At 34.1% G+C, this 72089-nt stretch overlaps 5 protein-coding genes across 5 annotated transcripts; 2 read left to right on the top strand and 3 right to left on the bottom strand.

The window, feature by feature from the left end:
* Nucleotides 1–12960: 12960 nt before the first annotated feature.
* Nucleotides 12961–13714, top strand: LOC139901928 (blue copper protein-like). The gene has a single exon (XM_071884592.1). It carries the CDS (start codon nucleotides 12986–12988, stop codon nucleotides 13712–13714), a length of 729 nt encoding a protein of 242 aa, XP_071740693.1. The 5' UTR covers nucleotides 12961–12985.
* Nucleotides 13715–21133: 7419 nt separating this feature from the next.
* LOC139901929 (uncharacterized) lies at nucleotides 21134–22114 on the top strand. The gene is made up of 2 exons (XM_071884593.1): nucleotides 21134–21437; nucleotides 21564–22114. Exons 1-2 carry the CDS (start codon nucleotides 21134–21136, stop codon nucleotides 22112–22114), a joined length of 855 nt encoding a protein of 284 aa, XP_071740694.1.
* A 10625-nt stretch (nucleotides 22115–32739) lies between these two features.
* Nucleotides 32740–33550, bottom strand: LOC139901930 (uncharacterized). Its single transcript, XM_071884594.1, has 2 exons — nucleotides 33350–33550; nucleotides 32740–33051 (listed from the first exon to the last, which is right to left on the bottom strand). Exons 1-2 carry the CDS (start codon nucleotides 33548–33550, stop codon nucleotides 32740–32742), a joined length of 513 nt encoding a protein of 170 aa, XP_071740695.1.
* A 537-nt stretch (nucleotides 33551–34087) lies between these two features.
* Nucleotides 34088–37107, bottom strand: LOC139901931 (uncharacterized). The gene is made up of 7 exons (XM_071884595.1): nucleotides 37093–37107; nucleotides 36682–36765; nucleotides 35721–36587; nucleotides 35331–35391; nucleotides 35020–35276; nucleotides 34629–34784; nucleotides 34088–34483 (listed from the first exon to the last, which is right to left on the bottom strand). Exons 1-7 carry the CDS (start codon nucleotides 37105–37107, stop codon nucleotides 34244–34246), a joined length of 1680 nt encoding a protein of 559 aa, XP_071740696.1. The 3' UTR covers nucleotides 34088–34243.
* A 707-nt stretch (nucleotides 37108–37814) lies between these two features.
* LOC139898379 (glucan endo-1,3-beta-glucosidase 14-like) lies at nucleotides 37815–41908 on the bottom strand. Its single transcript, XM_071881109.1, has 3 exons — nucleotides 41521–41908; nucleotides 40003–41042; nucleotides 37815–38344 (listed from the first exon to the last, which is right to left on the bottom strand). The coding sequence occupies exons 1-3, from the start codon at nucleotides 41582–41584 to the stop codon at nucleotides 38264–38266; spliced, it is 1185 nt and encodes a 394-aa protein (XP_071737210.1). The 5' UTR covers nucleotides 41585–41908; the 3' UTR covers nucleotides 37815–38263.
* Nucleotides 41909–72089: the final 30181 nt, after the last annotated feature.

Here is a 72089-nt window from a genome sequence, read left to right on the forward strand (position 1 = left end):
CCGGTCAACTTGGGTGGTCAATTGTCTATATGAAACATATTTCAATTAATCAAGTCTTAACAAGTTTGATTGCTTAACATGTTGGAAACATTTAATCATGTAAATATCAATCTCAATTAATATATATAAACATGGAAAAGTTCGGGTCACTACAATTTGTACCTAGATGCGTTATTTAATAACATGTGATGTTTTGATTCCATGTTGGTTACTATATACTGTATTATTACTATTTGCATACTGGATTTTGACTTAAGTCAAAAATTTTGTTTAGAACACCATGGCTAATGGTCGATCCACACCTACTGCTGCTCAAATTGAAGAGATGATCCAAGAACGTGTAGCCGCAGCCCTAGCAGAAAGAAACCTCCAAGCTCCACCGCCACCACCACCGGTTATTCAACCCGTTCGAAATGGGTGTACTTACAAGGAATTCCAGAGCTGCAAACCACATAACTTCAGTGGAACCGAGGGACCGCTTGGTCTCACCAGATGGTTCGAGAAACTTGAATCAGTATTCCGAGTTAGCAACTGTTCGAAGGACAACAAGACTAAGTTTGCTTCGTGCACGCTATCTGACGGCGCGCTAACGTGGTGGAACACGTTAGCTCAAGCGAAAGCCATTGATGAGGCGTATGCTACACCATGGGAGGAATTCAAAGCGGCAATGATTGATGAGTATTGTTCGAGACCCGAAATACAAAAGATGGAGATGGAATTCATGCAGCTAAAGGCCGTTGGGAACGACCTTGATGGTTACAACAGGATATTTTTGGAACTAGCTCTTATGTGTCCAACAATGGTCACCCCGGAATTCAAGCGTATGGAGAGATACTTCTGGGGACTCCCTAAGTCTATCAAACGAAACGTCACATCGTCCAAACCACTGAATGTTCCCGAAGCAATGCGCATGGCGCATACCCTCATGAATCAGATTCTTATTGATGAGCCGGAGAAGGCTAAGTTTGAGGCTGGATGTAGCGAAAAGCGAAAGTGGGATAATAACAACAACAACAACCACCACAACAACAGGGGGAGAACCTATGACCAGACCCCCGCCAAGAGGCACAACAATGGTGGAAACCCCAACCCCAACAACAACACCAACTCCAACCTGAAATACAAAGGAACCTTACCACAATGCAAGAGGTGTTACAAACACCACACTGGGTATTGCAATGTTGTTTGTGAGAAATGCAACGGGCTGGGCATATCGGGAAAGACTGCAAGGTCACCACTTTGAATGGGAAGCCGAACACCAATGGATCGAAGAAATGTTACGAATGCGGACAGACGGGCCACTTTAGAAATGCGTGCCCAAACAAGCGTAAAGACGGCGGACCACCCCGTGGTAGAGCTTTTAATGTTAATGCAAGGGATGCAGGCGAAAACCCCGACTTGGTGACATGTATATTCACAATCAACAATCTTTTAGCTTCTGTCTTGTTTGATACTGGTGCGGATAGGAGTTATGTTTGTAGACATTTTTGCGATAAGATTAATTGGTCATTAGTCCCGTTAAAAGAAAGTATGCTTGTCGAGGTCGCCAACGGTAAACTTGAAAAAGTTGACCACATTAGTCGAGGAGCTATTATCAACATAGCTGGTTCAGATTTCGAAATTGATTTGATACCAATCAAACTGGGAAGTTTTGACGTGATCGTCGGTATGGATTGGTTGAGCAAGATAAAGGCCGATATTATCTGCGGAGATAAAGTACTTCGCATACCACAAGGAGATGGCGAACCACTGGTTATCTATGGAGAGAGATGTACCTCGAAGTTGAACCTCATTAGTTGCGTGAAAGCGCAAAAGATTATGAAGAAGGGACGTTTTGCTGTCCTAGCACATGTGAAAGCGGTAGAAACTGAGGTGAAGAGCGTAAACAACGTTCAAATTGTGAACGAATTTTCCGATGTCTTCCCAGAGGAATTGCTCGGATTACCGCCGCCAAGAGCAGTAGAGTTTCAGATTGATTTAGTGCCAGGAGCTGCACCTGTAGCTCGCGCACCTTATAGACTCACATCTTTCGAGATGCAAGAATTACAAAGCCAACTACAAGAACTACTTGATCGAGGATTTATCCAACCAAGTTTCTCGCCTTGGGGTGCACCTGTGTTATTTGTGAAGAAGAAGGATGGATCCTTCCATATGTGTATCGACTACCGTGAACTCAACAAATTGACTATCAAGAATCGGTATCCTCTTCCACGAATTGACGATCTTTTTGACCAACTACAAGGATCGAGTGTCTACTCAAAGATCGATTTGCGATCCGGCTATCACCAGTTGAGGGTGAAGGAAAGTGACGTGATGAAGACTGCATTCAGGACCCGTTATGGTCATTATGAGTTTCTCGTGATGCCATTCGGTTTGACAAATGCACCTGCCGTGTTCATGGACCTTATGAATCGTGTCTGCAAGCCGTACTTGGATAAGTTTGTTATTGTCTTCATAGATGATATCCTCATCTACTCTAAGAGCGAAGAAGAACATGAGCAACACCTCCGACTAGTACTTGAACTCTTGAGACAAGAGCAACTTTACGCCAAATTCTCCAAGTGTGAATTTTGGTTGAAGGAAGTTCAATTTCTGGGTCATGTTGTGAGCGACCAGGGTATGAAAGTAGATCCCACCAAGATTGAAGCCATCGGCAAGTGGGAGACCCCCACTACTCCAATGCATATACGCCAATTCCTAGGTCTCGCCGGTTACTACCGAAGATTCATCGAAGGATTTTATCTGATTGCGCGTCCTTTGACCGCGCTGACTCACAAGGGCAAGAAGTTCATTTGGGAACCCGCACATGAATCAGCATTTCAAACTTTGAAGAAGAAGTTAACCTCCGCACCTATCCTATCACTTCCTGAGGGAAGTGACGACTTTGTTGTTTATTGCGATGCTTCGAAAAGTGGTTTTGGATGTGTACTGATGCAACGATCAAAAGTTATTGCCTATGCCTCTCGCCAACTGAAGATTCATGAGCGGAACTACACTACGCATGATCTTAAACTTGGAGCCGTTGTATTTGCGCTTAAATTGTGGAGACACTATTTGTATGGAACTAAGAGCACTATCTTCACCGATCACAAGAATCTCCAGCACATCTTCGATCAGAATCAACTGAATATGAGACAGCGTCGATGGATCGAGACACTCAACGACTACGATTGTGAACTCCGTTATCACCCTGGCAAGGCCAATGTTGTAGCTGACGCTTTAAGCCGAAAGGAGAGGACGGCACCTCTTCGTGTTAGGGCTCTGAACATCACCATTCATTCGAACCTCAACAGTTAGATCAGAGTAGCCCAAGAAGATGCTCTCAAGGAGGAGAACATATCTCACGAACATTTGAACATACTTGTCTCTCGATTCGAGGTTAGGGAGTCTGGACTCCGATGTTATGCCGGAAGAATTTGGGTTCCTCTTTATGGAGATTTACGGAATCTTATACTTGATGAAGCACACAAATCGAGATATTCGATTCATCCTGGAGCAGGCAAGATGTACCACGACCTTAAAGAACAGTATTGGTGTCCGAATCTTAAGAAGGACGTTGCGACTTATGTTGGTAAGTGTTTGACTTGCTCGAAGGTTAAAGCCGAGCATCAGAGACCTTCTGGTTTACTTCAACAACCAGAAATCCCACAATGGAAGTGGGAACAGATAAGAATGGGTTTCATCACCAAGCTACCAAAGACGGTGGGCGGATACGATACTATTTGGGTTATTGTTGACCGCCTTACCAAATCTGCACACTTCCTAGCTATGAAGGAAACTGATACAATGGAAAGACTTGCTCAATTATACATCAAGGAGGTTGTATCTCGTCACGGTGTACCTTTATCGATCATCTCCGATCGCGATCCCCGTTTTGCCTCTAGATTTTGGCATTCTTTGCAAGAAGCCATGGGAACTCGTCTGGACATGAGTACTGCTTATCATCCTCAGACTGATGGGCAAAGTGAACGAACGATTCAGATGTGTCATTGATTTTGGAAAGGCTTGGGAAAGACATTTGCCACTAGCCGAATTCTCGTACAACAACAGTTATCACTCGAGCATTAATGCTGCACCTTTTGAAGCGTTGTATGGCCGCAAGTGCCGATCTCCTATTTGCTGGGCCGAAGTAGGCGAAAAGAAAATCACCGGACCCGAGGTAGTCCACGAAACAACGGAGAAGATTGCTCAGATACAAGCGAGACTTAAGACTGCCCGCGATCGCCAAAAGAGTTATGCTGATCTTAAACGTAAGGACTTTGAATTCAACATTGGTGATCGTGTTATGTTGAAGGTTGCACCTTGGAAGGGTGTGATTCGCTTTGGAAAATGTGGAAAGTTAAACCCACGATACATTGGTCCTTTTGAAATCTTGGAACGTGTTGGACCCGTTGCATATCGTTTGGATCTACCAGCATAATTGAGCTCAGTTCATCTTACCTTCCATGTGTCGAACTTGAAGAAGTGTCTTGCTGCACCTGAACTTATCATACCACTGGAAGAACTTACAATTGACGACAAACTTCACTTTGTGGAAGAACCTGTTGAAATTATGGATCGCGAGATCAAAACTTTGAAACGCAACAAGATTCTGATCGTTCGAGTACGATGGAATGCCAAATGAGGACCTGAGTTTACTTGGGAGCGAGAGGATCAAATGATGCGGAAGTATCCTCACCTTTTCCCGACTCCTCCATCTACCTCAGCTTAAATTTCGGGACGAAATTTTCTTTAACAGGTGGGTAATGTAATGACCCTGGATTTTCCAACATTTATTTATTAATAATTATTATTATTAATACGTGTGATTAAACGAATGTATGTTATTACATTTACATGTTGCCATGACTAAACGTACTTGACTTTAATTGCTCGAAACGTCTTTGTGACACCCGAGACTTACACGAATAATATTTTTAGATATTATTTACATTCATGATTAAGTTTTATTAATTATTTTAATTAACTATGGTTATTAGTTAATTACTTGGGCCTTTAGTAGTGTTAATGGACTTTTAATTGGATTAACTTGTTACTACTTGAAACTTGGGCTTTATTTAATGTTAGTGGACTTAAAGAGCCCACCCTACATCTTAAAGGAGTTAGTTAGCCCATTTATGTATGTAAGTATTACTTTGAATTTAAACTAAATTGGTTATGTTACAAGGAATCTAGTTATCATCTAATCCCCATGCATGGCCATCCATTAACCACCTTTAAGGACAACTTCATACTAGTAACCACAAAACAACTCTCCCCTCCCTTTTTTCTACTGTAAAACCGTGACCTTCCAAGGGGTTAGAGGGGATTCAAAATCTTTTTTACATTACTTGTTCACTTGCATTTCTCTCATTCAAACACACACACATACTTGCAACTCTTTTTCCTCTCTTTTCTCTCTAAACTTTGTAAGTAACTTGAGTTCTTCTTCTTCCTTTTTCTTGATAAAACCGAAATCCAACACCGCTTTATCATCATCATCTTTTGTTACTTGATTATTGTTTACTTACTTGTAATTGTTAGTTGTAGTTGCTTACTTTGTTGTTGTTATTCTTTACTAGTTACAAGATCAAACTTACTAGTTTGATTCTTCATAATATCTTGTATTTATCAAGAACATAAGAACATAAACTTACTAGTTTATGATTCTACTTTTATTGTTTCAAAGAAAGAAAGTTCTTGTGTTGTAACTCATACTTGTAGTTCTTGAAGTAAACTTAAAGTTTACTTTACTTAAAGATCAAACCTTGGTTGAATCTTTAAAAGTATGAACAACCCATGAACTTATTTGCTTGTTTATTTAGTTACTTGCACTTTAATTTTATGTTTGTTGGTTATTATTGGTCAAGTGTTACTAGTTAACCTTGATTTCATTAATCTTGAACTAAAAGTTAACTTTGAAAGTTCAAGAACACACAAATAAGTTTTCTTTAAATATAACTTTGTATACTTATGCTTGATCTAGACTTTTGAGTCTTGGATCTTCAAGATCTAACTAAGAACTATGTTCTACATCTTAAGATCTTGATTAGTTAGTTTACTTTCAAGTTTGTAACTTGTTATTAGCTTTAAAGTTCATGTATGTGTTAGATCTAAGACTTTGATGTAACTTTGGTTCATCAAACTTCATACAACTCTTAAGTGAGTTGTGCTTTCATGTCTTAGACTTGCACTTGGGTTATGATGGTCAAATCTTGGTCAATATTATGCAAACACATCAATGAGTTGTACACTTGAAGCTATATGCATCAAGGATGAGAACCGTGATAAGCATCGAGCACCGGAACCCATTATTTTACTGCTTTCTGTCTTATACCTATTGTTTTGGTGATTCTGTAACATAAAAGTAGACCTGGGCTGTTGTGATTATGATTTTCAAATATCTCTTTTCGAGTAGATAACTTTTCATTTAAGACTCGTCTTCATCCGAGTTACGGTTTAGGATTTATGGCCCTCTGATCGTCACTATGTCCTTTTAACGTTGTGCAGAAATTTCTGACCTACTCGCACTTAGACCGTCTCCACGGTCAAAAGAAGACGAGTTTGCTTCTGTAAATTTTACCACACTTAAAGGACTCATATACCGAGCCATGGCCACTGGTCTCACCTTAATTCAGTAAGGGTAGAGGCCGTGGTTACTGACTGAAGTCAGCCTTCATTTTAAAACTACTTTCATAAACGAAACTTACTTTACGCCTTTTGTTTGATGATGAATGATGATGACCCTTAAGACCTAATTTACATACTTTTAAACCTATTTGGACGATTTACTGACTTAGTACTATTTGACTTAGGTTGAGGACCGTCGGACCGATTACTTGCACACTTTTTCCGAACTGACTTTACGACTACATTATCATTGTGAGTTATAGCATTTCCTTTTTACTTTAACTTATTTTGGGAACTGAGAATACATGCGGATTTTATGTTTTACATACTAGGCACGAGTACTTAAACTTATATATGTGTGGGTTATACAACGGCATAAACATTCCCTTTAGCTCGGTAACGTTTAATCATTGGTTTTTGAACCGTGAACGCGAATCTTAGATATGGATCCATAGGGTTTGACATCCCCACTCGGGCTAGTAGCGCTAGCATTTAATGGGTGTTTAATACTTCGTAGACATACGCACTTGCCAAGTGTACTTTCAGGGGGTATAAACGTTAAGTTAGTTACCAAGTTCCCACGGTTAACATATACTTTATCATACTGTTTTGAAACGCTCTTTGTAGCACTGAAATATCGTGGCCTACCTTACATACTGTTATACTTAAACTATAGCTCACCAAACTTTGTGTTGACATTTTAAAGCATGTTTTTCTCAGGTGCTTGAGGTTAGCTTCCGCTGTGTACTAGTCGTGTTGTAGACACCCGCTGCTTAGAGTTGTTATTGCATGAACTACTTTATTTTGTATTCAAACATTAGTACTTTTGAACTATGACTTGTAACGACCGTTGTGGTCACATACACTTATTATTTGCTTCTACTTAGTGAAGCATGCTTTTGGATTGTAAAACATTCGATGTTGGTTTAGACATCACTTTATTAATGAATGCAAACTCTTTTTGAAGACGCATATAGTACTTAACCTTGTAATGATCCTGTTGTTGATGATTCGTACACGATGGTTTTGTACGGGGCATCACATTTGGTATCAGAGCATTGGTTGTAGGGAATTAGGTTGCATTAGTGAGTCTATGACCGACCCGATTAGGATTCACTAATAGGACTAATCTACAACTTGCTAGTTTACTTGTTTCCGCTGAACTTACTGCATGCTGCTGCTTGCTTTTACTGCTATATGCCGTATGCTATTACATGATTTCACTACTGCATGATATTACTTGCTTTCGATTGCATGCTACATCTGTACGATTCATTATTATTGCCATGCTACTTATTGTTATACACGATTTAAACTGTTGGCCTAATACGTGCTTGCTTTATGACTTACTGACATGGAAAATTTATTTTTCCTTGTTCAGATGTCGGATGTACCACCTGCTAGCGTTTTGGGAAGTTTAGACTCTTCATCTACTCCACCTACCACCGTTGCCGATCCACCGATCCCGATACGCACGAGTGACCCCGGAGCTTCATCTTCCGGGACTAGCAGCCAGCCGCCTGCACCAGTGGCTACTATTGATGGACACATGGACCCTGAGAAGATTCCAGCTCCGTCTGCTCCCGGATCCTCAGAGTCACAGCCCCGCATCGATGGTGTTGTGATTCCCGCGGAGTTCGGGGAAGGGCCATTCCGTAACCATATGCGCATGCCATGCCGACGCGCTCCAGATGGACGTTTAGTGCCGATTCCGCTGTGTACTAGTCGTGCTGTTGACACCCGCTGCTTAGAGTTGTTATCGCATGAACTACTTTATTTTGCATTCAAACATTAGCACTTTTGAACTATGACTTGTAACGACCGTTGTGGTCACATACACTTATTATTTGCTTCTACTTAGTGAAGCATGCTTTTGGATTGTAAAACATTCGATGTTGGTTTAGACATCACTTTATTAATGAATGCAAACTCTTTTTGAAAATGCATATAGTACTTAACCTTGTAATGATCCTGTTGTTGATGATTCGTACACGATGGTTTTGTACGGGGCATCACAACATGCATATACATTTTAACTGAGTCGTTAAGTCGTCGTTAGTCGTTACATGTAAATGTTGATTTGAAACCTTTAAGTTAGCGATCATGTTAAATGTTGTTAACCCAATGTTTATTATATCTAATGAGATGTTAAATTATTACTTTATCATGATATTATGATATATTAATATATCTTAGTATGATATATATACAGTTAAATGTTGTTATAACGATAATCGTTACATATATGTCTCGTTTCGAAATCATTAAGTTAGTAGTCTTGTTTTTACATATGTAGTTCATTGTTAATACACTTAATGACATGTTTACTTATCATTTATCATGATTAAACATAGTGTATCAATATCTTAATATGATTCATATGTATTTAGTAAGACGTCGTTATAACGATAATCGTTATATATATCGTTTCGAGTTTCTTAATTCAATAAACTCAATTTTATGTATATAACTCATTGTTAAAATACCTAATGAGATACTTACTTATCATAATATCATGTTAACTATATATATAATTATATATATGTCATCATATAGTTTTTACAAGTTTTAACGTTCGTGAATCACCGGTCAACTTGGGTGGTCAATTGTCTATATGAAACCTATTTCAATTAATCAAGTCTTAATAAGTTTGATTGCTTAACATGTTGGAAACACTTAATCATGTAAATAACAATTTCATTTAATATATATATAAACATGGAAAAGTTCGGGTCACTACAGATAGGTCCGTTTTCTCAAACAAAAAATTAATATTTTTTTTCATAGTTTCACGTTTTTATATTAGATTACGCGTTATACTTTTCAGTTTTACATTATGTCTTTTAGTTATAATTTTGAGTTTAGTTTCATTTTTCAGTTTTACGTTAACGTTTTCAATTTTGAATTTCAATTCACGTTTTGATCATACTAACCACATACCCGTTACTAGGATGGAATTCTTGTAAACAAACCCAAATGCATAAAAATGACCAACATCCATTATCTATACGTATCAATTTTAAACTAAAATTATGTTAATCGGATCGAATTGGTTGGGTTGGGTTTGATCAGGTCTAAACGGGTATGATTAGTTAGACGGGTCGTACTGACAGGGTCTAATTGGGTTAGATCACGGCGAGTTTGGTCGATAGGTCCGCTTTCACAAACAAAAAATTAATATTTTTTTCATAGTTTCACGTTTTTAGATTACATTACGCGTTACACTTTTCAGTTTTACATTATGCGTTTTAGTTATAATTTTGAGTTTTGTTTTCATTTTTCAGTTTTATGTTAACGTTTTCAATTTTGAATTTCAATTCACGTTTTGATCATACATAGCCACAAACCTGTCACAAGGATGGACTTCTTGTAAACAAACTCAAATGCATAAAATGACCAACATCCATTATCTATACTTCTAATTAGTGTAAGTCAACATTACTTGTGATTGGCTAAATTTTGAATGTTGACATTATTATTATTATTATTATTATTATTATTATTATTATTATTATTATTATTATTATTATTATTATTATTATTATTATTATTATTATTATTATTATTATTATTATAAATAATAATAATAATAATAATAATAATAATAACAAAAAATAATTATTATAAATAATAATAATAATAATAATAATAATAATAATAATAATAATAATAATAATAATAATAAAAATAACAAAAAAAAAAATGTGAGTATGAGAACTTACTAACTTACCTACTTACTCTTATACTTCCTTGTTAAACTATAAATTATGCTATATATTTTCAGTTTTGTTTCAATGTAGACTATATACCCAATAAATTATCAGTGTATGTAACATACTTTCAAAAGATGTTTTAATGTAGGATATTGGTGACCGGTTACCTGCTGAACCGGTAAAATCAATTTTTTTTTTTTACATTTCTATTAATTTTATATGGCTACAAAAATGATTTGTTCCGATGTATGCTATATACTTTCACTTTTGTTCGCTCATTTTGGTTAACAAGTTTAATGCGTTCATATTAGCACACTTTTTGAAAGTAGTCTACACTGATATTTTATTGGGTATATAGGCAACACTGGAACAAAAGTGAAAGTATATAGCGTATTTATAGCTTTAACCCTTCTTTTAACTTGGAACAACGCTTTACACATTTCTTTACAAATAATGCCGTGTCAAAACAGTTAAATAAACCGTACTTATAACATAATAAATAAAATAGACATGATCAAACATCAACAACAACAACAACAAAATTCAATCTCATATGTGTGGGGTACGTGGAAGGTGAGATGTAAATTTTTGTCTATCCTAGAATAAAGAGAAGTCGTTTATCTACCGGAGTGAAACACTCCAAGAGTATAGAAAGTCCTTCATTTCTCTATTCAACGGATAAAAAAAATTACTTCTAAAAGGACCTTGGAGCAATAAGTAGGTAAAAAGTTACAAAAGTTAAAAAAAATAAAAGAGACATGATCAAACATCATAATGAAATATAATTTGAATACATTATGCATAATCATAATGAATAAAATAGACATGATCAAACATCATAATAAAATATATAATTTCAATACATTATATATAAATTTCTATATGTTTCTTGTACCATAAAACAATACCAAAGTACCAAATGACGTAAGGTACTACTTTTCGATCTGGTTAAGTTAATGATGATGATGATGTTAGAGTCATGTAAAATGATTTTAGGTAGTTGTGATTTATTTGAATGCAAGTGTTATCAAGTTATATCTAATAACAGGTTTGAACACTATAAAGTGTACACACGTAAGAGTTAACATAATGTCACAAAAATAACGGGGGTTAAGAGAGTAGCGTGTTGGCTCAAATGGTATAGCCATAATACTCGTATACCCAAAAGATGCGTCCAACGAATTTTTTGACCAAAAATACCGAACGGATATTTTTAACCAAAAATGATGAGTTCCACCCATTCATATTGACCGATAAAATTAATCTTTTTATGAATTCGTTTTAGTTGTCTTTATTTTCATATCAGAGAAACAGATAGTCACACATGTCTGTGATACTTAATATATTAATTTGATTTTTCTTTCCTAAAAATAGATTGAAGTTCTTGTTTTATCTCAATTGAAATTTCATGAATTCAAGTCATAATATGATCGTGATACTTAATTGAGAATGTGTATCACAATTTTTCGTACTATCATTCCATACCCTATTTATAACAATTTATTTGTTTAAAGACCTTTTACTTATTGAAATCGATCGATGGAATAGTTTTTGCGAAGACTTTCTAAACAATCGATAATCATTCAGCTTTGCATTGAGATCACAAGGTTTAAGTAACGTATTAGTGAAAAGTTGTGTGATGCATGATATAGATTCAAGACTATGATATACGGACTGAAAATGTCTAAACAAAACACGGGCATTGACATCAAGGTTTTGATGCTTTTCAGTATGTCAAATTGACATTGACATTGACATATTGACATTGACATATATATTATTCAAAAGGAAATTTCAATCAAGAAAAGGTCATAATATCAGAATGTCTTTTCAATTAGACCAGATCAATAATTTGTCAAAGATGATGTTAATATGGTCAACTATAAGTATAATAACGGGCAATGCACGTTGAAGAAAGAGTCAGTAATTATCTAAATTTAGATCATAATAATAAACTCATTTGATAATTTAAAATCAATTTAGGATCATTATTCAATATAAACTACACAATTAGTCCATTAGCATTCAGTTTTTTTTCTTCTTTTTTTAGTAACGGGGAACTCTCCTCCGAAGTAGCACATTGGCTCTGCATAGCAGGTAAACTTCGGATATCAAAAATCTACGTATCACCTTCATGTCAGGTAAAACACCTTTTATTGTAAATTCTTAATTAGGCTCAAGAGGACATTGACAATGATTGAACCCGAGACCTAAAGTGATTAATATAAGCATTCGATTATATAACTATATTCTACTTTACATTTTATAATTTATTTATTTATTATGACCAATGACTAATGACTAATGACTAATATGAGACAATCTGTGAAACATGACTGAATTTAGTCTTTTGAGTATACTTTTTACTCCGTAGAAGGTAATTTGATTCATAAACTAAAACATCAAATTTCTGTAGATTTTATCAAAGGCTTATACCATTCAACTTGTATCAACATTACATTACATTTATATCAATTAAATTAAATCATTAATGATAAATCAAGAAAATAAAAAGTAATCTATAAATCTGAAAACATTTAATGTCTAGCTTGTACTTTGTATAAATATCAATCACAAATACACAATCTTCATAAACAATTTCACAATATCATCATATATTATATATTATACTTTTAAAAACATAATTTTTTGGATTATAAAAAATGGCAAGCTTCAATTTGAACCTTTCGGTGTTCTTGGCCATAATGGTTGCATCGATACAGTTTCACAACACCTTGGCACAAACCAGACACGTCGTAGGTGATGCCTTGGGATGGACCATTCCTTCCGGTGGCGCCAGTGCTTACACCACTTGGGCATCGCAACAAACGTTCACTGTTGGTGACGTTTTCGAATTTAACTTCGGCGACGGTCAACATGACGTCGCAGAAGTTTCTGAGGCCGCATACGGCCCGTGCACTTCAACCAATCCCATTTCTCTCACCACAACTGGTCCCGCCTCGTTAACTTTAACAACGACCGGAACCCACTATTACATTTGCACTTTCACTAGTCACTGTCAAATTGGTCAGAAGTTAACTATTAACGTCTCAAGTGGCGCAACCACCATGCCTCCACCAACAACACCGGCGTCTCCACCAACTACCACCATGCCTCCACCAACTACCACCATGCCTCCACCAACCACATCGGCGTCTCCACCAACTACCACCCCTACCCCACCGTCAGCAATGTCACCTATGACACCTACGGAACCTTGTCCACCCACCACATCTCCAAGCTCAAGCCCAACATCTCCAAGAACCACCACCACCACCACCACCACTAATAGCATGGCTCCACCATCTCCACCTAATAGCGGAGCTAATTCTTTTGCCACCATCATACCTGCCACATTCTTGGCAATTGGTTTAGCCATCTTGAACATTTAAGTTTGCTCTGAGTAGAGATCATATCCCATATACTTTTGTCTACTGCTTGTCATGTAATGCTTTCTTAATTTTTACTTCTTTGTCTCTTAAACTTGATTATTTTACCCTCCAGGATTACCATGACCGTCTCAACAATTTAAAGACCATAGACGAAAATAAAAATGGGCCCACATATACGTTAAAATTTGTTATTACGCTTAAAAAAGACTTTTTTGCTCAGTTGGTCACTCTATTATACCCCAAATCGCTAGTTTGGTCCCTCGGTTTTTAATTTGGCAATCAGCGTCCCTGAGTTATTTTGATTTTGCAATTGGCGTCCCTCCGTCAAATTTATGTTAAAAAGGTCCGTTAACCTTGTCCTGTGCAATGCATGTGAGGGTAAAATCGTCTTTTTACTAAGACAAGGGACCACCGGCGCAAAAATATCTTAACTAAAAGTGAGGGACCACTGGCGCAAAAATAAAAACATAGAATTTTTCTCTTTTTTTTTCTTTTCTTTTTTTCTGTTCTTTTTTTTTCTCTTTTTTTTTAAATTTTTTTCCTTTTTTTTCTTTTTTAAACTTTTTTTTTTTGTATCGAAATAATACAACAAACTTCACTCGAATTACACTTTTGTACATAAATAAAAACATAGAATTTTTCTCTTTTTTTTCTTTTCTTTTTTTTTTCTGTTCTTTTTTTTCTTTACTTTTTCTCTTTTTTTTTTAATTTTTTTCCTTTTTAATCTTTTTTTTACTTTTTTTTTTACTATATACATCGGAACATCAGAACGGTGGTTTGAGAAATGATCGGACCATTTGTACATGGAGCTACCCACAAAGGTTAATAAACTTGTTTCATATTTGTTGAAAGGTGGGTGTGTCATCCACAGTTATCCTCGTGTTCAGGACAACGACACTGCATTCATTGTACCGAAGTCGGCTACTCTTGTGATAACAGTTCATATATATTGACCAATCTCCCCACACTTGCTTTTTTCTTGAATCTTTTTATTCCCGATTTAATAACAACCCTTAAAGTTGTCAATAAGAAATTCGAACTCACAATATAATAATAATAATAATAATAATAATAATAATAATAATAATAATAATAATAATAATAATAATAATAATAATAATAATAATAATAATAATAATAATAATAATAATAATAATAATAATAATAATAATAACTTTTCTAATAACAACCATTAAGGGTTGTTATTAGAAAAGTTATTATTAATATTATTATATTGCGTGTTCGAATTTTTTATTGACAACTTTAATGGTTGTTATTAGAAAAGTTATTATTAATATTATTATTATTATTATTATTATTATTATTATTATATTGCGTGTTCGAATTTCTTATTGACAACTTTAAGGGTTGTTATTAAGGGGGTGTTTGGGATTGTGTTTTGAAAACAGATTATGCGTTTTAAATAATCAAAATCAAATAATCAGCTGTGAGAAAACGCATTTCATTAGTTGAGTGTTTGGATTCGATTATGCTGTTTAATGTCGCAAAAATTGAATAATCACTTTTTAAGTGTTTGGCATTTTAAAATTGATATATGGCTTAACACATAAAATGTCAAAATTAGACATTGTTAATTTTTATGTATAAAATAAAATTTCACTAAAAAATTATTATCATGTTATATTTCCAGTAAAGTAAATAGTTAAAAAGGAAAAAAATTAAAAAAAAAGAGAAAAAGAAAAGAAAAAAAAAAGAACAGAAAAAAAAGAAAAGAAAAAAAAAAGAGAAAAATTCTATGTTTTTATTTATGTACAAAAGTGTAATTCGAGTGAAGTTTGTTGTATTATTTCGATACAAAAAAAAAAGGTTAAAAAAAGAAAAAAAGGAAAAAAAAATTTAAAAAAGAGAAAAAAAAAGAGCAGAAAAAAAGAAAAGAAAAAAAAAGAGAAAAATTCTATGTTTTTATTTTTGCGCCAGTGGTCCCTCACTTTTAGTTAAGATATTTTTGCGCCGGTGGTCCCTTGTCTTAGTAAAAAGACGATTTTACCCACACATGCATTGCACATGACAAGGTTAACGGACCTTTTTAACAGAAATTTGACGGAGGGACGCCAATTGCAAAATCAAAATAACTCAGGGACGCTGATTGCCAAATTAAAAACCGAGGGACCAAACTAGCGATTTGGGGTATAATAGAGGGACCAACTGAGCAAAAAAGTCCATAAAAAATTAATACTATAATTTATCTATTTATTTACTTACATTGTATTTAATTCATAAAAACAAGGTATTATAACTTTATTTGACAATTTTTTATTTGATTTACCTAAATATATTGTGAAAAATATTTACGTATTCAAAATTTTGGGCCCTTTAAATTTTTGAGCTCTAGACGGTTGCCTATCTTGTCTATGCTCGAAGACACCTCTGAGGATTACTAGATTATTTTTGGGTTGTATGTGAAAGAAATATTTTTTATAAACAGTCACATATTTATAAGTTGTTTGAACATATATACTTCCATGTAACCTATTGTGCTTCCAAACAAATGCATTACAATTTCTATTAAAAGCACCCTAGCAAGTCGTCAAAAAAATAAATAAATGGCTTACCATCATATTCAACTTTGTTCGTTTCGTCCAAACTGTCAGAACCATTACAAATATCATATCACATATGATTGAACACTAGGTAACACACATTTGTTCAAGCACTGTTAGCCCAGTGATCGGAACATTCACTATGCATAGGACATTGGTTCAGTATTAGCCCGATGTCCTTTTAATTATGGGTGATGATATATATACAACCAATTTTTACAAATACACAACCAAACATGTTTTACAGTGTATATCATTATGAGTTACACCATTTTCTACATCAATATTGAGTGTGGGACCTCTCAGTGGTCAAGTGTCGATTTTACCCTTTATTTAGGTAACACACATTTTCTGTACCGGGTAACCCCATTTTACACTTAATTATCCACGAAATACTTCTTGTCCAACAAGATTATTATTTCCTTTTAAACCTACACGAATGCATTTATATAAAGTGACTACTTTATTTTGAACAGCTATCAAGTTATAATTACTTAAGTTAATTAACAGAAGATCAAGCCTGCTCCCCTATGGTGCCAGCTAATCTATCTGTTAGTGGTGCGTTGTGGGGGCGTCGTGCTTCCTAGGACGGGACGAGAACCATTGATTAAAACAAACATGTTAAAGAATTGAAGCTTACCGTTTCAATGTAAAGACAGGGGTACGACAAAAGAACATAGATTCACCACCGAAGGAGATTAAACGACGGAGACGCTAGGCTGGAAAATTCGCCGGAAAAGGAAACGGGAAAATTCTGACGGTGATTTTGGGGTTTTGTCATTTGTGTTTGAGCTCGAGTAACAGATTCAAAATTAAACATCTTTCTAGTAAAATTATTTGGGCCTGTCTACCTAAATTTTTTTTTAATGGGCTTTTTAAGCAAACCCGATCCAAACTCAAACTTTATCTTTTATTATTACGGAGTATATTATTTGTTGTAAGAGCATTTCAAACTCAAACTTATATATCATACTGACGTACTCTCTTCATCAAAGAAAACGGTCACAGATTGACTTTTGAGGTCTTTATGTGTCAATTTTGACTTTAGATATTTTTGTTTGTATAATATAATAATATCTGATGAAAATTATATGAATGGATTGAGTTTAAATGTATTTTTCATTGATATACTTTTATGAAGTATTTTATAATACAAAGAAAAGAATTGAAAGTTAAAATTGAAAGGGAATGACGTTAAAAAGTCAAATGAGACATTTGGGACGGAGGGAATAATATGTTACTTAAGTAAATATAACTTGCTAGGGTATATAGCAAGAGTTGCGATCTTTCTCTAGAACTCTAATGTCCGTACTCCGTAGCTACAACAAAAACCTCGGTCTAACAACATCAATACATTCTTCGAACCACAGACTTTTTCTTCATATTATAAATTGAGACTCGTAATGAGCAAATGATATTTTGGGACTTGATATGATGGTGCATAATTATATGGTCATTTTAATTTGTAAGTTCAGTCATAAATATAGAAAATGTGTACTTGATGTCTTGATCATATGGTTATTAATAGTCTTAGTCTTTGGTATCAAAATATCAATATTCTTAGTCATGGTATTTGAAAGAATATTAATTTACTATGACACGGTTAATCATTCTTTCAAAAAATAACACTAAACAGAAATACAATAAAAACTCTCAATTTTTTTTATTAAATAAAAAAACATACAAAAGGAAAGCAAAATACAAGATAATATGAAGAACACAAAAGTGGGACTTTTGAAAACTAGTTCAAATACACCAGCAGACCAATCAACATGAACATGAAATATAAACTTTGTGTAGTCATGACAAGTGCACTGGCCCCACTTTTTTTTGGTGGTGATGGAGACGGTGCACGAGGAGATCCTGGAGAAGGAGCACTGGTGCCAGTATTGGTGTTAGCGTTAGCGGTAATTGTCAACTTTTGGTTAAGTGAACAATGGTTTAAGATTGTGCAGGCGAAGTAATGTGGGCCAACTGTCCCAATGGTGTAAGTTGCAGGCGTGCTGGTTTGGATCGAAAGCGGATTTGCAGTGTTGCAACTGTCGAAGTCTGATTTTGTTACGTTCGCTACTGTATGAGTCCCAAAGAAATTGAACACTGTAACAAGTAGATGAATTTGTTTTATTAAATATGAAACAAAGATGTACACTACATGTTCAAAAGATACATAATTCTAGAATAAATTGTGAGATGTCTACTGGTCCAACTATAAATTGATCAAACTATAGGTGGTCAAATGGGCAGGCTAGGCGTTTTTGGGCAATGGATCAAAACTGACCCGTTTGGGTCATAACGGGCTACTTTAGAAGACATAGCAAAACTAATTGAAAGGATGGAGTTTTGGGACATATATGAGAAACGTATTTATATTCTGTAGGAGAACACTCAACGTAACTATGCGTTTAAGCATTTATTGCAAAGTGTAGATTTTTAATATTATAAGACCAATTCCATCGGCCCGTGCTCAAGCATGTCACCACCAACCTTCCTCGAGAGCGCCGATGGCAATCTCCCCGGCCTCGCACGCCCTCGAGCGCCCTCGGTTTAATCGCCCGGTTTAATCGCCCCGGAATGTTTCATATCTACGCATGTTTGAGAACAAGATTGTTTGGTGTTTGATGCAATTTAACTGCAATATAGCCGTTGAATACTTTATTTATTTGTTAGTTAAAAATAATATTAATATAAATAAATAAATAAATAAATAAATAATAATAATAATAATAATAATAATAATAATAATAATAATAATAATAATAATAATAATAATAATAATACTAAATAATAATAAAATTTGAGAAAGTATGTCATGGCTGGCAATGGTGTGTTATAGGAGTGTTATGGGAGGAAGTGGTGACGAAGGAGAAGAGAGAAAGCTGACGTGACGTTGAAGACGTGTTGAGGAAAGCGTCATGGTTATGATTGGTCTAATATACTTTTCATACTTAAATTCAATTTATTAATGGAAATATGTAGTTTTATATTATAAAAGTTAACTTTGCAATTAATGCTTAACCAAGCCTTTAGGGCTATGGTTATCATTTTTCCTACTCTGTAATACTCCAATCAATGTTGTTTAAACAAGAATTTTTTTTATGCGTTTCCCTGTTTTAATCATTAAGCATGAGTATAAGTTATAACGTGTTGCTGCTCATAAGAAATTTAGAAGGTATACCTAAAACGTCACCGACAACAAAAGTATGTTGAGAAGCCCAAGTGGCGTAAGGATCACCACCAGTTGGGGTAGCCCATCCGGTGCTATCTCCAACTGTGTAGGTCGCACCTAACACGCTTGGTACAACCAAAATAGCCGAAAGTACCAACATCCAAAGCATGACAAAATGGTAATTGTTCTTCATGTGTTTGTTAAGGTCGCCTGCCTGTTAGAAGTATTTTTTACAGACTATATGCCAGAGGAAAAAAAGGGTAATGAAAACTCATACTCATAAGCTCACAATATAAAGGAGTTTGAAATCATTCGGTGATTGACACGTGGAATAATTTGTTAATGCTTGTTGTCGTTGACACATATAGCTACACTAGATAAAGAAAATCATGCATGTAATTAAACACTATACAAATAATATTATCATACATGATTTCGCTATGTTAGTATTATAAAAGATGGACGTATGTTACAAAACGTCATTCAATAGAGATTGTTGCATGCCTATCAATTTAACTAATCAGTTGACCAACCGGCACATACGTTTGAAATTTTCTAAAATGCTTAATAGTGTTTATCATTATCGATCAACCTACTTATTAATTTATACATTATTTTAAAGTTTTACGCTTACGCAGGTGTTTATCATCAGTTTGATATATAATTCGATCTATCTGTTAAATCGGTATGAGTTATCCACTTCAAAACTTTCAAGGAAAAACCTAAAAGTCAAAACTAAAAGTCAAATTCAAACTGAAGCGAATCGAAAAGCCAACTCTTTTTTATTCCGTGTTCGTGTTCAGGTTATCGGGAAGGATGGAGAGTGATTATTTTTACTCAAATATAAGCGGTCTAAACGAATTACATGTAATCATTCATAATGCATATGCATAATGTGATTAAAAAAAAAAAACGTAATAAAAAAATCTCCTCGGCATACAAGTTATGAATTATGCATAATGTGATAATACATTACGACTATACAAATATGTGTTACTCCTAATCAAATTAGAGTTCACTGAATATGAAATTAACAATGTAAGCAAAATTCAAATTCCAAACAAAACTCTGGTTATTTCACAAACGCACTGGAGTTAAGTCTTTTGAATCGATATTGCTGTTGTAAATTATTCAACTTTTTAATACATGTGATTTACACAATCCGTTATCCCAAACTCAAACATGAGTATGTTGAACTCATCATGACCGATTAATGGTATACATGATCTTGCAGATGATACACGACTGCAACAACATACAACCTCAAGTCAAAGGGTCAATCTACAAAATCAACTCAAGCCTTGTAACAGAATATAGTTAGAGTTAGTTTGGACAGTTAGATGATAACTTAATTCTAGTGAAGTATAATGTGCTGTATATATATATGTATTACTTACTTTCATTTCAATGTAACAGTTCATTACAATCAATACAATGAGCTTTGTTTAATCGTCATCTTCTTCATTTGCTTTTATGGTATCAGACATGAATCACAAACTGTGATTCATCAAATCGATCCTCATATCATCAATTAATCAATTAATACATTCATCTCTTCCATACAACACTTTCGCACAATTACAAACCCTATATTGCACTAATACACTCTGATTTCTTCCCAATTTTACGATATTTTGTGCATCAAACCCTAATTCAACAAATTCACAAATTCAATCATCTAATCCCACATCAATGACGACTAATTCAACACTACATCAATCTGATGCTGACGATGTCAATTCTCCTAATCATCCACTATTTCTTCATCAACAGGATCATCCAGGTTTGATTCTCATCTCGAAGAAACTAACCGAATCTGACAATTACAGTTCATGGCGACGATCAATCATGATTGCTCTTAATGCAAAGAACAAACTCAAAATTATTACGGGTGAATTCACAGAAGCTAATGTTCAACTTTTGCATAAAGCACTTTGGGAGAGAACAAACGATATGATCATCTCTTGGATTCTCAACACCGTCACAGATCAAATTGGTAACTTACTAAACTTTGTAAACACTGCAGTTGCATTGTGGAAAGAATTACAAGAACATTACTCTTAACTAGATGGACACAAAATTTTTCAATTGACAACTGCAATCACGGAACTCAAACAAACAGACTGCACAGTTGAGGTTTATTACCAGAAATTGAAAGGTTTTTGGGATGAACTTGATGCACTTGAAACTCCATACACTTGTACTTGCAGTTGCACCTGCACATGTGAAAATGGAAAAGTTAATGGTGAAAGAGATCAAATGAAGAGGCTAATGAAATTCCTAATGGGACTTGATGAATCCTACTCCAATATCAGAGGCCAAATTCTCTTAATGCAACCATTACCACCTGTAGCAAAAGCATATGGCATGTTAAGGCAAGAAGAAAAGCAAAGAAAGATTGTTGTACCAAAAGTATCCATCTCTGCAGCAATATCTGCACAATCCGGTATTAGACACTACTCCACCAATACTTCAAAATGGAACTCAAACAGACCTTCTTACAATTCAACACCTGCAAGAAATAGCACATTCAAGAAAGGGATTATCTGTTGCAATTGTGGTTTAGAAGGACACACCAAAGAGGAGTGCTATAAGCTAGTTGGATATCCCATTGGACATTCACTTCATGACAAATACAGACCACCAAATAAAACCAACTCATCCATCACATGACCTGTCAAAGCTGTTAAGCTGATGAGTGCAACTACATGCACTCTTCACAAATGGATCATTCAGAAGTAGCCATGAATGCCAGAATGGATCAACTCCATAATCAATTGAATCAATTTCTACTTATGATGCAGTCCCGACAAAGCACTTCTACTGATATGTCTGCAGGTATCATCAAACATATTGCCTATCATATTACCTGTCAAACATATAGATTCATAGCAACTATAGTTTCTCATCTGACAAATACTTGGTTTATAGATAGTGGTGCAACTGACCATGTTTCTAACTCACTCTCACTTATGCACAATCTATACACTACCACCACACCTATCTATGTCAGACTACTAAATGGACACCTCACACAAGTAACCACATGTGCTTCTGTATCCATTAACCAACACATTACACTACATGATGTTTTATACATACCCAGTTTCTCATACATTCTATTATCTGTAAGTAAACTTGGCCATCAAATCCCAATCTCTGTACTCTTCACTCCTCTATCATGTTATTTTCAGGACCATCACAAGAGGATTGCTCATGGCACCCTCTCTAATGGTCTATACACCATCCATCAAGAAGCCAGTAACTCAACACCATCCATCACTCAAGCCAACATCAACTCCACAGCCTCTGACTCTGCACAACTTTGGCATTCCAGACTTGGTCACTCTTCATTTTCTGTACTTAGACAAATAAAATCACTTACTTCTGTAATCAGATGTAATGAACCATCAAACTGTACTATCTGTCCTTTAGCAAAACAACATGCATTACCTTTCTTTCTTAGTGATTCTCATGCTATGACTCCATTTGACCTTGTACATATTGATGTATGGGGTCCCTACAAACATTCAACCATAAATAATTGCAAATATTTCTTAACAATAGTAGATGACCACTCAAGTGCAACCTGGACTTATATCATTCCCAGCAAACATCATGCCATATCCCACATAAAATCCTTTCATCAATACATACTTAAATACTTCAACAAACCCATCAAAATCATTAGAACAGACAATGGTACAGAATTTTTAAATTCCACTCTAGACAACTATTTTCAAATACATGGCATTACTCATCAAACTACTTGTCCTTACACCCCTCAACAAAATGCACGAGTTGAAAGAAAGCACAAATAACTCCTTGAAATTGCAAGAGCCATAAGATTTCAAGCTTCCATTCCAATTCATTTATGGGTTACTGTATACTTGCAGCCACTTACATTCTCAATAGACTTCCCTCCAAACCCATCAATAACAAAATTCCTTATGAACTTCTTTATTCAAAACATCCTGATCTCTCCAATCTCAAAATCATAGGTTGTCAAGCCAATGCCCACACCCATCCTAATGACAAATTTGCACCAAGATCAATTCCCTCAGTCTTACTAGGATACCCTCTCAATCAAAAAGGCTACATCTTATATAATCTATCTACATACAAAGTCTTCACAACTAGACATGTCACCTTTAATGAACACATATACACTTTCAAACAACAACTTTCTTTGACTCCACCATCTAACTCAATCTCCACACCTTTCTTTCATAACAACACATCTATTCCCACACTAACCACAACCTCCCATACTGCTTCCACCCAATGTTTTTCACCATCGACTTCCTCTGACTCTCCTGCATCCATCTTAGATTCAACTGTAGCTCCAGATACAAACTCACCAGCGCCAAATCATAACACAACTCAGACCTCTAACACTATTCCACCACCACCCACTCAAAGAAGATCTCAAAGATAACATACACTCTCTACTAAACTTAAAGACTACCAACTCCATCTACCATCTTCACACACAACCAATAACCTAACCAAATTCCATCACTCTAAATACATCAACTATAACAATGTCTCTTCTCCATCCCAAAGACACCTTATCTGCACAATCAACTCCATAGTTGAACCACATACCTATAAACAAGCATGTAAAGATGAGAAATGGCAAGTAGCTATGCACAAAGAATTACAGGCACTTGAATCCAACAACACATGGATCATTACTCAACTTCCACCCAACAAGACACCTATTGGGAACAAATGGGTATACAAAGTCAAGCTTAAATCTGATGGGTCAGTTGAGAGATACAAGGCCAGATTAGTGGCCAAAGGGTTTACACAAAAAGAGTGCACAGATTACAATGAAACATTTATCCCTGTAGCCAAAATGGTTACTGTTATAGCACTTCTGGTTATTGCCGTTCATCACAATTGGCCAATTCAACAACTTGACATCAATAATGCCTTCTTACATAGTGATTTACATGAAGAGGTCTATATGACCTTACCTCCGGGTTACAACAAACCTATGCCCGCAAATTCTGTATGTAGGCTCACTAAATCTTTCTATGGCCTCAAACAAGCAAATAGACAATGGTGTACCAAACTTACAACATTTCTGATCCAGCAGAGGTTCAAGCAAAGCTATGCAGATACATCTTTACTCACCTACAACAAAGATAATACCTTTTTGGCTATAGTGATATATGTAGATGATCTGTTACTCACATGCAACAATCTCAGTCTCATTACCACAGTTAAAACAAAACTTCATGACCAATTTAGCATCAAAGACTTGGGTAACATCAATTATTACCTTGGTATTGAGTTTTTCAGAAACACAAATGGTGTCACAATGTCCCAAAGAAAATATGCTATAGAACTTCTACACACAGCTGGAATCTTGGATGAAAAACCCTCAAATGTTCCAGTTGATCCTAATGTTACACTTACAACTGAACCTGGCACAATATTGGATGATGCTACATTGTACAGAACATTAGTAGGGAAACTTATATATCTTACTATCACCAGGCCAGACCTCTCTTTTGCAGCTCAATCACTCAGTCAATACAACTTTCAACAAAGGACTAGCCATCTCCAAGCACTTCGTAAAGTTCTTAGATATATCAAGTTGTGTCCTGGCCAAGGTCTTCACTTTCAAGCCAACACTGACTTACAACTCAAGGCCTTCTGTGATAGTGACTGGGAAAATTGCACAAGTTCTAGAAGATCCATTACAAGTTACTGCATTTTCCTAGGCTCTTGTCTCTTGTCATGGCAGTCAAAGAAACAGAAAGCGGTATCTAGATCATCCACTGAAGCAGAGTACGGGGCATTAGCTGACTGTACCTGTGAGATTACCTGGTTACAGAGTCTTTTATTGAACCTAAAAGTCCCACTCACCAAACCTGTTCCAGTTTTCTGTGACAATGAGTCAACCATTGCATTGGCTTCAAACCCTATTCAACATGCCAGAGCGAAACATATAGAGATTGATTGCCACTTCGTTAGGGATAAGATCAAGGAAGGCCACATTAGAACAGTCTTCATACCCTCTCCAGCACAAGTGGCAGATGTACTTACAAAGGGCTTAAACAAATCTCCTCACTTCACTTGTATTACCAAGTTTGGCATTTGTGATCCATTCACACTGCCAACTTACAGGGGTGGGTAATGGTATACATGATCTTGCAGAGGATACACGACTGCAGCAACATACAACCTCAAGTCAAAGGGTCAAACTACAAAATCAACTCAAGCCTTGTAACAGAATATAGTTAGAGTTAGTTTGGACAGTTAGATGATAACTTAATTCTAGTGCTATATATATATATATATATATATATATATATATATATATATATATATATATATATATATATATATATATATATATATATATATATATATATATATATATATATATATTACTTACTTTCATTTCAATGTAACAGTTCATTACAATCAATACAATGAACTTTGTTCAATCTTCATCTTCTTCATTTGCTTTTACCGATATCTCCTCGAATGTGATCAAGAGTTTGTTTTACAATCTCATTGATTGGCTTCAAACGAATTCGAACATGGTGTGCTCTAACTCGAGTTCCATTAAACTCGAGTATCAATGGTAACAACGGATTTTCGTTTTAAGATTTTGTTGACCCCACCAGCGGCGATTTCAGGATTATAACTCAATAGGGTCCCGACTTTTTTTCAGTACTAATTATGTTTGAACACTATTTTAGTGGTAATTACTTTCAAAAAATTATAAATTCGAAAAATATATGAGGTCTAGTTAAATTTAGTGGTGTCATAAACAATTTAAAAGAAAAACTATAAATTTAAAAAATATATGAGATACTGCAGTTAAATTTAGTGGTGTCTTATATAATTTATAGAGTATATTCTATTAACAATTTTCAAACTAGTGGTGTCACGTGACTCCACGAGTATGTGAGTAGATTCGCCTCTGACCCCCACCTCCTTTCTCAGACCCGAAAGCACCCATTTCTTTATTGGTTCCAAAAAAGAAAAAGATGTTTTGTTAATAGGAACATTTATGTTTACAGCCATTGTGAAGATTCCGCATCAAGATTCTCTTTTCTCGGGACTACTTTTTCGCTCAATTAAGAAAAGCTCTAAAGTTCTTCCCGTTCCGATAAGCCTGTGGAAGAGGGAAAGGGTCATCACTATTGAGGCTCTCCCCCTAATCTTGGATATGTCGCCTGAGTTCACCACGGTTTATTGATGTGCTTACACGCTAGGCTACTATTTTCCGAAAGCTCCGCAGGACCACCTACCATTAGTCTTCGATCAGAGGAGTTTATTGCACAAAATCCCGAAACGAATGTTAAATGCAAATCCCCGAACCTCATCAATGACTTGGAACGAGTTATAACAAGTTGCTTTCCAACTCGAGTCACCATCTTCGATCCCGTTGATTGGCTTCGAACGAGTTTAAACAAGATGTGTTCAAACCATGTGTTCGAACTTAACACTCAACGTGTTCGATCAAGCTTGTTCGAACTCGTTCGAAGCTAATCAACGTGATAATAAAAAAGTTCCCTGAAGAAATATCGGTCAAATCCAAGTTCAATGTACTCATGTCAAGTTCGGATAGCATAAAATAAAATCGTAATATTATAGATGAACTATATGGTCTTATAATTAAAAAAAAAATTGTATTTGCACCGGTTTTCCTTGTGAAAACAATTCCCGATAATTTTTAATCACATAATGAAAACGTTGAATAAAGAGTAGTCCACTCCAATTCAATCAAAAGAGATCACGGTTTTTTAATCTGACTCATAGTAATCTTTTATCAAAGAATGACTAGTTATTAATAGCGAGGAACAATTACTTGTAAAACTTAGTTTACATTCATACTTAGAAAGTATCTAATAAATTATGAGTTCAATACACTCTCCTTAGCAAAAAAACAGATATTCATTGCTCATTATCAAACAATCACTTACACCTATCCACACAATGCGTTGCCTAACAGTTTTCATATAAACCGTTAAAAAAGTAGTACAAATTAAATTGTTTTTCTTAAAAAGCACTAAAACTTAAAAAACAAAAAATGATAATGCAAACTCTCTATTATATCATAATAATATACCATAGTTAATTCAAAAAATAATCAAAACCCATATTGAAAATAGAATAAATAAATTATGTTATTCTAGGCACGGATAAATTCACCAAATTTTTTAACATATACTAGTAGAACCTATTTATCCACATTTACAATAGATTTATTAAAAATTATTGTGAAAATACATCACCAACATGCAATATATAGTACACCAGTACTAAATTTTGGTCAAACCGGGCTTGTAACTAGCAGCGTATATAAAGTATGAGCTTTATAACGTCAACATTCCACCTAATCCTATCATTCCAGCAACACATAAAAAAACCCACCCGACAAAAACCTAACTCTTCATGTCATGAAGCTTCCCTTTGTCACATGAAATCAGATAATATGTACGGAATATTTTTTTTTTTCAGCACAGATTGTTGGGGCTGATCGGATCTTGAGATCGATGTTTCTAGCGAATCGTTGATTTTTCGAGTGTCGATTTAGTCGAACCGGGTCGTATAGATATTAGATTGATGTCTAGAGCCTTTTATTCAATTCGACTTGGTGGGTTTTGGGATCAGTTTGGTAGAGAGAAAACACGCCCGGAACTTCATGGGGTGATTAACCCTAGATTATGAAGTGTAAGCTCCTTATATACTAATCGGATGGACGGCCCCGACTGTCGGTCAACAGACCCCGTTTGTCTGTCGACGGTCTCATCTGACGTTTAGCTTGAATTGTTGATTTGAACTCGAGACTCACGACAGTCTCATCTGACTTTTAGCTTGAACTAGTTTACGAACCCTCGCTTCGTGCCGGGGGTTCGGTTTTCAATGTATTTTATTGCGTTTAGTTTGTAAAATTATTTCATGGCTAACGATGATGTCGTTGAAGAGCAACTCGAGTCGAACTAAAAGGTATAATCCGTGAAAGATTTAAATGTTATTTTAAATTAACAATATATGTGCATCTCCGAGTTTCGCTATGGAGTTGTCGACTTTTAAAAATTTAACGTAAAATCAACGTGTATGAAAAGTACCTCAAATATTTAGCGTTTTTTAAAAAGCGTCCGTTTTTGCGTATAGTTAGTGAAATTGCGTTCCTAAAATTATTTCGAGTTTAACGATGGTGTCGGGAAAATTTAACTTTTTGCGAGCGAGAAGATATGACCCGTTGAATATTTGGGTGGAATTTAGTTAAGATTTTTTATGAAAATGGTTATTTGACATTTTTCCCCCTGTTTGGGGGGCCGTTTTTAATTTTAGAACAAAGTTTGAGATTTTTTTTGGAAAAAGGAAAAAAGGTAAAAAAAAAAAAAAAAATGGTGGAAGGACGAAAGTGCCCCTGATTACTATTCACGTTTTTTTATCTGTTAGATAGTATATAAATTGTTGATTTGAACTCGGGCTTCTTTTATGCGCCAACGCCAACTATTACTATTACTATTAGGGATTATCATCAAAATACCCTTTTTTTTTAAGCTTGTTGACTGACAGCCCTAAAAGAAAAAAGTTTGACAATTTGCCCTCGCAAGGCGCAAGACACCTTGCGTCTTTGCGACCTTGCGTCTTTGCGATCTTGCGACCATGCGACCTTGCGTTACTGACAAAACGCAACAAAGAGACTTGCGTCCTTGCGTATTGCGTCTTGCGTCTTGCGACTTGCACCTTTGCGCCTTGCGTCTTGCGTCTTATCCAGATAAGATTTTCATGATTTCGTGGATAAGATTTTGTACGATTTTTGTACTATTACGGATAACTTTTTCAATTCATATAAGGTATTACCAGCTCTATTTTCACTTCATTTCCACCATTTCAACATAAATCATATAATTTCAAGCGTCATTAAGGTAACTTTCTTTATTTTAAATAATGAGTTTTAGTGATAATGAAACCTTTGTTATTCATATATGTTGTGGTGGTTCTTTTCAATTTATTAATAACTTACCTATGTATTTGCCTCTAGATTGTTTTAGAACACGATTAAAACTCCCAGTTGCTCCCCAAAAACTAATTACTCGAAGAATATTGTTAAAAAATGTTCTTAGAAAAATTAATTTGCCACCTAATGCTCCTGTTTCAATGAGATATGTTGTCGATAATCTTGTTTTTGATATTACTGATGATTATGAAGACTTTCGTGATTTTCTACAACATGCAATATCAAATGCTCCTATTAATATTTACATTGTCGACAAAGTTACAATGCATCAACTCCCAGAAAACTTACAGTCAGTGCAAATCCTACCAATACACAATGTCCATCAAAACCTACCAACACACGATGTCCAACAAAACCTACCAACAAACGAGGAGAGCACAAACCTTCAGACACCCAATTTGGAAGAAGCACGACCTGAAGTACCACCTCCAAACACAGAAGAGTTTGATTTCTTCAACTATGGAGTTGAGAACGTATGTAAAATTAAAAAAACAGATCACCCTTTTGAATCAGTTGTCGCGTCTAGTGCTTCGGAGGAAGAAAATGACAGAGAAGATCAAGATGAAGATGAAAATGAAGAAGAGGAAGAAAAAAAGGATGTATTCTGGAATATGCCACTTTTATTGAGTGAGCATGACCAAGAGACTGAATCTACGAGCCAAATAACAACCAGTTATAGAGTATCCGATTTGATTAAAGTTCGACAAACTTTTTTAAACAAGGATGATTTTGTAAACCATCTATACACAAAATGTCTTGAAGAAAACTTCCAAATTAAGCCTGTAAAGTCTGACAAATCTCGATTCACTGCTAAATGCATGTTGCCAAATTGTGAGTGGAAATGTAGTGCATACAAAATACGCCACACTGACAACTTCATCGTAAATAAATTGCATGACGTACACACATGCTCACGTACCCAAATTATGGGAAATAATAAACATGCTTCCAAAAAGGTGTTAGGAAGTATTCTGATGGAATCGTTCAAAGCTGCAAATCGAGACTATAATCCAAAAGATATACGTGATGATGTTGGCAACCGTTTTCGGGTGAGCATTTCTTACAATCAAGCATGGAGAGCCAAGTGTCATGTAATAGAGATGCTTCGTGGCAGTATGGATGACTCGTTCCGAATGCTTCCCATTTATCTTCATAACATTAAGATTCATAACCCAGGAAGCATGACAAATGTGGTGACTGACAATGAAAATAGATTCGTGATGTGTTACATGTCCTTTGGCGCAGTTGTAAGTATCACTCATCCTACAATTGTTTTATCTTAAACTAATAGCAATCTCATTTGATTTGTTTGCGTGCAGATTCGATCATTTGTCCAAAATGTTCGCCCTATTATCATCGTTGATGGTGCACATTTGAAAGCTGGATACTTGGGTACAAATTTAGTCGCTGTTGCAATGGATGCCAATAACGGAATTTTGCCATTGGCTTATGGAATTGGTGAAGGCGAGACAAACGAGGTTTGGTCATGGTTTTTTGGCAATCTAAGAGATCATTTAGAAAGTTGTGGTATGAGTAATCGTATGTCAGAGATTACCTTTATTTCTGATCGTGCTCCTTCAATAGCACATGGTATTTCAAATGTGTTTCCTGAAGCCTTTCACTCTTTTTGCGCACGTCATCTATTCATGAACATAAAAACGATGTCCAACAAATTCAAATATTTTGAATGGCACTATTGGAAAATGGTTAAGGCTTATCGTTTGTCAGATTTTCAAGATCATGTTAGTGTATTTCAACGAAGATTAAAAGCGTCTCACAAGTATCTAAATGACGTTGGTTTCAACAAATGGTCCAGAAGTCATGCTGGTCATGTTAGGTATGCATACCTTACTAGCAACAGTGTAGAGTCTATTAACGCTCTATCCAAACATGCTCGCAAACTACCAGTTTGCATGTTATTGGAATTTTTTCGCGCTTCTATACAGGATTGGTTTTTCAAACATCACAACAAAGCAGTTAGTCTCACTTCAACGGTTACTCCATATGTTGAACGTAAATTAGGTAAGAGGACGAACAAATCAAGAAGATGGCAAGCATTTCCATCGACAAACAATCTAATAGAGGTGCGTGATGGAAGGAAAAACGGCCTCGTTAATCTAGAAGATAGAACATGTACATGTGGGCAATGGCAATTATCAGGCATACCTTGCGGACATGTATTGGCAGCAGCACGACTCTTCGGAGTGGAAGATGTTACATGTTATGTATCACATTGGTTCTTGTCTCAAACTTATATAAATACATATTCCGAACACATCCTTCCTTTGCCCCATCGATCCGAATGGTCCGATCCAGGGCCCAAGATCTTGAAAATCGTAAAGCCCCCAATTCAAAAGAAAAGAGCACCTGGACGCCCAAAAAGTACCGATCGGATTCCATCTCAAGGTGAAGAAACTGAAAAGAAAGTAAGAACATGTACTCGTTGCAAGCAAGCAGGTCATAACCGAACAACATGTAGCGCTTCTTATGACCTAACCGGTGAATCTACTTCTCAGAGGGTTAAAAAAACAGCCTCAAAATCAAAGTCAAAGTCGAAAGAGAAAGTCGAACCTTCGCAAGCTTATCAGTCTCAATTTTATCAAACGTACGATTTAGACCAGAATTAGGGGACCAGAATTAGTTGCTTGTTTATCAGTCTCAGTTTGTTGTTTATCAGTCTCAGTTAGTTGTTTAAATATGTGTCATAAATTGACCTACATAGAGACGCAAGAACGCAAGAAAAATCTTGCGTATGTCATCAAACACACGCAAATACGCAAACAATAACTTGCGTCTGTCTTTAAAAAAGACGCAACTTTTCAAACAATACCTTGCGTATGTCATGAAACATACGCAAGCACGCAAACATCAACTTGCGTATATCTTTTAAATACGCAAGAACGCAAACAAAACCTTGCGTTCCTTCAAACATACGCAAGAACGCAAACAAAACCTTGCGTAAGCCATTTAAAGAGACGCAAGGACGCAAACAACACCTTGCTTCTGTCAAAAAACCAGAAGCAAGGACGCAAAAAAGTCCTTGCGTCTGTCCCAGATTATTTACATACAAAAATTACATGTTTTACCTAAAAACTGTATAATAATTACATCTACAAGTTAACTAATTAACAACCTTTGGGTCCTCTGGGTCCTCTGGTGGTGGTGGTTCCTGTGTATCAAAGCGTGCACGGAAGAATGTTCTTGCCATTCGAATTCTATAGTCCTTAGCAGCCTTTTTAGGGTCTCCAATGTTGTCAATCTGATCCCAACCAAAAACTATCCTCTCCATATGAAGTCAGACCCAAACACCACAATCACCATGGCCACCACTCTGCATTGGCACATACGGTGCATCCTCGATCATCAACTCTACATCTTCTCTGTTCTCATAATAGTCAACAATTTGTGAGTCCTGCTTCTTGTTAAAGTAATCAATAGCCTTCAAATATAACGGCAAGTTGTCTGATAAGTTTTTGAAGACAGCCTCGAGTTGACCTTTTTTCAAACAACCCTTTAAACTATCATAGACTAATACTCTCTGTTCATCTAAGTTCAAAGTGAGTAGTATAAAATGTTCAGGATCTGAAAAATGTACTGGAATCAAAATCTGCAACAAAAGAAACATAAAAAGTCAAGAAGGCAGGACGCAAGGTTGACCTTGCGAGACACGCAAGGACGCAAGGTAGACCTTGCGTCAGGAGCAAGGACGCAAGGTCTACCTTGCGGGTGGACGCATGGACGCAAATTTTACTTTGCGTCCATAATGAAGACGCAAGGTTAATCTTGCGAGGGTCGCAAGGACGCAAGAGAGTGTTTGCGAACGGACGCAAGGGCGCAAGATTTGTCTTGCGCCTATTACAGTTTACTCAAAATGTATAGTTTATATAAAAAAAAAAAGGACTAACCTTATCACATTCAGCCCAGGATGGATAAAGGTCATCACTACCATCCCCAAGACCAATCAAATACATATAATCTGGGGGATTGAATTTAATGATCCCCTCTGCTTCAGGATTAGATGTATCCCCCTTCTCCTCCTCATTTTGAGTGTCATCATCATAAAAGGACTTGAATTTCTCCAGTTGATTGAGGAAACCCAATGGCATAATCGTCCATCGAGAACTACATATATAATCTGCAATCGGAAACTGAGGACTCGAGGACATCTGGCTAGCTCGGGGCAGAAACCTCTGCCGAAATCTCAACAGGAAGGTAGCCCATCCATCAATATGCTATAATCAGATCAAGTTGATTATGAATGTTATAAAGCTAAAAACAAAACAAAACAAAACATGCATAAGTTTATAATTATTAACAAACTTACTATGTTTTCCAAATAACCAGAAAATGCAATTCCCAATAAACGTTTCCAAAACTCAGTATCAAGGAAGAGGAAGGTTTCATTTTGGAAAATGAACATGCAACGCGTATCTTGCTTATTGAGGATTAGTGATTTCAAATCTTTTGCTGGCCCCACATGCTTCCTTTGATCTCTCCATGCACTTGGTGGTGGTGGTTGCAAAGTTCCTTGATCGTTTATAAATTTATCAACCATTGACCAAATTTCCTCCTCACAAACCCAATCCTTTTCCTTCCTTTTTCTCTTCCTTTCCTTTTTCTGAAAAAAAAACAATTAGTAATAAAGACGCAAAGACGCAAGAATTGTCTTGCGTCGGTGTAATGCAAACGCAAATACGCAATACAGTTCTTGCGTCCATCAGTGAAGTATACGCAAAGACGCAAGGTAATCCTTGCGTCCAACAATGAAGAAGACGCAAAGACGCAAGGTGATCCTTGCGTCATTCACTAACATCATGCTGGTCTGCTTGTTTTTCTGCTTCATTAACCAATGGCAAATCAACTCCTTGCTCAATCTCCTCAGACACCAGAGCCACGTTCTCATCTTGTTTATCAACAGCTTTTTCAGCCCCTTTTTCAGTAGGCTTTTCAGTTTCCATTGGCAACACATTCTCAGCTTCTTTAGTCCCTTGATGAGAAACTTTCAGCCTTTTTACTCTAGAAGCTACTTCGTCAGACAACTGTATATAATATATGAGTCAGCAAACATACGCAAGGACGCAAGATATATCTTGCGTATACCAAGACGCAAAACGCAAGGTCTTATAAACATCAGGCGCAAGGACGCAAGGAAAACCTTGCGCCTGGTGAATGTTATAGATATACCTTCTCCAATGGTTTTCTGTAGCCCGGTGTTGTGAAAGGGGAATTTAAAAAATGAGTGGGCCTTCTTTCTCTTTTCCCACGTCTAACAACCCTCGGAGATGTATCATTGTCAGAGAAAGATCGAGGATCCACATATGCATCCTCGTTATCAGCATACTATAATGAACAAAACGCAAAAAATAAGAAAAGTAGCCATACGCAAGGTCGCAAGTAAGTCCTTGCGTCTGAGTTAGGGACGCAAGTACAACCTGCGCCTAAATTACAAAAAGACGCAAGGACGCAAGATGGTACTTGCGTCTGATATAACATCAGGCGCAAGGACGCAAATAAAACCTTGCGCCATCATAACAGGCAAGACGCAAGGTCGCAAATAAAACTTGCGCCAATTTACCTGATGTTCCTGGTGTTCCTGTTCTTTCAAACGTTTTTCATGATCATCAAGCTTCTTTTTACAATCAGCCAACTCCTTTTCTTGATCATCCACCCTCTTAGTCAACATATTAACCATACGCAACAATTCCTGCAATTTGTTGCCTTTTTGTGTTGGATGAGGGTCCGAGGTCTGCTCTGACTCCTCCTGCAATAATTCCTTCAAACTGCCACCCAACTCCTCTTCAACTTGATTATCATCTTGTGTATTTTTCTCGTCTTCAACAACATCTCCTTAAAAGTAAGAGGAACTCTGGATCCACCATTGACAACCTCTCTCTGTCTCAGATGGGTGCAGGGAACGAAAAGGTCTTTTTCTCTTCGGACAATCATCCTGAAATGAAGTTATATTAGTAAAAACAAAAGGACGCAAGGACACAAAAGTAATTTTGCGTCTAGACGCAAGAACGCAAAGATCATCTTGCGAATAGACGCAAGGACGCAAGAGTAAACTTGCGATACACGCAAGGACGCAAACATGATTCTTGCGCCTGTAACAAGAATAACCCACGGTTCACACGCAAGGACGCAAGGATATCCTTGCGACACACGCAAGGACGCAAGGTGTATCTTGCGTCCTCATGCGACACATAAAACTGCTCTGTTAAAACAGAAACTGCTGTATATACACTATATAAAAAGCTCTTGGAGATATTAACTAACCATTATATGTAGAAGTTTTAGGTAGTCAGACACTGTAAAGGTTTCAGCAGATGAACGCTTCCAAAATAATGCTCTTGGTACTCCATCCTTATCAGTTTTGGTTGCAAAACTCTTAATGGTACGACGGTATGCCTCGAGGATCCAAATCTTAAATGCCCACATAAAACCAGCCAATGTGTAAGCCTTTCCACCCCCACTCTCTAATTGGCTTTCTCGAACCTCAAAACCTTCGCTCACCGCTGAGTAAGTAGCATCCCAAATACGAGACCCCCATGGGTACACGTTCACCTTATTGAAATCTTCAACCAACCATAGAAACTGTTTACTAACCACATGTTGCCCCTGCTTCCCCATAAACGCTCTCTCTACGATCAAAATTATAGCTAGTCGAACAATATCATCGTCACTAACCTTGGGAACCTTTACATCACCTTGTTTTTTGATAAGGATGTTTTGTATATCACTAACCAAAATGTTGCTGGCATCGGGACGTTCTGGAAAACAACGTCGTCTAATGGGTGCGGTCTTAGATTCATAATTTCGAGGGATGTAATGTGCCATGTCCGTCTGGCTACCAAACATAAAGCCGGTGACTAAACAAAATTCACGCCGACCAAATCTAATCATAAAATTAGGAGAAAAATGAAACCATATATCTTGTTGCTCTTCAGGGTACTTACTAGCATCTAATTTTTCTGAACGCTCACATTTCCGTTGGAGCATGGCATGTACTAGGCCAGGATCATTACCCGTGTATGAAAGATCTAACCAGGGACCAAAGCATGTACTTCTAAATAATTTTTCTTGTCTCTCAGTCAACATTTTCTTGACCTGAGGAATCACGGTCAATTTACCTTCCACATAGCCCTGTAAAAGTCAGAAGAACAACAGAAGAAAATCACATAGACGCAAGCAAGCAAGACAGAGATTGCGTACAAGGCCGCAAGGACGCAAGGTTAACCTTGCGTAACAGATGTGCAAGACGCAAGGATGCAAGGTTAACCTTGCGTAACTTATGATCAAGACGCAAGGACGCAAGGGTTACCTTGCGTGCACATGCAAAGGTAAAATTATAGCAAACGTAAGGTCGCAAATATCACCTTGCGTACATTGTGAGGCATACGCAAGGACGCAAGGATTGTCTTGCGTCTACATAGCAACAGAGTTACACAACTTGAATCTAGCAAAAATTCCTGGGTATCGTACGCAATCTCAATAATATACAATCAAAAACACAAAATACAAACAAATTTCGTTGACACATTTTTTCGAACACTTGGCGTGCAAAGAGTGCAAAAACTTTGTTTTAGCACATAAATCTAAGCACTATGAAGTAGATCGAATAATATAACATAGATCTAAGAAATCTAACCTGTTCTTGAGACATAGTGAACGATGATGGTGATTCGATGATGTTGGTGGCGTAGAAGCTCGCTTGTACTCGGGAAGATCGAAGATGGAAGGATGAAGAAGATCTAGTAACGATGAAGATGTGAGGAGGATGACGTGAGGATGATGATGAAGATTTTGCGAGTGATTTGCGAGTGTTTGGATCTTGCGAATGACGAGCGAAAGGGCACCAGAGAGGAGTTTGCGTATGTGTGTGGGAACAGTGAACGCAAACTGATCATTTAACTAGTTCTTTTACAGCTACACGCAAGGTCGCAACGTCGCAAAGACGCAAAGACGCAAGGTCGCAAGGTCGCAAGGACGCAAGCTGTCTTGCGCCTTGCGAGGGCAAATTGTCAAACTTTTTTTTTTTAGGGCTGTCAGTCAACAAGCTTAAAAAAAAAGGGCATTTTGGTGATAATCTATTACTATTACTATTACTATTACTATTACTATTACTATTACTATTACTATTACTATTACTATTACTATTACTATTACTATTACTATTACTATTACTATTACTATTACTATTACTATTACTATTACTATTACTATTACTATATTAGTTTAAAAGGAGGAAAAAAGTGTTTTCAGGTCCACCCACCCCAACGGACCTGTTACGACATGTTCAAAAATGACTTGTTTCGACACAATGCACAACCATCAGCAGCCCAATTTGCAACAACCGGTTACAACGCTGTATAACTGTATAAGTATTCCTTGTTATAACCAACTACACATAGATACACAGTCGGAAACTCGAGTACGTAAACTCAAAATTGATACATACTATATTTGTTTCATGGTCACCAATCACTTGCAAGTTTTTAACATGACTGCATAAGTAACATAACTAATGACCAAAAATGTAAAAACCATTGACCATCACCGGATATGTGCCCAGTTTGCCCTTTATGGGATGCAATCTACGCCCAGTTCAACATTATGTATTGCAAGTATAAAAACTGAATCATACAGTTTTTATAAACAAACATGAAAAGTATCATTTAGTAGACGGGTGATTTACTACTTAACCAAAATGGGAACTTATTGTTGGTTTTGAAGGAGAGAATAAACTTCGGTAATGAACTCATGTGGTGCCAAATCCTACTCTGAAAGGTATCATTGGTGTTGAGTGAACCATTTTATGATCATAGAAACATAAAAAGAGCTGATGAACATGCGGTTAAGACCAAGGTATATGACCAATGCCAACTTCGAGCTCGAAATGCCTATAAAAAGTTGAGAATTACATTATTATTATCTATATAAGAGATCAAGAAACAAAACCAAACTACCAGCACTTGCTTGATTCATCTAAAATGTATCATATATGCACCAATATAATCCATAAAAAATGTTTTAGCAAATACTTAATCTAATAGATTTACATGAATTCAGAAATAGATAAATATTGAACGTTGAAGCTAAAGAGTCCTCAATTTATATATTCTAACAGGTACAAAAATAATTTATGAATTAAAAGATGAATCATAAGCAACAATCCAAGCCATGAAAGTATATTAAAGTTAACAGGTAGAGTTTAAAAGCTTACAGAGGATCGTAACGCTAACAATGATTATTCAAACGCTTATACTTCTATCCTAATACTATAACTATTTAATTCAAGGTGCAGTCGCCCGCATGATTAATGATGACCAAGTCACACATACACTACCACGCGGATAAGAGAAAAAAACATAAAGAAAAAAAGGAGCAGGTGATTCAACAAAAATAGAAAACAAAGATTGCATGTGATTAAGTGACATGTGTCATCCTTTTTTTCTCTTATTTACCTACTCTGCATATTTTTTCTACAACAGATATGACCTGTAGCGTAAAGTTTAATATATAGGTAAGAAGCCAACCAAACCCATAATAGCAGTTTAATTTCTAATCACTAATATGACAGCCTGCACCTGCATATAATTTAAGTTTCTTTAACATATAATGATGTATCATGTGTTTAGTATAAATGTCATTAAATCATCATAAAAAATGAAGCAGACGTTGTAGCTGTTAAAGGAGTCTCATGCCCTTATCTCTGTTGCTTGTGGATATTCACAGTTCCTGATGCTACAAGGGGACTGACCCACCATACATTTATATTATTGAAGAATTGTTCCTTAAATAGATTTTAGTTCAATTTTAGTTCAATTTGAATTATTAATATATGTCATAATCAATACAAAACGACATTGTTTTAAGGAGTTTTCACTATTAAGTTAACTTTCGACAGCCAGTTTCTTGAAGTCAATATAAAACAGATCATTTAACCCCTCACAAATCACATAATCAGAATCTCTTCATACTTAACCTAAAAATTCTGCTTATTAATCAACTCACGAAAGTTTAAATCAGTTTCATTTTGCATACACAAACAACCCCTAACTTTTATCATCACAGCTAATAATGAAACGAGGCATACATGTGTAGAAAGCAGTCAAAAAGATGTCAATTGTATCACGGGCTCATCCTAATAATTTATAGAGGTTAGGTTATAAAACTGTTTCGTGTATTAGGTAAACAAAAGACAGGGTTAGTCTTGTTTATTATATAAAGCTGAATAAAAAAATGAACAACTTCGAAATCTATGGCCCATTAAAAGTGTCTACATATGTATTTCATTAATTTCTTATGAGAATACTAAACAATAGTATGTTTATAAATTAATTCTTAACAAGAGAAGACACTAAAATATCCTAACTTCTACTAGTATTGTTTATTGTTTATATCATAGCTAAGCATGTTGTGGCTTTCCTTCACGTTTGTAATCTTAAAAATTCATACTTTATAACAACAACTATGTAAACATATCTTTTGCTGGTGGAATTTGGGATAACAAATTAATAACTTAACAACTAAAATAACATAACAGTATGCTTCATACCTTAATTGATAGGCGAGATGAAATTGCAGATGAAGACTTCAACGCTGGAAACCCAATATCTAACGAAATCGTCCCATCGGGTTTGTACAGACCAAAGTTCCTTTCAGAAGTTGGACCAGGCTTTGAATTCTCATTAAACAAAGCAAAAATATACGCCTTCAACATAGACTTTGGCCTACGTGGGGTCCCTTTCCTCTTAGCAAGCCTTTTACGCAGATTATAATTATAAATCTTCGCATTTTCAGGTGTTGCAGCACCTTCATTTGAATCTCCCCGAGACGCCCATCCCGTTTCCGTCACTATAACCTCCATTTTCTTATACCCAACATTTTCCAACGCAGCATAAGCCGCATCAATTTGTGCATCAAGCATGTTATCATAATGAAGTTTCCACTTTTCATCATAAATTCCATCAGTTTTTTGAAAAAGAGCATAATTTATATCAATCTGATCCGGACTACCCATGTAAGCTAAAAAAGGGTACGCGTTTAAACAAAACGGGGACCCTATTTGACTAAATAACTCTAGTATCTTCTTCATGTTTTGTTCAACATCTTGTCTAAAGACACATGAAGATGGAGGGTATGAATTACCAAACACATTCTGTGAATGTGCAGTTGTTATCTGAACAACACGATCCAAATTCAGCTTTTGTGTTGCATTGTATATATTTTTAATAGCACCGTACAAAGCCGACTGCAGATCTGAATCACCCCCTCCCAAAACTTCATTTCCAACAGCGATTCCAACGATATGTGTATCGGGGACGTACGCTTGCACATAATCTTTGACCCAAGTAAGGGCATGATCAGCACTATTACTCAGATCTTTCACGTTTTCGTTAGGAAGTCCGATCACCAAATCCAGACCGCTCCCCCTAAATGCATCTAGAACATTCTTATCATAATCATAAATTCGTACGTTCTTTATCTTAGCAGCTTTAAGAAGCCTAACAACATCCTTAGGAGAAGGGATATTATTCGCTAATCTTCCATAATTTATTCCATAAGTCCCTGTGAAAGGTTTAGCTGTCACATGTCCTAGAAAAAGAACACCAAAGAATTAGCATAAGCAACATCAAGTTATCACCAATATTAATACTAACATTTATTAAAAAATAAGTTAACATATTAACCTAAAGTTCTGATACTGGATTCAATACACGTGATATGCGCGAATCATAACATTGTATCAAGTCTTGTTTAAGATGTGTGTGTCACATATCAAACAATTAATGAACAATTAACAATTTACACATTCAATATACATTAAGATTGTGTTAGTTGATAAAAATGATTTATCAATAACAAAATTATATATGTGTATATATGCAATTTAGTAAAGCTTAATAAACACAATAGCAATAGCAATTAAAGCGAAAAATAAAGCAAAATTAACTTATGATCCATTGAAATTATCATGTTAATTGAACAAAGAGCGTACAATTAATCACCAAAATTATCTAAAATACTTAATTTCAACTTACAAAATAAATATAAAAAAATTCATGATCGTTACCTTTTTGAACTATAATTACCAAAAGCAGAAGAAAATATCGACTGAATGATCGCAAAATCATCATCTCAGAGTCAATAAAACGACTTCGTTTCCGTAAATTTCAATATTCGAATTCATCCATGCCATAAGATTTTGAATAATTAACCACTCTCTCTCTCTCTCTAGATATACAAACAGCTGTATATCTATGTTGAATGTATATATACTCTAATATATAGAAGTTTATTTCTATCTCTCAATTTTTAGGTTAGTATATGATAGTAGATGTACTGATGAAGTTTTTCTTACGGTGGTTTCCGGCGACGGTGAACGGTGGCGAAGGGCGGAAAAAAACGAGGGTTTTGGCGGTCGTTTTCTTTTGGGTGGACGCGTTTTTAATAATTTTGTGAATAATTTTGATTGATTTGATTTATATTTATATACATAGTGAAGTGATAGCTATAATTCGAAATATCGGTGTAATTATTTAATCAGGAATTTTGTTTTAGTCCCTTCAAGTTTGAAGATAAGTTATGTACAGCTTGTTTAGGCAGTGCAGTTTCTTTAAAAAAAAAAAAAAAAAAAAAAAGTTAAAAAGAACAAAGTCATAAGCTAGTACTATTTACATTATACATTCGCATTTACAATTTTTTTTTTAAAAAGCCAAACTCACACACACTTTACACGAATATTTACAATAATTCACGAAATATGTTTACAACGGGACTTGAACCCTCAACCTCTTAGTTGAAAGGGTGACCACGATACCGTCAGATCAATGGCCCTTTGGTCATTTACATTTACAATTACATTATATTATAATTATAATAATAATAATAATAATAATAATAATAATAATAATAATAATAATAATAATAATAATAATAATAATATTTCGTGAATTATTGTAAATATTCGTGTAAACATAGTTTTCACTCCTCCATAACTATTCATTATTATTATTATTATTATTATTATTATTATTATTATTATTATTATTATTATTATTATTATATTATTATTATTATTATTATTATTATTATTATTATTATTATTATTATTATTATTAGACAAAATTGCTGAAATGGTCCCTGTAGTTTGTATCAAAATGCTGGTTTCGTCCCTATGCTGCTTTTTTTTTATGGATTTGGTCCCAGTGGTTTGTAAAAGTTGCTGATTTAATCCCTCTGAGAGACGATCGTAAAAAAAATCCGTTAACTCAAGTCATGTGCCAGACATGTGAGGGTATTTTCATTAGTTTCTTTCCTTTATTAATAAAATTGCTAAAATCATCCCTGTGATTTGTACCAAAATTGTTGAAATGGTCCATGTGATTTGTCTTTCCTTTGAAAAACTTCATCACCTATCTTCATCTTCATCTTCCTCCCCAAATCAACACCATTCAAAACTCTAAAAATTAAAATCAAATTAATATTACTAATCCATCAACTAAATTCACATCACTTCAATCAAAATACAACTTTCATATGTATTTAAAGATTACAACCGAACAACGATAACACTCATCACCATCATCTTTATACTTCATCATCATCTATTTAATTTATACTAAAGAACTGAGATATTCAAGAACATAACTCGCTCGATCAAATTACAACAATAACTATTATAAACATAAATATCGACTTTATATATGACAAATTGGTAAATAAGTTGTTAAAAGGAAACCTGAAGTGATTCAATTTGTTTCGAATAACCTGAAGTGATTATTATACGATTCTTTTATTCTTTTCACCATACATGTAATATACAAAATCAAGAATCTGGGTGTTTTTCTTGAAAATGAAAAAAGCAACAAAATCCAAATTACAAAACCTAACTTCATCCTACAAAATTAATTTCACAATGAACACTAGATCCAAAAGAAAAAAAATAAATTAGAAACATAAGAATAACAACATGACCATCTGGGTAATTCTAAATTAGAATATCAGCAAAAATATGGAAACATAAGAAATTAAGAATAGCAGTAGAAACTTAGAGCATTAGAAACATAAATTAGAAACATATGAAATAAACAAATTAGTTTCAGATCCGATAGTTCAAACCCGATTGCATCTGGATCTGAGTTTCGTCTTCTTTATCGCATCTAAATCTGGGTTTTGTTTTGATAATTACATCTAAATCTGAGTTTCGTTTTGAACTCGGTAGTTATAAATCTGGTGGCGATTTATTAATAGATTTGATGGCAGCAGCTTGTATTAAATCGATTTGATGACTCGATTTAGTGAAGATGACGACGGTGGTGGTTGTTGAAGATGAACGATTGTACCTGTTGCTACTATCCTTCTATTTCTTCAGTTCGTTTTCTGCTGCAATTCGTTACCTGATTCGAACAGATCTGCAATTTGAAACCAATTTGTTTCCTGCTTCAATTCGTTACCACCAAAATGATTAAAACCGGGGTGGAAGGTGGTGGAACCACTGACGATGGTGGAGAAAAGGGGATGAAGGGTTTGGTGGATAGAGAAAAGATAGGATGATTGTATAATATAGATATGAAAAAAGAAGAAAATGAAAAAAGAAGATATAGGTGACAAAAGAAGCAAGAAAATCAAAAATTACAATTTTGCCCTCACATGTTTTGCATGTGACCAGATTTAAAGGGGTTTTTTAACGACCGTCAGTCAGAGGGACGAAATCAGCACCATTTGCAAACCACAAGGACGAAATACGTCAAAAAACCACATGGACTATATCAGCATTTTGATACAAACCACATGGACCATTTCAGCAATTTTGTCTTATTATTATTATTATTATTATTATTATTATTATTATTATTATTATTATTATTATTATTATTATTATCATTATTATTATTATTATTTATAATAATTCACGAAATATGTTTACAACGGGACTTGAACCCTCAACCTCTTGGTTGAAAGGGCCACCATGATACCGCCAGCCCAAACTCACACACACTTTACACGAATATTTACAATAATTCACGAAATATGTTTACAACGGGACTTGAACCCTCAACCTCTTGGTTGAAAGGACCACCACGATACCGTCAGGCTAATGGCCATTTGGTCATTTACATTTACAATTTACAATTACATTACAATTACAATAATAATAATAATAATAATAATAATAATAATAATAATATTAATATTAATATTTAATATTAATAATAATAATATTAATAATAAGAGCACTGGGAGTGGTGACTGAGGTCACTTGACATGTCAGGTCTGACTTGCTGAGTCAGAAAAAGTGGGGAGTGGTGACCTATTCAGTTAGTGTGTTAGTTAGTGTGTTAAAATAATATTTTATTATATTTAATAATTTATTTCTTTGGAAAAAAAAGCAAAAATAAAAAAAGGGGGTAAACATCCATCGCGTGGGAGACTAACATGGGGGAGACGAAGCAAACTGACTAGGGAGGGGAGTGGGTGACGTGCGACGAGCTGGGGGACGGGGTAAGTGACTTGCTCCACTCCCAGTGCTCTAACCAATTCATCAATTATTGTTATTGTTATATGGTGTTCATTACTGTATTTAGTTTCAACTTAAACCACCTATTATTATTACTATTACTATTACTATTACTATTACTATTATTATTATTATTATTATATATGTTGTTTTATTTGATTTAAAATCGTTTAAATCGGAAACTAAATCAAATCAAAACTGGTAAAAACTGAAATGAATTAGAATTCGATTTTTGAAAGCTGAATTCTGTTTTAATATTTTGAATTCGGTTAAATTGAAAATCACATTTAAAACTGAATTTGACTAATAATAATAATAGTATTAATTTATAATTTATATAGAACAAAGATTTAATGCATTTGGTAAAGTAAATAGTACAATATGTATGGTGGATGAACGCATTTGAGTATATACTACTGTATATTTGGTTAGTGCCTTCCTTTGGATGAAGAGCCAAAACGTACACCTCAATTTCTTTCTTATTCCATAAGATAAACCAAAAACATAAAAGTTAAAAGGGCACCACATAGTTAATAAAAATTATCATTTATTTATATAAATATAATATGATAATTTAACACATAAGTAGTGCATCAAACTAGTTTAGCAGAACCACATTATGCATGAAATGAAAAGGTGGTCAGTAGCATATTGCACCGGTAACCGCTCTGATGCAGAGGGAAAATTTTTTATTACCAACTATATATTTTCAATGAACTTATTTTAATAATATAACAATAATGAGTACAACATAATCGGAGAGATAATAATTAATTCTAACATATTAACCACCTCTTATAATTATAGACAAAACGTACAATAATCGTTTTTTTTCTTCATTTGATTATCTACTAACTAATTATATATATATATATATATATATATATATATATATATATATATATATATATATATATATATATATAACATGAGTAAAGAAAAAAAAAAAAAAAACTTAAATGGTTGTAAACCAGTTGAGGAAAGAAATTATAAAAGAAAAAGGTTTGAGAGTTTAAATAAAAGATAAAATGAGGTGTGAGAGAGTGAAGGATGATTTAATTTTTTGTTAGAAATATATGGGAAGGATATGTGCTGATTAAAGTTTTGATCTTCATATGAAGGGTATTAAAAAAAATGGAAACCGGTTCGATCATACCGAACTCGATAAAAGACGTATTGACCTAGACTCCGTTAGATGACCTCTATATGACGATGACGTGGAAACCATTCATCATTCTCTAATTTTTTGTCGACATGCGATGGATATGTGGGAACGAGTTTATAAATGGTGGGGTTTGAGCACAGTCACAAATTTAAGTATAAATGAAGCTTTTCGTGCTAAATGTAATCGTCCCCTAACCCCATTATGGTTGAATATTTGGCAATCAAACGAGTGGACATGTGCATATATGTTATGGAGAAATCGTAATCAACAGGTGTTCTCTAACTCTAGTTGGAACGGTCCTATGGGTTTAATGGAGATACAACTCAAATCATATGAATGGTTATCGAGTCGAATAAGGAATCGGGAGATGGATTGGCTAGGTTGGATCTAGGATCCATGGTCTTGTTTTATCTAATGTTATGTATTTTATTTTAGTTGCTCCCTCTGCAACTTGTATTCGGTCACAGTCGCGTATTGGTATTTGCTACTCTTCGGGTCGTTTGTAATGGGCTAGCCCTTTTTATTGGGCCTTTCGTGGTAATAATATATCTCTTCTACTTTTCGGAAAAAATAAAATTATATGGGAAAGAGCAAAATTGAAAATTCTGGAGACTATAATCACACAAAATATAATAGATGGTTGAAGTTGTAAATTGTGAATTTAACTTTAAAGGTGGTTTGAAGTATAGTAAAAACTAGTTGGACGACCTGGCTTTGCGCCGGTTCTTCACCCTTGATTAACATTAATTATATAGTTAAATATTGAGAAAGTAATTATTTATCATTTTTTTATTTTTTTCGTTTTGTCGAGGAGGACCAAAAATAGTTATGTGATTAATTTGTAATAAGCGTGAAAGTAATTATTCATCAATTTTTGTTTTACTTTTCGTCTTGTCGAGAGAAAAGACCCAAATGCTCAATCAATAAAGTGAGACGTACATCAACGATTGGTACAAACTATTTAACAAAATATGAAAAACTATATATATATATATATATATATATATATATATATATATATATATATATATATATATATATATATATATATATATATATATATATATATATATATATATATATATATATATATATATATATATATATATATATATATATATGTATATAACAGGTATTAAAAAATGATTGGGCTCTAGTTATTGAGTCAACAGCAAGCGTCGATTTATTGGCGACTTGACTGACTCTTAGAGCCTAAATTAAATTTCAGGCATGATTTAAAACCCATGGAAATTTGATTTTACCATTTTCATGGCGTCTCAATTTTATTTTTTATTTTATTTTATTTTTTAAAAAACTTTTTCCTACTTATTGGCCGGAGGTCCACTCGGAAGCAATCTCTCTATCCGTCGAATAGAGAGGGATGATTTTCTCTACTTTTGAGAGTGTTTTCACTCTAGGTGGAGAAATGACTTGACTTTATTCTCGGATAGGGGAAGGATTGTCTACATCTCACCTCCCCCATACACCACTTATGTGGTATTGAGTTTTGTTGTTGTTGTTGTTGTTGTTGTTGTTGGTATTAAAAAATGAGTTACGTAGTTAATTTAAAATAAGAAAAAAGTTAAAAAATAATAAAGTGAAAAATTATGTGATTGATTTGATAATAGTAGTAGTAGTAGTAGTAGTAGTAGTAGTAGTAATAATAATAATAATAATAATAATAATAATAATAATAATGATGAATAGTTATGGAGGAGTGAAAACTATGTGGTCGATTTATTATGGATGAGAAGTTTAATGGTAAAATTATAAAATGTGAAAAGTTTGTGGTAAATTTATAAAAGGTAGAAAAGTAATTATTGTAAAGGGTGGGGTTGAATTAAAGAAGAACAAAAGGTTTGGTGTGCTTTTGTGAAGTCTAGAAACTTAACTATTCATTTTGACTTTGTCTTTTAGATATATAGATTAATCAAGCCTAGAGGTCCAACATGAACCTGTCACGTTATCTCAAACTTTGTACCAGAGCTTTTACTATTGATTTTATATATATAATTCATGTTTTAGATAAAACAAGTAAATGGGCCGCCCGCTTTGCTGGGCCTGAGACACGTGCTGGCCCAAGAAAATAGGTTGTGGAAATATAAAAAAAAAATAGAGGGTTGATAGGAGTCGAACCCATGACCATATGGTAAGAATATCAAGCGCCTAACCATCTCACCATTCCTTCATCTTTGAATTATTTGGAATACGATTTATCTTTATTATTTTAAAAAATGATGGGTTACTGCTGATGAACAGTAAAACAGATTTGCTCAATTGTAATATTATTAATTATGTACATAAGAAACAGTTGATAACTTTATTTAGAAATATATAACTTTATTTATTACCAACGCCACCGTAAATACCAAACGTCACCAAGCCTCTTGGACAGTACGAAAAATGAACAAGGTAGGAAGCAACATCACGTAACACCACTTCAAAATAGACGGTCGGTGGCCACCACTGTCATACCCCCCCAAATAGCGCCGGGGGTAAATATGACTTTTCCAATATCATCACACAGTTATATAAACGAGAACTACTCTAAATGAGACGTTTAATAAAATCAGTAATTTAATTGCAGCGGAAAACGAATTGTTTTACATGGTAAACCCAAATGTAATAAGTGTTTAACAATGCAAAAAAATATAAGTAATGTGGACTCCAATGCAACAGCAAGCAAGCAACATAGGGCAGCACAAAATCTATTCATCACCTGAGACAAACATGCTTAAAATGTCAACACAATGGTTGGGTGAACATCATAGGTTTAATAATTAATAAGTTTAGACCACAAGATTTATTTCAAAATATCAAAATATTCAATATGCCATGAGTTATAATATCGAGCTAAACATTAACCCCTGACACTGTACGGGTGTCGGCAATCATTATTATGTACCCTCTTGACGATAGGTCAATGGGTAGAGACGCCGCTCTCAATAGGCCTACTCACATTAATTAAGCTTGCAACATTACAATTCCAGCAATTAACGATATTATGGCGGGGATTTTGTGAAATGTCCCGTTCATATCGATTATAAACGTTTCATATTAATTGATCTCTTTGTGAGGTTTTGACCTCTATATGAGACATTTTTCAAAGACTGCATTCGTTTTTAAAACAAACCATAACCTTTATTTTATCGACAATGTTAAAAGGACACCACCTAGATTATCAAGAAATGATAATCTAAAAATATCACACTTACACACTACTAATACATATTGGTTTACAATATTAATATGTTACAACAAAGTAATTCTCGAATGCAGTTTTAAACAATATTATACAAGCATGCTGACACCAAATCTTGTCCATATTTTAGCATGCAACAGCGGAAGCTCTTAATAATCACCTTAGAATAAAAATGCTTTAAACGTCAACAAAAATGTTGGTGAGTTATAGGTTTAACCTATATATTTATCAAATCGTAATAATAGACCACAAGATTTCATGTTTCAATATACATCCCATACATAGAGATAAAAATCATTTATATGGTGAACACCTGGTAACCGACATTAACAAGATGCATATAAGAATATCCCCTATCATTCCGGAAAATCCTTCGGACATGATAAAAACAAATTCGAAAAACTAAAGCAACCGGTACTTTGGATGGGGTTCGTTAGGCCCAATAGATCTATCTTTAGGATTCACGTCAATTAGTAGATCGGTTTACTAATTCTTAGGCTACCAAGCAAAAGGGGCATATTCAGCTTCGATCATTCACCCATATAATGTAGTTTCAATTACTTGTGTCTATTTCGTAAAACATTTATAAAACTGCATGTATTCTCATCCCAAAAATATTAGATTTTAAAAGTGGGACTATAACTCACTTTCACAGATTTTTACTTCGTCGGAAAGTAAGACTTGGCCACTGGTCGATTCACGAACCTATAACAAATATGTACATATATATCAAAGTATGTTCAAAATATATTTACAACATTTTTATTACGTTTTAATGATTTGAGTTTATTAAGTCAGTTGTCCTCGTTAGTAACCTACAACTAGTTGTCCACAGTTAGATGTACAGAAATAAATCGATATATATTATCTTGAATCAATCCACGACCCAGTGTATACACGTCTCAGGCTAGATCACAACTCAAAGTATATATATTTTTAGAATCAACCTCAACGCTGTATAGCTAACTCAAACATTACTGCATATAGAGTGTCTATGGTTGTTCCAAATAATATATATACATGGGTCGATATGATATGTCAAAATATTTGTATACGTGTCTATGGTATCCCAAGATTACATAATATATTAGAATACATGTGTAATACAATATAAGTTAGCTAGGATATGATTAATATAGATTTGTTACCAATTTTCACGTAGCTACAACAAGCAAAATTATCCAATCTTGTTTTACCCATAACTTCTTCGTTTTAAATCCTTTTTGAGTGATTCAAGTTGCTATGGTTTCATATTGAACTTAAGTTTATGAATATAAACAGAAAAAGTATAAGTTTATAGTCGAAAATACAGGTTACAAGTCAATATTATAAGAGGTAGTCATTTCAGTCGAAAGAACGACGTCTTGATGACCATTTTGAAAAACATACTTTCACTTTGAGTTTAACCATGATTTTTGGATATAGTTTCATGTTCATAAGAAAATAATTTTTTCCAGAAGAACAACTTTTAAATCAAAGTTTATCATAGTTTTTAATTAACTAACCCAAAACAGCCCGCGGTGTTACTACGACGGCGTATATCCGGTTTTACGATGTTTTTCGTGTTTTCAGGTTTTAAATCATTAAGTTAGCATATCATATAGATATAGAACATGTGTCTAGTTGATTTTAAAATTCAATTTAGAAGGATTAACTTTTGTTTGCGAACAAGTTTAGAATTAACTAAATTATGTTCTAGTGATTACAAGTTTAAACCTTCGAATATGATAGTTTTATATATATGATTCGAATGATGTTATGAACATCATTACTACGTCAAGTTTTATGGATAAACCTACTGGAAATCAGAAAAATAGATCTAGCTTCAAAGGATCCTTGGATGGCTTGAAAGTTCTTGAAGCAAAATCATGACACGAAAACAAGTTCAAGTAAGATTTCCACTAGAAATAAGATTGTTATAGTTATAGAAATTGAATCAAAGTTTGAATATGAGTACTACCTTATATTAGAAAGATATCTTACTATAAATAAGAAAGATTTCTTGAGGTTGGATAATCACTTGAAATGGATTTGCAAGATTGAAAGTAAGCTAGCAAACTTGGAAGTGTTGTTGGTGTGTTCTTGAGTAGTTGTTTTGTAACTTAGTTTATGTATGGATTTATGAACTAGATTGAGTTAGATTTTGATGAAGATGATGAATAACACTTAGAACAAAGGAAGACACTTGAGAGAGAGTAATTTGATTCAAGAAAATTGCAAAGTGAATGTATTTGTGATACTCCTGATTCACGTGAATATGGGGTAGTCATATAGGCTCCATTAGTTTATAATTTTGTTAGATATTTCATGCTAGATGTTAAATGATGGTTCCCACATGTGTTAGTGACTCACAAGGGCTGCTAAGAGCTAATCATTGGAGTGTATATACCAATAGTAAATACATTTAGAAGCTGGGTATTGTACGAGTACAAATACGGGTGCATACGAGTAGAATTGTTGATGAAAATGAACGAGTATGTAATTGTAAGCATTTTTGTTAAGTAGAAGTACTTTTATAAGTGTCTTGAAGTCTTTCAAAAGTGTATGAATACATATTAAAACACTACATGTATATACATTTTAACTGAGTCGTTAAGTCATCGTTAGTCGTTACATGTAAGTGTTGTTTTGAAACCTTTAAGTTAACGATCTTGTTAAATGTTGTTAACCCATTGTTTATTATATCTAATGATATGTTAAATTATTACATTATCATGATATCATGATGTATTAATATATCTTAATATGATATATATACATTTAAATGTCGTTACAACGATAATCGTTACATATATGTCTCGTTTCGAAATCCTTAAGTTAGTAGTCTTGTTTTTACAAATGTAGTTCATTGTTAATACACTTAATGATATGTTTACTTATCATTTATCATGTTTATATATAGTGTATCAATATCTTAATATGATTCATATGTATTTAGTAAGACTTTGTTATAACAATAATCGTTATATATATCGTTTTTGATTTTCTTAATTCATTAGTCTCATTTTTATGTATATAACTCATTGTTAGAATACCTAATGAGATACTTACTTATCATAATATCATATTAACTATATATATATATATATATATATATATATATATATATATATATATATATATATATATATATATATATATATATATCCATATATATGTCATCATATAGTTTTTTTTACAAGTTTTAACGTTCGTGAATCGCCGGTCAACTTGGGTGGTCAATTGTTTATGTGAAACCTATTTCAATTAATCAAGTCTTACCAAGTTTGATTGCTTAACATGTTGGAAACACCTAATCATGTAAATATCAATTTCATTTAATATATATAAACATGGAAAAGTTCGGGTCACTACCCGTTAAATAAATTTCATCCCGAGATTTTAAGAAGTTGGAGGTGTTGACGTATCTTCTGGAAATAAGTGCGGGTATTTCTTCTTCATCTGATCTTCTCGTTCCCAGGTGAAATCGGGTCCTCTACGAGCATTCCATCGAACCTTAACAATTGGTATCTTGTTTTGCTGAAGTGTTTTAACCTCACGATCCATTATTTCGACGGGTTCTTCGATGAATTGAAGTTTTTCGTTGATTTGGATTTCGTTTAACGGAATAGTGAGATCTTCTTTAGCAAAACATTTCTTCAAATTCAATACGTGGAAAGTGTTATGTGCAGCCGCGAGTTGTTGAGGTAACTCAAGTCGGTAAGCTACTGGTTCGACACGATCAATAATCTTGAATGGTCCAATATACCTTGGATTTAATTTCCCTCGTTTACCAAATCGAACAACGCCTTTCCAAGGTGCAACTTTAAGCATGACCATCTCTCCAATTTCAAATTCTATATCTTTTCTTTTAATGTCAGCGTAGCTCTTTTGTCGACTTTGGGCGGTTTTCAACCGTTGTTGAATTTAGATGATCTTCTCGGTAGTTTCTTGTATTATCTCCGGACCAGTAATCTGTCTATCCCCCACTTCACTCCAACAAATCGGAGACCTGCACTTTCTACCATAAAGTATTTCAAACGGCGCCATCTCAATGCTTGAATAGTAGCTGTTGTTGTATAAAAATTCTGCTAACGGTAGGTGTCGTTCCCAACCGTTTCCGAAGTCAATAACACATGCTCGTAGCATGTCTTCAAGCATTTGTATTGTCCTTTCGCTCTGCCCATCAGTTTGTGGATGATAGGCAGTACTCATGTCTAGACGAGTTCCTAATGCTTGCTGTAATGTCTGCCAGAATCTTGAAATAAATCTGCCATCCCTATCAGAGATAATAGAGATTGGTATTCCATGTCTGGAGTCGACTTCCTTCAAATACAGTCGTGCTAACTTCTCCATCTTGTCATCTTCTCTCATTGGCAGGAAGTGTACTGATTTGGTGAGATGATCATCTATTACCCAAATAGTATCAAAACCACTTGCAGTCCTTGGCAATTTAGTGATGAAATCCATGGTAATGTTTTCCCATTTCCATTCTAGGATTTCGGGTTGTTGAAGTAGACCTGATGGTTTCTGATGCTCAGCTTTGACCTTAGAACACGTCAAACATTCTCCTATGTATTTAGCAACATCGGCTTTCATACCCGGCCACCAAAAATGTTTCTTGAGATCCTTGTACATCTTCCCCACTCCAGGATGTATTGAGTATCTAGTTTTATGAGCTTCTCTAAGTACCATTTCTCTCATATCTCCAAATTTTGGTACCCAAATTCTTTCAGCCCTATACTGGGTTCCGTCTTCCCGAATATTAAGATGCTTCTCCGATCCTTTGGGTATTTCATCCTTTAAATTTCCCTCTTTTAAAACTCCTTGTTGCGCCTCCTTTATTTGAATAGTAAGGTTAGTGTGAATCATTATATTCATAGCTTTTACTCGAATGGATTCTCTGTCCTTTCTGCTCAAGGCGTCGGCTACCACATTTGCCTTCCCCGGGTGGTAACGAATCTCAAAGTCGTAATCATTCAACAATTCAATCCACCTGCGCTGCCTCATGTTCAGTTGTTTCTGATTAAATATGTGTTGAAGACTATTGTGGTCGGTATATATAATACTTTTAACCCCATATAAGTAGTGCCTCCAAGTCTTTAATGCAAAAATAACCGCGCCTAATTCCAAATCATGCGTCGTATAATTCTGCTCGTGAATCTTTAATTGTCTAGATGTATAAGCAATTACCTTCGTTCGTTGCATTAATACACAACCGAGACCTTTCTTTGAGGCGTCACAATATATCACAAAATCATCATTCCCTTCAGGTAATGACAATATAGGTGCCGTAGTTAACTTTTTATTCAACAATTGAAATGCTTTATCTTGTTCATCCTTCCATTCAAATTTCTTCCCTTTATGCGTTAATGCAGTCAAGGGTTTTGCTATTCTGGAAAAATCTTAGATGAATCTCCTGTAATAACCAGCCAGCCCTAAAAATTGACGTATGTGTTTCGGAGGTTTCGGGGTTTCCCACTTTTCAACGGTTTCAATCTTTGCTGGATCCACCTGAATACCTTCTTTGTTCACTATATGACCGAGGAATTGAACTTCTTCCAACCAAAATGCACACTTTGAAAACTTAGCGTACAGTTTTTCTTTTCTCAGCAACTCTAGCACTTTTCTCAAATGTTCTTCGTGCTCTTGATCATTCTTTGAGTAAATAAGTATGTCATCGATGAAAACAATGACAAACTTGTTAAGATATGGCCCACACACTCGGTTCATGAGGTCCATGAACACAGCTGGTGCGTTAGTCAATCCAAATGGCATAACCATAAACTCGTAATGACCGTAACGCGTCCTAAAAGCAGTATTCGGAATATCATCCTCCTTCACCCGCATTAGATGATATCCAGAACGTAAATTGATTTTCGAATAAACTGACGAGCCTTGTAATTGATCAAATAAGTCGTCGATTCTCGGTAATGGGTAACGGTTCTTGATGGTAAGTTTGTTCAACTCTCGGTAGTCGATACACAACCTGAATGTACCATCTTTCTTCTTGACAAACAGAACAGGAGCTCCCCATGGTGATGTACTTGGTTGAATGAAACCACACTCTAAAAGTTCCTGTAACTGACTTTGTAATTCTTTCATTTCGCTGGGTGCGAGTCTGTATGGAGCACGAGCTATTGGTGCAGCTCCTGATACAAGGTATATTTGAAATGTAACGGATCGATGTGGGGTAATCCCGGTAATTCTTTCAGAAATACATCGAGAAATTCTTTTGCGACGGGAACATCACTGATGTTCTTTTCTTTAGGTTTAACTTCCTCGATGTGTGCTAGAATGACGTAACAACCTTTTCTTATTAGTTTTTGCACCTTCAAACTACTAATAAGATTTAACTTCGCGTTGTTATTTTCTCCGTATACCATTAAAGGTTTTTTCTTTTTCACGCATAATGCGAATCACATTTTTGTAACAAACGACCTCTGCTCTCACCTTTTTCAACCAGTCCATGCCAATTATTACATCAAAACTCCCTAACTCGACTGGTATTAAATCAATCTTAAATGTTTCATCCTCCAGTTTAATTTCTCTATCCCGACATATATTATCAGCTGAAATTAATTTACCGTTTGCTAATTCGAGTAAAAATTTATTATCCAAAGGCGTCAATGGGCAACTTAATTTAGCACAAAAATCTCTACTCATATAGCTTCTATCCACACCCGAATCAAATAAAACATAAGCAGATTTATCGTCAATAAGAAACGTACCCGTAACAAGCTCCGAGTCTTCCTGTGCTTCTGCCGCATTAATATTGAAAACTCTTCCGCGGCCCTGCCCATTAGTATTCCCCTGATTCGGGCAATTTCTAATAATGTGGCCTGGTTTTCCACATTTATAACAAACAGCGTTGGTATTACTTGCTTCGACACTATTCATTCCGGCATTACTTGTTCCGACACTATTTGTTCCTTTAGTCTTGTTAACCCTTGGTCCGTAGACATCACACTTTGTCGCGCTATGACCATTTCTTTTACACCTGTTGAAAAATGTCGTGCAAAACCCCGGGTGATTTTCTTTACACCTATGACATGGCTGTTTTTGGTTTTTGTTGCCGTTGTTGTTATTGAGGTTATTGTTGGGATTGTTATTGTTGTTGAAACGATTGTTGTAGTAGTTGTTGTTGTTGGGACGTTTGCTGTAGTTATTGTTAGGATTGCGGTTATTGTTGCGATTGTTGTTGCGGTTGTTGGGATAGTTGTTGCGATTGTGGTTGTAATTGTTATTGTTGATATGTAGCGCAGCCAGTACTGCGGCTATGTTTGCAGCAAGGAAGGTATGAAATTCCTCTTCGCTCATATTTATGGTGTGTCGAGTAGTCGGTGCCATTTCCTTCAAAATAGCCAACTGAATCGAGTTAATCATACAGAATATTAAGAGTAGTCAATAGTATTTCATAGCATAATATGAACTCATTTATAAAAGTTTTTTCTTCATATTAGCATTTTATAAGTTTTAATTCGGGTACTACCTACCCGTTAAGTTCATACTTAGTACCTAATATACAATTCAACTACTACAATTCCATATGAAAAACTGATTATAATAATATATCACACTCAAATATTCTTCAAACTTCCAATTCCGCTATATTACATATAACATGAAATATAGCACACAATAACTTTGATACAAGATAGTTTTGAAGATAAATCTAGTTAATACGCAAGTCGTTCAACAAAGGTAATAAAGACACGTAATTCATAAGTCCAGAAAAAAGTCATGCATTCTGGTTTTACTAAGACAACTTCCCATCCTTGGTCTTGTGAAAAGTAACCGTTATGACCATTGGCTAGGCAACATGTTGTAATGTCGTCAAAAGGACGAGGGTTTCGTAATGTCCAACAGCCCCGTAATAATCTAAAAACCTTGTTTCTCACCCCAACTACTGAATCCGTCACTTGTGGGAAGGTTTTATTTAAAAGTTGTAATCCGATGTTCTTTTTCTCACTTTGGTAAGAAGCGAACATTACTAACCCGTAAGCATAACATGCTTCTTTATGTTGCATGTTAGAAGCTCTTTCTAACTCACGAAATCCTATGTTGGGATATGTTGAGTCAAAATAGGTTTTTAACCCGTAGCGTAAAATTGCATTTGGGTTCCCTGCATTTAACGCTTTAAAGAAAACACGGCGTAACTTACGGTCTCCCCAATGTGATATACCCCACCTATCAAAGGAAAGCCTTTTATAAACTAAGGCATTTATGGAAAGTCTTTCAAATGTTTTGACAAGTTAATTTCGCCATAACTAATTGTGCTGATGAATTCTGACCGACTCTAAACAAGATTTCATCAATCATATCCTCTGGTAGGTCTTCTAAAATATTCGGTTGTCTACCCTTAACGTCCATTTTGTGTTTTTATACTGTAAAATAGACAAGGATTAGATTCGTAAAAGGTAATTAACAAACAATACAAGTAATTTTTACATAGAACATAAAAGTACAAGCACACTACAATACATATAATACACAACATGATTACAACCCTTTAATCTGAATCACTGGTTTCTTCTTCTTCGGACTTGGTTCGTTTTCCTAATTTTCTAGGGATATATGGTATTCCTCTAATACGAGCTGTTGTTTTCCACAATGGTTTAGAAAAACCTGGTGGTTTAGAGGTTCCCGGGTTGTTGTTACAATTTAGGAAATACGGATGTTGCTGATACATATAAAGTTCATCGGGGTTGAAATCAGGTTTCTCTATTTTTATACCTTTTCCCTTATTGTTTTCTTTTGCTTTATTAAATTGAGTCGGGATAATTTCTATAACATCATCGGAATCCTCATCGGGATCCGATTCATCGGAAAATTGGTAATCTTCCCAATATTTTGCTTCCTCGGTGGAAACACCATTGACCATTATTAATTTTGGACCATTGGTTGAAGATTTTCTTTTATTTAACCGTTTTTATGTAGTTATTAATATTTCTTCCTCCGGAACCTCCTCTTCTTCCGTTTCCTCTTCTTTCGGTTCCTCCTCTTCAGTTCCTCTTCTTCCGGTTCCTCCTCTTCCGGTTCTTCCTCTTCCGGTTCTTCCTCTTCCGGTTCTTCCTCGGGAATTTGTGAATCTTCCCAAAATATATTCGACTCTTCATTATTATTAGGCGAGTCGATGGGATTTGTACTAGAGGTAGACATCTATCACAAAATATCAAACATGTTAAGAGATTAATATATCACATAATATTTTCATGTTAATAATATATAGTTTCCAACAAAAGTGTTAAGCAATCGTTTTTAAAGAAAACACACGGTCGAAGTCCAGACTCACTAATGTATCCTAACAAACTCGATAAGACACACTAATGTAAATTTTTGGTTCTCTAAGACCAACGCTCGGATACCAACTGAAATGTCCCGTTCATATCGATTATAAACATTTCATATTAATTGATCTCTTTGCGAGGTTTTGACCTCTATATGAGACGTTTTTCAAAGACTACATTCGTTTTTAAAACAAACCATAACCTTTATTTTATCGACAAGGTTAAAAGGACACCACCTAGATTATCAAGAAATGATAATCTAAAAATATCACACTTACACACTACCAATACATATTGGTTTACAATATTAATATGTTACAACAAAGTAATTCTCGAATGCAGTTTTAAACAATATTATACAAGCATGCTGACACCAAATCTTGTCTATATTTTAGCATGCAAAAGCGGAAGCTCTTAATAATCACCTGAGAATAAACATGCTTTAAACGTCAACAAAAATATTGGTGAGTTATAGGTTTAACCTATATATTTATCAAATCGTAATAATAGACCACACGATTTCATGTTTCAATATACATCCAATACATAGAGATAAAAATCATTCATATGGTGAATACTTGGTAACCGACATTAACAAGATGCATATAAGAATATCCCCTATCATTCCGGAAAATCCTTCGGACATGATAAAAACGAATTCGAAGTACTAAAGCATCCGGTACTTTGGATGGGGTTCGTTAGGCCCAATAGATCTATCTTTAGGATTCGCGTCAATTAGTAGATCGGTTTACTAATTCTTAGGTTATCAAGAAAAAGGGGCATATTCGGCTTCGATCATTCACCCATATAATGTAATTTCAATTACTTGTGTCTATTTCGTAAAACATTTATAAAACTGCATGTATTCTCATCCTAAAAATATTAGATTTTAAAAGTGAGACTATAACTCACTTTCACAGATTTTTACTTCTTCAGGAAGTAAGACTTGGCCACTGGTCGATTCACGAACCTATAAAAAATATGTACATATATATCAAAGTTTGTTCAAAATATATTTACAACATTTTTATTACGTTTTAATGATTTGAGTTTATTAAGTCAGCTGTCCTCGTTAGTAACCTACAACTAGTTGTCCACAGTTAGATGTACAGAAATAAATCGATATATATATTATCTTGAATCAATCCACGACCCAGTGTATACACATCCCAGGCTAGATCACAACTCAAAGTATATATATTTTTGGAATCAACCTCAACCCTGTATAGCTAACTCAAACATTACTGCATATAGAGTGTCTATGGTTGTTCCAAATAATATATATACATGGGTCGATACGATATGTCAAAACATTTGTATACGTGTCTATGGTATCCCAAGATTACATAATATATTAGAATACATGTATAATACAATATAAGTTAGCTAGGATATGATTAATATAGATTTGTTACCAATTTTCACGTAGCTACAACAAGCAAAATTATCCAATCTTGTTTTACCCATAACTTCTTTGTTTTAAATCCGTTTTGAGTGATTCAAGTTGCTATGGTTTCATATTGAACTTAAGTTTATGAATATAAATAGAAAAAGTATAAGTTTATAGTTGAAAATATAGGTTACAAGTCAATATTATAAGAGGTAGTCATTTCAGTCGAAAGAACGACGTCTTGATGACCATTTTGAAAAACATACTTTCACTTTGAGTTTAACCATGATTTTTGTATATAGTTTCATGTTCATAAGAAAATCATTTTTCCCAGAAGAACAACTTTTAAATCAAAGTTTATCATAGTTTTTAATTAACTAACCCAAAACAGCCCGCGGTGTTACTACGACGGCGTATATCCGGTTTTATGGTGTTTTTTGTGTTTTCAGGTTTTAAATCATTAAGTTAGCATATCATATAGATATAGAACATGTGTCTAGTTGATTTTAAAAGTCAAGTTAGAAGGATTAACTTTTGTTTGCGAACAAGTTTAGAATTAACTAAACTATGTTCTAGTGATTACAAGTTTAAACCTTCGAATAAGATAGTTTTATATATATGATTCGAATGATGTTATGAACATCATTACTACCTCAAGTTTTGTGGATAAACCTACTGGAAATGTGAAAAATAGATCTAGCTTCAAAGGATCCTTGGATGGCTTGAAAGTTCTTGAAGCAAAATCATGACACGAAAACAAGTTCAAGTAAGATTTCCACTCGAAATAAGATTGTTATAGTTAGAAAAAATTGAATCAAAGTTTGAATATGAGTACTACCTTGTATTAGAAAGATATCTTACTATAAATAAGAAAGATTCTTGAGGTTGGATGATCACTTGAAATGGATTTGCAAGATTGAAAGTAAGCTAGCAAACTTGGAAGTGTTGTTGGTGTGTTCATGAGTAGTTGTTTTGTAACTTGATTTATGTATGGATTTATGAACTAGATTGAGCTAGATTTTGATGAAGATGATGAAGAACACTTAGAACAAAGGAAGAACACTTGAGAGAGAGTAATTTGATTCAAGAAAATTGCAAAGTGAATGTGTTTGTGGTACTCCTCATTCACGTGAATATGGGGTAGTCATATAGGCTCCATTAGTTTGTAATTTTGTTAGATATTTCATGCTAGATGTTAAATGATGGTTCCTACATGTGTTGGTGACTCACAAGGGCTGCTAAGAGCTGATCATTGGAGTGTATATACCAATAGTAAATACATTTAGAAGCTGGGTATTGTACGAGTAGAATTGTTGATGAAAATGAACGAGTATGTAATTGTAAGAATTTTTGTTAAGTAGAAGTACTTTGATAAGTGTCTTGATGTCTTTCAAAAGTGTATGAATACATATTAAAACACTACATGTATATACATTTTAACTGGGTCGTTAAGTCATCGTTAGTCGTTACATGTAAGTGTTGTTTTGAAACCTTTAAGTTAACGATCTTGTTAAATGTTGTTAACCCATTGTTTATTATATCTAATGATATGTTAAATTATTACATTATCATGATATCATGATGTATTAATATGTCTTAAGATGATATATATACATTTAAATGTCGTTACAATGATAATCGTTACGTATATGTCTCGTTTCGAAATCCTTAAGTTAGTAGTCTTGTTTTTACATATGTAGTTCATTGTTAATACACTTAATGATATGTTTACTTATCATTTATCATGTTTATATATAGTGTATCAATATCTTAATATGATTCATATGTATTTAGTAAGACGTTGTTATAACGATAATCGTTATATATATATATATCGTTTTCGAGTTTCTTAATTCAATAGTCTCATTTTTATGTATATAACTCATTGTTAAAATACCTAATGAGATACTTACTTATCATAATATCATGTTAACTATATATATATATATCCATATATATGTCATCATATAGTTATTTTTACAAGTTTTAACGTTCGTGAATCGCCGGTCAACTTGGGTGGTCAATTGTTTATATGAAACCTATTTCAATTAATCAAGTCTTAATGATGTTAAAGCGAAGGGGTACAAAATACTATTAATTTTTACTAGGAAATACTATTAAATACGATACAATTTTACACAAGTTATTTATTTATTTATAGAGTGGATATACCTAAACCTTGCTACAACACTTATAGGCAGTGTACCTAATCGTACAGTAGTGTAGTTTTTAGTAAGTCCGGTTCGTCCACAGGGAACTAGCCAAGTTTAACGCTATATTTTATTTTAAACTATATTTGTATATAAATAAATATATAAGTAATATTATTATTATAAAAAGGGGGTTTTTACCGTTTAATGACCGGTTTGTCGATTTTAAAACTTTAGTCGCAGTTAAAACCTAATGTAAAATATTAAAAATAAATATAACTTAATTTAAAGCGTAAAAATAAATGTCAATAATTAAAGTGCGATAAATAAAATTGTGATAATTAAAAAGTACGATAATTAAAAGTGCAATAAATAAAATGACAGTAAAAGTGCGATAAAATATGAAATAAAGAAATTATGCTTATTTAAACTTCCGTAATCATGATGTTCGACGTGTTGATTTTAGTTTATTACCATGGGTTAATTGTCCTTTGTCCTGGATTATTTGATATGTCCATACAGTTTTGTCCATAATAGTCCATCAGTCATAAATATAAAGTGCGAGAGTCTTCGTCAAATTATCCTTATACCCGAAGTCAAATATTCTAACTAATTGGGGATTCAAACTGTAACAAGGTCTTAATACTTTGTTTAATGAATACACCAGGTTATCGACTGCGTGTAATCCAAGGTTTTATTACTTTGTTAACAATTACACCAATTACCCTTGTATGTAATTCACCCCTGTTTCAACAAGTCTATTGATTATTAATCCATCCCCGTGTCCAGTCAAATGAATAATTATTGGTATTTATAGATATCCCGCCCACCGTACCCAGTCAAGCGTTTGTGGTTATATATAAATACGTCAAATTATAAGTCTATATATTAAATTAACGAGGTATCATTTAGTTAATATAAAGCCCATTAATAGTCCATAGTCTAATTTCCACAAGTGTCGTTCTTTTATCCAAACCCCAATTATGGTCCAAAGCCCAATTACCCAATCTTAATATTTAGCCCAACATCACGATTACTTCGGTATTAAATAAGCATAATAATAACGTAGCTACGAGACATTAATTTAAAAAGGTTGAACATAACTTACAATGATTAATAATAGCGTAGCGTTACACGGACATAATTTCGACTTACACACTTACAACATTCGCCACTATAACCTTATTATTATTAAACTTAAATTAAAATTAAAATTATAAATTATATATATATATATATATATATATATATATATATATATATATATATATATATATATATATATATATATATATATATATATATATATATATATATATATATATATATATATATATCGTAAGAGAGAGATTGAAAAAGAGTGAATAAAATCGATCAGAATGCGCGACCTTTTATAGGCCCACGTTTCACTGTAGAGCTCCGCGAGTGCGGATGTTTTCTTCATAAAAGCTCCGCGAGTGCGGAGGTCTGGAATCCAGCTCACCAAATGAATTCAACGTGGACTACTTTGATTAAAATAATATATAATATATATATAATTAATTATATATAATATTATATTCTTGTACATAGTTGACTTGTAATTTTTAGTCCGTTGTGTCGCGCGTTGAAAGTTGACTCTGGTCCTGGTTCCGGATTTTCGAACGTCCTTTTGTACTATTTAATATCTTGTACTTTGCATTTTGCGGCTCGCACTCTTGTAATTTCTAGACGTTTTTATCAATAATTTGAATCACTTTGATTGTACTTTGTACTTTTTAGCTTTTTGGTCGTTTGCGTCTTCAAATCGTCGAATCTGTCTTTTGTCTTCACCTTTTAATATTTAAATGAATATCGTTTGTAAATAGAACAATTGCAACCAAAAGCTTGTCTTTCTTGAGGGATAATGCTATGAAATATATGTTCGTTTTTAGCATTATCAAATATTCCCACACTTGAGCGTTGCTTGTCCTCAAGCAATATAGTCTTGAAATAAAAATACTAGAATCACTTCTTTATTCTTCACACTTTGTACATCAGTGATTTCGATTTGGCGGTATGAACAATGATAGTAACGTTGTAGTTTACAGTCCCACATTGAAACGACCCGTCCTAATCCATCTGGACGAAGTCCATATCGATTACAAATGATTCACAATAGTTGATTTCTTCGCGAGGTACTTGACCTCTATATGATACATTTTACAAACAATTGCATTCGTTTTTAAAAGACAAACTTGCTTTACATAGAAAATTTATGGCATGCATATCATTTCATAATATATCCAACTATGATTGACTTAATAATAATCTTGATGAACTTGATGACTCGAATGCAACGTCTTTTGAAATATGTCATGAATGACTCCAAGTAATATCTTTAATACGAGCAAATGCACAGCGGAAGATTTCTTTCATACCTGAGAATAAACATGCTTTAAAGTGTCAACCAAAAGGTTGGTGAGTTCATTAGTTTATCATAACAATCATTTCAATATTTTAATAGACCACAAGATTTCATTTCCAATTCTCATAAATATACGTCCCATGCATAGAGACAAAATAATCATTCATATGGATTGAACACCTGGTAACCGACCTTAACAAGATGCATATAGAATATCTCCATCATTCCGGGATCCTCCTTCGGACATGATATAAATTTTGAAGTACTAAAGCATCCGGTACTTTGGATGGGGCTTGTTGGGCTCGATAGATCTATCTTTAGGATTCGCGTCAATTAGGGTGTCTGTTCCCTAATTCTTAGATTACCAGACTTAATAAAAAGGGCATATTCGATTTCGATAATTCAACCATAGAATGTAGTTTCACGTACTTGTGTCTATTTCGTAAAACATTTATAAAAGCAACGCATGTATTCTCAGTCCCAAAAATATATATTGCAAAAGCATTTAAAAAGGGAAGCAAATGAAACTCACGCATATAAATATTGTAAAATAGTTATTAAAACATTGCATGTATTCTCAGCCCAAAAATATATATAAAAAGGGAATAATGAAACTCACAATAATGTATTTTGTAGTAAAAATACATATGACGACATTGAACAATGCAGGGTTGGCCTCGGATTCACGAACCTATATCATTTGTATATATATATATATATTAAAATATATAACGAAAATCAAATAATTCCATCTATTAATTATATAGTTATTGTATATTTAATGTTGTAGTTCATATATAATTTGTATTAAACTCTAATATATTCATATCTTAAATTTCATATTATATAAATATTTATTTTGTATATACATAATAGCAATGTTAATATTTTTAATATAAAATTATAGGTAATGTTAGTATAATTTTAGTATGAGTAAATTTTTTTATACAAAATTTTTATTTGTCATAATGATATAATAATAATAATAATAATATTAGTTATGTTAATGTTAATAATACTTATAACATTAATATTAGTGATACTAACACAACAATATCATTATAATCAACACTACTTATTATGGCAATAACAATAATAATAATAATAATAATAATAATAATAAAAATAAATATCAAGTTATACCTTAGGAACAAAAAGAGATAACTGCCTGGGACGGGACTCGAACCCATGACCTCTCGTTCACTCAATAACACCCCTTAACCATCCTTCTGTCTTTGCTTTTCTAATTAAAATCGTATACCATATATATTTAACCAGTTTATTTCGGCCCAAGTAGAACGGCAACCCAACAATAATATAACTCGGTCCATCTAGCAACTAATGGCCCAACAGTTTACAATTTTGGCCCAACATAGAAGTCTAGATATTTAACGGCCCAATAACATGTTATTTTGAATTGAATGGAAGATTAGTGGGAGTGGGAGTGGGGTCTTCTGTAAACGCATCATCACCATTCTAAATTTATCATCATTATGTCATCATTTACCCACATCATCATCCATCATCATGGTTTTCGTTACAATCATCATCAACCATAATTTAACATCACTCATCATAAAATATTTTTAGTTTGGTGTATCAAAAAAAAATATGCAAGGGTTGCTTTAGATTGATCGAACCCGGAATAGTAGCAGCAAACTTGGGTTGTCTTTGACCGAAACAAAAACAAGAAATGGGTTCTTGTTTGTTGATAGCAACACGCAACACAAGTGGGTTTCAATCATGTTGCAGCTTACGGTGATGGGTGATGAAACTAAACCGGGCAAAAAGTAGTTACAAGAGAAACGATCAAAAACAGTGATGGTCGCAGGTCATTGAGGGTGGTGTTCGATGGTTATGGTTGTGGTGGTTTAGTTGTAGAAGGTGATGGAGTGTGGGTTTGGGTTCACGTTCAAGAAGAAGAGAAAGAGAAAGAAGAGATAGATAGGTGGTGGTGGTTGTTTAGTGGGTTGAGTAGGGTGGCGGTTTAGGTGATCGATGAAGATGTAGTTCAACGGAGATGGTGGAGTGGTGTCCCGATGGTTATGGTGGTTTATGGTTGAAGATAGCTGTGGGTTTCTTTGATCACACAACCGCGAGAAGCAAGAAAGAAAAGAAATATTAACCACGGGTTTGGTGGTATTTGAGCAAAACTGGACTAAAACAGAATGGGAGTAGTAGCTCGAAGGTGTGTTTGTTTGTTGAAGGTGTTGGTCTATGGTGTTGCATACGAAACAGAAACAAATTCGAAGGTGTGGTTCCCTTGATCAAACAAGGATATAAGCAGAAAAGATAGAGTATAATAAAAGAAGAAGGAAAAATATAAATGTGTGGTGTCGGGTTGTAGATTAAACAAGAAGCAAAACAGTAACTAATAGTAGTAGTTTTTCCAAGTGGGTTAACTAATGCATGAATGTCTCGGTGGAAGAAAAAAAATATAAAGTGTTTAACTCCTTTGGTGTGGGTCTTTGTAAAGAAGGAAGAAAAAAAAAACAAAACTATGAAAGTTAAAGTGTGATGAGTGTATGTCGATGCATATGTATATATATATAATATATAAGTAGTAAAGATAGATTGATAGAGATGGATAACATAAACATAGATATTAAATTATAAAGTGATGGTTTGTATATGTTGGTGATTGAGCACGATATATGCATGTATATATATAACACTTAAATAGATAGGAAAAGAAAACAAAATAGTCACTCAATAATTTGCACAGTTTAATTGATCATAGTACCAATTAAGCACAGTTTCACAATTACTAATTTGATTCTTCATTCCCTTTTATGGTTACAAGTTTAATCAACGGAAGAAGAAAAGTAAAAATAATGTTTTATGGTTAGTGGTTTGGCTAGTGATATATGCAATCACATACCGTAATCGAATATTAATATAGTAACAATAACAATTATAATATTATTAAAATAAAACATGTGATAATATATTAGCCATCACCATTCACGGAGTGGATTTCGTTTTCCGTTGTTAATCAGTGGCGGATAAAAAGTCTTTGGAAAAATTCCAAATTTTTAGATTAACTATATTTATTTATTTTGATCATTATGGTATAAAATTCGATCATTAACTATTAAGTAAAAATTACATTAATTATTCACTTCCAACCTCCAAGTAAAATATAAAAAGTTTTAAAATTTGACAAACAACTTCTAAATATATTATTAATAAGTCTAAAATTTATAAAACTCATTTTCGAATCATCGTTTATTTTAAAATCACATAAGTTTGAATTAACTTCTCTAAATAATAATCGAAACGTCCAACAAGTATTACAATCATTTAATATTTATTTTCAATATACCTTATTTATATATAGTTATGCTTTAAATAATAATTATTATAATATCTCATTTTTATTTTATTAATTTTAATAACAACAACATATAATACTTCAAGTTATATTTCAAATTATTATTTACATATACATACACACATATCTATTTACAATTAGTTGTTCGTGAATCGTCGGGAATAGTCGAAGGTCAATTGCATGTATGACAACAGTTCAAAGATTTTGAGACTCAACATAACAGACTTTGCTTATCGTGTCAAAAATATTAAATCGTATCGAGAGTTTGGTTTAATATTAGTCGAAATTTTCCGGGTCACTATAGTACCTACCCGTTAAAGAAATTTCGTCCCGAAATTTGATCGAGGTCGTCATGGCTAACAATAAAAATGTTTTCACGACGAATTTGAGTTGATAAAAAGAGTTTCATCATTATTGAGTAATAAAGATAAAACGATTCAATTATGTGAAGCGTACGAGTGAAGCTGTCACAAAAGAGTGAAATGAGAAAATAAAGATTCGCCTTAGCTTTTGACGTAGTCACGTTTGAATTTCGGAATTCAAGGGATTTAAAAGAAAATCTTGAAAATCTATAATATCTTATTCTTCGGGATTTATGGAAATTAAGATCTCTATAATTAAATGTGATTATCTGTCTCGATTGCTTTGTCTGGTATTTTCACTATAAATGAACTTCTTCCGTTCCATTATTTTCATCACTCCAATACTTTCTTTCTCGATTCATACTTTCTATGATTGTGAAATATGCTTAATCAAGTTCTAATTCTGGATATAATTCTGACTTTCATATCAATCATTCTCCTTTTTCATCTACCACCGGAGGAATCTATTTACTTCAACTATTATCTTGGGGTTATAATATTCCTAATTCTCCCGTGTCTTTATATTGCTATATGCATTGATATACACAGTTTGTAATTTCTGTGTTGTTATCGGGCTTTATATTCTCCTTTATATTTCAATGTCCCTATTTCTGTTTCCTATAATCATTGTTATCCACAGTTAATACTCCCTCCTATTTGCTGCGATTTATACTCCACTTTCTATTTTAGAGCTTTGTCTCTTCGTTTCTTCTTCTTGCGATTGGGCATCTCTTGTAATGGTTCACAATTCGCGGATATAAGTTTCAGAATGAATATTGTTAATGTTCTAAGAAAGGAATGGTAATGGCACAATCTTGATTTGTTAAATTACCAGAATACTCTGGAAAAGACCGAATCATCAAGGAATATTTTCTTGATATTTTAGAGGTTTAAATAGAATACAAGAGTCGTGTAACATGGCACATGATGACATTAGAGTCTGTGAATCATCACGTTTCATTAGAAACTCAGCATGGCTTACTGTAATATAATCACGTTGATCAAGTGTCATTATATTATACTAACTTATGCATCAGTTCCCAACATTACTTCAATAACATTCATATTTTAAGCTCGAAAGTTTACAAAATATAGAAACTAGCAGTTTCTATATGATGTAACACTGATAGCACGAAGAGATTAATGATTTCAGATAAGAATAATTATGAAAATATCTTCAGAAATATGGAGGATATTTATAATGAAAGATACGATGATATCTTGGAATTTCTAATATCGAAGGATGGTGAAGAAAATTTGTCCGCAAGAGTTTGGAGTCAAAAGCAAGGTATTCGTTAATGACTTCAGCAGGCATTGAATCATTTAGATTCTTTGAAGTCAAACTTATTTTTTGTGATTTGTCCACGGCTTCCTTCATAGTTTCGCATAATCCGCTTTTCGGTACTAAATTTTCTATTGAGTGTTTCCAATACTCCATTCTTTATCATCAAACTTTTGATTGCTAATGTGGTTTATAGTTTTTGCTGGTTCCATCAGCTTTTCAAAATTCAGAGCATTAATTTGCAGACTGGGTGCTTTTTAGAATTTCAGAATGAAAGATCATAATTCTAAGAGATAAGTGTCATACATATAACTGTTAAGGTAGATATGCTGTGAGTTTTTAGAGTACTGATTGCTGATTCCCAGTAATTTGTATGGCAGTTCCCGTTACAAGATGCGGATGAGTATATGATAGGGGTTCAATGAATAAATATAATGATTTATCAGAGAGATTTAAGCCAAGAAGCGTCGAGTTTGTTGGTACGTCTGCTGGTAATATAGTGAAATATAAAAGAATTCTCTGGTATCAAAAGGGTAATCGTATATATCAGGATTATAGTAAGACTACTTCGAATGAAAAGTCGAAGTTGACTTGCTGGAGCTGTGACAAAATTGGCTACTTTGAAAAGGGATCGCAAAGTTATTTTTGCTAATAAATGCCAAAGGATCTGACGCGGCTACGTGTTAAACTTTTACTCAGTTGCTAAGAGTTTCTTAGGTGCATAACTATATGCATAAATATTTCCTTCTGTAGATGAAGTGTCGTTGGTTCATCCTCTCGATTGAGGTGTTTTCAAGAATCATGAAAGGTTTGAACACAGAATGTGATCGTGAAGATACAAATGATGTTTAAGACGAAATCAAGTGGCAAACTTGAAGAATTGTTTAGTTTTATATGTTATAATCAATATTTTAATTCATTTTAATTGTTCAATGTTGGTCCTCGGTCGATAGTCCACAGTTAGCAATTCAATAATTCATATATATATATATATATATATATATATATATATATATATATATCCGAATTAATTAATATGTATCGTGACCCGTATATGTCTCAGACTCGATCACAACTCAAATTATATATATTATTTGAGAATCAACCTCAACCCTGTATAGCTAACTCCCGCATTACTGCATATAGAGTGTCTATGGTTATTCCAAATAATATATATAGATGCGTCGATATGATATGTCAAAACCTTGTATACGTGTCCCGACATTTAAAGTGCGTAAAATAAATAACAGAAATTAAATGACGATAAATAAAATTGCGAGAATTAAAATTGCGATAAATAAAATGCGATAAATAATTTGCGATAAATAAAAGGTAATACGAAATTAACAGTTAGCTAGGAACAGTTAGCTAGGAACAGTTAGCGTGGATTCTTAACAAATTTTCTCATAGTTAATTTGTTTGTTTCTAATAAATTTTATTTTGTCCAATGTTTTCTTCATTATGCCACTTGCTGGATTCTGATATATCAAAATCCAAATATGAAATTGAATGAAAAGGGTTATTCTGCGGTGAACGAATACGTATATCTATGGGTGTAAGTAGGATAAGAAATGATCGTTGAATCAGATTCGAAGAACGTACAATGTAACTTATTAATGTGAAATCTAAATATTCCTCGGGTATTACCTACCGTTAAAATATTTTCACCATTAACAGTTTGTACAAAAGAATTTACAATCTTTATGAAAACATATATACTTATATATTTTCTTCAGATGTAATCATAGACTTAATGAGTTAATATGATATTAAACTCATTTGATTTACAGTTAGAATAAGAATATATAATCTCTAAAACATTAGAGATTACATAATCGCTATGTCAAACGAAGATAAATGATGGAGAACATCATATAGAACGATGATTATACTCGAGGTACAGAATGATATGTTGATGCATGGATTATTGATGATACTGGTGCTGTTGCTGATGGTACTGTTGGTACCGATGATGTTGCTGAAGCTGGTAAATTTTGCACCATATTTTCCAAATTTATTTCTCGAGCGCGAAGTTCGTTGATTTCTTCTATTATTCCGGGATGATTGTCGGTCGGAACAAGTGAATGAATAAGGTTTAGAATTGTGGATAGAATATAATCATGTCGAGCTATTCTGGAAATGAGTGTGAAAATGGTGTTTCGGATAGGTTCGTCGGTAAGTACTTCAGATTCTTCACCAAGAGGGAACTGTGGTGGATGAAAGGGATCTTCTTCTTATCTCCAACGATTAAGTAGGCTACGAACCCATCGGATGAATTGGGGATGGCTGATTGGTTGATTCATTCTGGTGACACCGCTTTCGAAGCTTAGGTGAATATCCATGTCGGAATAGTTGTCAGAATAACTATCGGAATAGCTATCGAAATCTGAGGGACTCGAACTAGTTGAGGGATTCATCTCGTACAATCAGATGAAGGATTTTTGATAAGAAATAGATTATAGGATGTAGATTAGTACCCTGCGATACATAATTTACATATGCATATATAATACTAAAATCCCATAAGTTACGGAGAAATCTAGGGAAGCTTTCAGGTAAAGGTAACAATAACAGATACGCTA

This window comes from Rutidosis leptorrhynchoides, chromosome 3 (genome assembly GCF_046630445.1).
Source record: "Rutidosis leptorrhynchoides isolate AG116_Rl617_1_P2 chromosome 3, CSIRO_AGI_Rlap_v1, whole genome shotgun sequence".
Classification (NCBI taxonomy): domain Eukaryota; kingdom Viridiplantae; phylum Streptophyta; class Magnoliopsida; order Asterales; family Asteraceae; genus Rutidosis; species Rutidosis leptorrhynchoides.

Coding starts and splice junctions, on each gene's coding strand:
- LOC139901928 (XM_071884592.1), top strand. CDS start 12,986: ATGGCAAGCTTCAATTTGAACCTTTCGGTGTTCTTGGCCATAATGGTT.
- LOC139901931 (XM_071884595.1), bottom strand. Junction 36,588..36,681: donor TTGCACATCTGTTACGCAAG/GTTAACCTTGCG, acceptor TGACTTTTACAG/GGCTATGTGGAAGGTAAATT. Junction 35,392..35,720: donor TAAAACTTCTACATATAATG/GTTAGTTAATAT, acceptor ACTTCATTTCAG/GATGATTGTCCGAAGAGAAA.
- LOC139901930 (XM_071884594.1), bottom strand. CDS start 33,550: ATGCCATTGGGTTTCCTCAATCAACTGGAGAAATTCAAGTCCTTTTAT. Junction 33,052..33,349: donor CCTGGGCTGAATGTGATAAG/GTTAGTCCTTTT, acceptor CTTTTGTTGCAG/ATTTTGATTCCAGTACATTT.
- LOC139901929 (XM_071884593.1), top strand. CDS start 21,134: ATGACGACTAATTCAACACTACATCAATCTGATGCTGACGATGTCAAT. Junction 21,438..21,563: donor CACCGTCACAGATCAAATTG/GTAACTTACTAA, acceptor TCAAACAAACAG/ACTGCACAGTTGAGGTTTAT.
- LOC139898379 (XM_071881109.1), bottom strand. CDS start 41,584: ATGATGATTTTGCGATCATTCAGTCGATATTTTCTTCTGCTTTTGGTA. Junction 41,043..41,520: donor GGTAATTATAGTTCAAAAAG/GTAACGATCATG, acceptor TTCTTTTTCTAG/GACATGTGACAGCTAAACCT. Junction 38,345..40,002: donor CATCTCGCCTATCAATTAAG/GTATGAAGCATA, acceptor AACTTTTTATAG/GCATTTCGAGCTCGAAGTTG.